The following is a 72,089-nucleotide window of genomic DNA, read 5'->3' on the forward strand; positions in this document are numbered from 1 at the left end:
CAGGTTCCTATGCAATATTGTTCTTTAAAGCATTGGACATTACTTTCACCACCAGAAACATCCACAACTGGGCATTGTTTCCACTTTGGCTCAGCCTTTTCATTCCTTTTGGAGCTATTTCTCTGCTCTTCTCCAGGTTCATATAAATTAAGGGGGGAAAAAAAATCTCATATCTGTGCTACTGACTCCAAAGTTGATCAGAAGAGATCTAGTAATTCTGCCTTTAACAAGATCTTTCACAGATACTTAAAACCCTAAAATTGAAAAAAAAAAAAAAAAGCATATTTATAAAAGCAAGCTGTTACTGTTAGAATGGCAGCCTGAGGAGCTCTACAGACATGTTCTCCAATAAAGCAAATGCAACCAGTGAGAATTATTTTTAAAATAGCAATGATAGTACTCTTTTAAAGTCTCTGGAAAATTTCCTGAGAGTATGCAGCATATGAGAAAACTTTGATTCAAGAAGGTATCTACTAAGACATTGTAAGAAGAGAAAGCATCTGTAACACCTGGATACATACCTTGTTCCTACTTCCACTCTCTCCAGCTCAACAGGAGGGAATCTCCACTCATGATGTACTTGACCAAGAAAACAAACCAATCTCTCCCCTCATATTCTCATCAAGTAGCATGATATCTCACTAATAGGGACAGGCCACAGGCATGTCTCATCCTCTCCAGCCTCAGCTTGCATTGTTGGTGTTCACTCTGTAAGTCATGTCCGATTCTTTGTGACCCCATGGACTGCAGCATGCCGAGTTTCCTGTCCTACACCATCTCCCAGAGTTAGGTCAAACTCATGTCCATTGAGTCAGTGATGCCATCCAGCCATCTCCTCCTCTATTATCCCCTTCTCCTCCTGCCTTCAATCTTTTCCAATGAATCGGCTTCTGACATTAGGTGGACAAAGCCATTGCAGAGGCTAAGCCCCTGGTGATTACTGCCATGGGATTAGTATTAGTTCCATTCTCCATCCAGCCCCCTTTGATAGGGTAGAAGCTCTTTCCCAGGCACAGTAAGACTAAAGATACTGGAGCCCCAGTATCCATTAACCCAACTCATTCAGGACATAGATTCCATGCCAGAACAGTCACTCCCAGAAGGCCAGAAGCTGCTGCCACCACTAAATGCCCTGCTCATCAGCAGGGGTGACACTCTTGCCTCCAGCTCTGGAAAGGTGGCTCAGAGATTTTTTTTTTTCTACTAAAGAGGTAGCCCATAAAAACAGAGATATCTGGAGTACTCTCAAACTCAGTTTGAAAGAGAGGGCAGGAAGTTCAAATCTAAGATCACTCTTGAATACAATGAATATTTTGATGGTAAGCAATTAAGAGGATTCTGATAGCACTATGAAAGTAACAGGCTAACCCATTAGTCACCTTGCTGACCAGAGACAACCAGGGAAAGAAACAAATAAGAAGAGCCTTCCTAAAGTCAAAACAAAGACTGACCTCCAAACTACCCCTGAAAAGGGCCTCTATGTAACATATTAGACTATGGAGCAATTTATACCCTTAGGATTCAGCTGAAAAATTAGTGGATAGTAACATGTGGGTATGATATTAAGAGAGCCAGAAAGCTTAACAGAAAGATCAGAGAAGAGACATAGTCCTGCTGATTTAACTGTGACTTGAAATGTTTTTATGCACATAAGTCTGTGGTTTTATTTACTGCTGAGAAATCTTGAACTTCCTGATAGCCATTAGTGCCTTAAATTCGTGATAGATCTCACAGCATCTGACGATTCCACAAATGTAAGATAATAACTTTGTGTGGGGAATATGATTCACAGAGAAATGATAGAAACTAAAAAGATAGTAATATATATTTATGCAAATATTGTTAATAATAAGCACCAAGGCAAAAAGAACATTGTAAGTAGAGAAATACACTAAAAAAATAAATGTTTCCTTTAAGTCTTTCATGGGACAACAACAGCTGTTTCAACGAAATAAAAAGCTATAAAAGCATTAGAGGAATGTATCCATATACATTTGGCTTGCTCTTAGAAATTGATATTCAGGGAACATATTAATATCACAGATACTTTTGTGCTATATAATGGTAGTGACTACATCTACATAATATTGAAGACAGATGTATACAGGGAATGAAAAGAAGACTATATCAAATAATATTATTAGTGTTTTTCATACTCTTTCCAATAAATCTCCTTATACTGCTACTAAGGCAGTTTTCATAGAGTTCAAGAAAATGACATTGAAAATCTGCTCCATGTAACTCATAAACAGGAAATAATATAAGGGGTAGAATGTGAGAGAGTGACAGGGAATATAGCCCAAGTCTAGAGGCAGTGATAGGAAATGATACAAAGGTAGTGGGATTACAAACAAGATTTCTTGCAGTACTTTGATGTCTTTGATTCTAAAAGAGGAAATTGCATCCAATAGCATTTTTTTTTCTTTGCTTCACCACCCGCTTGTGAGGTCTTAGTTCCACAGTCAGGGATTGAATCCGTACCCTCTGTTGTAAGTAGAGTCTTAACCACTGGGACACCAAGAAAGTCCCATCCAATAGCATTTTACACAGTATATATACATGATGGTAAATGCCTATAGCATTCAGCGTGCCTCCATATGATACTCATTTCATTCTTGTTGGCATTATAGTAATCTTGTTAATTGTCATATTCTCCATGAGATCTTCACCGAAGAGGTACTGTGCACCAGACACTTGTGGAATGTTTCTAGCATTGTTATTTGTGATCCTTAAAATGACTCTATGAGACATACAGCATCCTCCTCTGTAAGGGCTAGTCAAGAAAACTAAGGTACAGAAAGACTGAGTCCAAGGTCTCATAGTAAGTCTCACAAGTGGAATTTAAACTTAAATACATGTAATTCAAAACTCAGATTATTTCCACTTTTGATGGCCTCCTGAGGATAGGGACTTTATTTCTCTCAAAGGAGAGCTCTGTCCACAGTATCTGGAACAGCCTCAGTGAACTTTATTCAAGTGAAATGAATTAGGGCAAATATGGTAGTGTCATGTAAATAAGACTGGACTAGGAATTGAGAACTGTGAACTCTAATCAGGGTTCAGTCACAGATTAACAGTGAACAACTTCACCACCTCATGCCTTCATGCTTTTCTTCCTCAACTATAAAATGATGATTCACAGATCATTTTAGTGAGAGCTCAATTTGAGCACAGATGTGAAGATCACTGGTAAAGCAGCCCACCCTCAGCCAGATACATTTCTACATTTAATTCAATATTTTTGACCCTCACTCAGGTACAAGCATCCCACTTCTGTGCTACACCTGTCCATGGAATGGTAGCCATGGAGAATTTCCTCTAACGGTGTCACTGCTACTCCTACTGCTAAGTCGCTTCAGTCGTGTCCGACTCTGTGGGACCCCACAGACGGCAGCCCACCAGGCTCCCCCGTCCCTGGGATTCTCCAGGCAAGAACACTGGAGTGGGTTGCCATTTCTTTCTCCAATGCATGAAAGTGAAAAGTGAAAGTGAAGTCGCTCAGTTGTGTCTGACTCTTAGCGACCCCATGGACTGCAGCCTACCAGGCTCCTCTGTCCATGGGATTTTCCAGGCAAGAGTACTGGAGTGGGGTGCCATTGCCTTCTCTGCTAATGGTGTTAAGAGGAGGTCAAAGTTTCTCAGTACAAAATTTGGAATTGTTATTTAGACTAATAATTCTTGGTAACAGGAGCTTCCCAATAACTCCCTTGAAAGGTAAAAAGAAACAGAGCATGTTATTGTAGTTAATACATCCTTCTGTTGCTTACTTTTCTTTAGGGAAGTTTACATTAATGAATTCTCAACTATATGTATATATATATATATATATATATATATATATATGTATGTTTTTTTTTTTTTTTCCTTAAGCTTGACAGTAATATTAAATAGGCGGGTGTTTTTATGGGATGTAACAAACACATTTTCTTTGTTGTAGATATCTCACAAGCAGCAACTGGCTTGTTTGAACTGTCATTTTTTCTGACACTGTGCTGCTTTTGGGTTTCTGATATTGTTTCTTCTGGCTCCCGGTTTATCAGTCTGGGTGTTCCTTCCTCTGACAGTACAGCATGGAAGACATGAATGGAAGCTATAGTGGCTCACCAAGGAATACAGTAATTCCCTCTTCCTCCCCCTGCTGGTCTGTAGTTCAACTTTCTAAAGTTTCAGTTACCCATGGCCAACCATTGTCCAAAAATAATAAATGGAAAATTCGGAAATAGTTTTACAAGTTTTAAACTGCATGCCTTTCCAAGTAGTGTGATAAAATCTCATGTCATCCCGCTCCCCAACCATCAACATCAGCTTCTCCTGACACCCAACCATCCTCATTATCATGGCTTGATGACCCAGGATCACTCAAAGCAGATGATTTTTTACTGACATATAGACGGTCAGTAGTAGCCTGGTTCTGCGTCACAATGAATATGTCATTCCCTCCCTTCATCTCACCGTGTAAGCATTTTATCATTTCACATCATCACAAGAAGTGTGAGTATAATAAGATATTTTGGGTGAAAAAAAGAGAGACCACATTTACATAACTTTTATTATAGCATATTGTTGCAATTATTTTTGTTTTATTATTGTTGTTGTTAGTCTCTTACTGTGCCTAATTCATAAATTAAACTTTATCGCAGGTATATATGTATGTATAGAAAGAAACATAGTATGTACAGTGTCTGGTACAACTTCTGTTTCAAGCATCCATGGGCGGGGGGTGGCCTTGGGACATATCCCCCATGAATCAGAGAGGAGAGCAAAGTGCTCCAACAATGGAGGCTGTGCTCCTTATAGAAGCTCCAGAAGAATTTGCCTAAGAGGAGTACCTCTTTGCTGGCATTTCTACTTCCAGCTCTGACTTGGACTCCACTTATAATTACATGTGACTTTAAATTCCATTTTAGAAAATATACATAGAGGATTAGAGAGTTTATTAAAATATACTTTCTTCTATAAGGTTTTCTGCTTTTCCACATCCTAAACCTTCACATATTTGAATGCAACATGAAACTTGGAAATAAATGAACCAAAAAATAAAACTGTTAGCGTCTGAGATTCAGCCAAATCAGGGAGTTATTTTTCCTTACACTAAATAAAAATTTCATATGTTAATTGCTAGGCATATGCCAGCAACTCTGGCCCAACTATGTTGAAGTTAAATGGCTTCAGGTTTTAGAACTTGAAACAACCTCCAAATGATATCTGGAGGTAAGGCAGGATCGTGACTTTCTTGCATCAACTAATTCATGTGGCAAAGTGAAACTTTCCTCTGCTTCTACCTGCTTCTCCTTTGTAATGATCCAAAGTGGTTGTTGATTAGTCACTCAAACTGTAGCCTGCTAGATTCCTCTGTCGGTGGGATTTCCCAGGCAAGAATACTGGAGTGAGTTGCCATCTTTCTCTAGGAAAGTAGTGTTTAGTCACCAAGAATTTCGGCAGGACCCTGTTGCCAGAATCAGGGAATGAGTTTACTTGGCAGCTTATCATCCAGGGAGTATATTTGTGTTGACCGTTGATTTCATGTCCATTGTGGAGCATTCAAGTTTTAATTCTCTATTTCCAAAATTGCATCTTTCAAGCTGCTGTGATCATATAATGTTTATGCTGCTATTGTTTAAATTACTATAGTTTCATTCCAGAGTGATTTCTCTCAAGAAAAGCAAACCTAATTTAAAACCCGTTAACAGCAGGCCATTTAGATTTTCTTAACTCTCACTCCCACTCCTCCACCTCAATGCCATGAGGTTTTAGAGAAGAGAATAAATGAGAAAAGCAGGCCTGAGTGAGATGGTCTATTGTGACCTGGACAGTCTTGTACTTTCTCTATCAAAGTAAGTGAGTTTATTTGTTATTGTACAACCATATACAATATCATGGTGCAATTACGTTCACTGCTGCGTTGTTTTATAGAACAAAAAAATAAAACAATCCAAAGTGTAGTGACAGTAATACCATATTGCAGGGGTCCTAAACTAAGAAGTAAATGAATGCATAAATTCTACAAGTCACACAGTGGTATGTTATACAGCATTGAAAATGAACAGACTGCTAATACATTAAACAAAATGGGTAAATTTCAGAAGTATAATGACTGATTGAAGCAAATTTTAAAAGCTCAGAGTTTGTGGTACCACTTTTATAAAGTTCACAATCAAGCAAAATAAAGAATATATTGTTTATAGATACAGATGTGATGACATTATTGAATAAAAAAAGAATACTGACCATCACATAATTTATTATAATTATTACTTTTTAAAAGACATGAATGGAAAATGGGAGAAACACATGGATATTATCAAGATATTGGTGCTATATATTCTGCTTTTGAATGTATGTAGTGACACAAGGAGGTTACAAATACACATCACATAGAATACAAAAATAAAATGAACACTTTAAAATCCATTACAAAGTAAAAAAGTTTAAACTGAACCATCTCAACCAAACTTAGGTGCAGATAAATTCAGAAATAAGTGTCAGCTCCATGTAAGGACTCCAGAGTGAAAGATCCATTCCAGGAATGCTCCATTTCTCTCAGAGGCAGAAATGCTGACTTGAGAATTAATAACTTTGGCAGTGTAAATAGAGAAGACCCGTAACTACCCAGGGTGGAAGTTCAAAAGGGTAACAGGCAATGAGTCCTTAATCAAGACCAATTTGCCACGTCTCCAAAGTTACTTCAAGACAAATCAGTCTTCTTTCTCCATAATAGAGACTATAATTTTCAATCAACATTCTGTTGGCTGCTTCAATACTATTTCTAGCTAGCTCCAATCCTGGATACTAGATTAAAAGTTTTCTGGCTGCTAGAGTCAAAGAATTATATAAACTCTGCCTTTATACTATTATGACTCCATAGATATGCAGAGTTTATTCAGTGAATATTCTGTTCCACTCTTATTTTATATGTGATGACTCTGAGGTTCAGCTTGTTAAGTGAATTTCTGAAAATCATAGAGTCTGTGAGAAGAAAGGACCACAATGCTCATTTCCTAACATTCATGTTTATATTCCATCTGTCTCCCTGTGGTATTCGTATTATTGAATTTGTGCTTATTCTATTCTACATTGCTTCTTGGCAAGCTTACCCTACCTTCTCCATGCAACGTTCTATGTCCTGAGGTCTACACAATTAGATGTGTACACCTAATTCTACACAATCAAATAAATATTCTGACTTGTTTAGTTAAAGTAGCAACCTACTCCAATAGACCAATACATTTTTCTTCTGTGGTATCATCATCATGAGCCATTGATAGGCATTCTTTCCAGTGTAGGGCCTGCCGAGTAAAGCAGAGGGTGATGGTTCCTTTGACACATAAGACCAGGACAGAACCCCAGCCCCATTCTCTGCTAGAGAGTCAAACCCAACCTCGGCACTCAGGTGAAGACAGTACATGATAGTTTCCAAACACAGCATATAACTGAATCTCAAATATTCTATACATAGCAGAATAGGATTGCCAATATGGCTACACAAAGCAATGAGGCAAAGGATATTGGTCTCATTTTCTGAGATGCTTCTGCAATAATCCCACCGAGACCACAAATAATGCTCTCTTTCTGCTCTCTGCTTGAGAGGTTTTCCTGCACATGCTGTTTTTGATCAATTTATATCCATTCACTTATTAGCTTATTTACTCAAATATATATCAAGTTTCTTTATGTTCTGAATACATTTCTCCATTTACAACATTCTGAGTAGCTAATTTTATTGAATGCTAATTTTTAATGAAAATTCAAGTGATGGTAGGGCACAAAAAGCATAATGAGTTATAAGACAAAGTAGAACTAGCCATGCTAGAAGAGTATAGATGGCCATCAGCATGGAAACTAGAGGAAAACTGACTGCCTCTTTTTGGAGGGATCAGTTCACACAGTTCAGTTCAGTTCAGTCGCTCAGTCATGTCCAACTCTTTGCGACCCCACGGACTGCAGGTTGTCTGGCTTCGCTGTCCATCACCAACTCCCAGAGTTTACTCAAACTCATATCCATTGAGTCGGTGATGACATCTAATCATCTCACCCTCTGTCATCTCCTGTTCCTCCCACCTTCAGCCTTTCCCAGAATCAGGGTCTTTTCTAATGAGTCAGTTCTTCACATCAGGTGGCCAAAGTATTGGAGTTTCAGCTTCAGCATCAGTCCTTCCAATGAATATTCAGGACTGATTTCCTTTAGGATGGACTGGTTGGATCTCCTTGTAGTCCAAGAGACTCTCAAAAGTCTTCTCCAACACCACAGTTCAAAATCATCAATTTTTCGGCACTCAGCTTTCTTTATAATCCAACTCTCACATCCATATATGACTACTGGAAAAACCATAGCTTTGACTAGACAGAACTTTGTTGGCAGAGTAATGTCTCTGCTTTTTAATATACTGTCTAAGTTGGTTGTAACTTTTCTTCCAAGGAGCAAGCATCTTTTAATTTCTTGGCTGCAGTCACCATCTGCAGTGATTTTGGAGCCCAAAAAGTAAAGTCTGTCACTGTTTCCACTGTTTCCCCATCTATCTGCCATGTGATGGGACTGGATGCCATGATCTTAGTTTTCTGACTGTCGAGTTTTATGCCAACTTTTTCACTCTTCTCTTTCAATTTCATCAAGAGGCTTTTTAGTTCTTCACTTTCTGCCATAAGGGTGGTATCATCTGCATATCTGAAGTTACTGATATTTCTCCCAGTTTTCTTGATTACAGCTTGCACTTCATCAAGTCCAGCATTTCTCATGATGTACTCTGCATAGAAGTTAAATAAGCAGAGTGACAATGTATAACATTGACATATTCCTTTCCCGATTTGGAACCAATCTATTGTTCCATGTCCAGTTCTAACTGTTGCTTCTTGACCTGCATACAAATTTCTCAGGAGGCATGTCAGGTGGTCTGGTATTCCCATCTCTTTCAGAATTTTCCAGTATGTTGTTATCCACAGAGTCAAACACTTTGGCGTAGTCAATAAAGCAGAAATAGATGTCTTTCTGGAACTCTCTTGCTTTTTTGATGATCCAGCGGATGTTGGCAATTTGATCTCTGGTTCCTCTGCCTTTTCTAAAACCAGCTTGAACATCTGGAAGTTCACAGTTCACTTACTGTTGAAACCTGGCTTGGAGAATTTGGCATTACCTTTCTTTGGGATTGGAATGAAAAATGACCTTTTCCAGTCCTGTGACCACTGCTGAGTTTTCCAAATTTGCTGGCATATTGAGTGCAGCACTTTCACAACATCATCTTTTAGGATTTGAAATAGCTCAGCTGGAATTCCATCACCTCCACTAGCTTTGTTCATAGGGATGCTTCCTAAGGCCCACTTGACTTCACATTCCAGGATGTGTGGCTCTAGGTGAGTGATCACACCATCATGGTTATCTGGATTGTGAAGATCTTTTTTGTATAGTTCTTCTATGTATTCTTGCCACCTCTGCTTAATATCTTCTGCTTCTGTTAGGTCCATACTGTTTTTGTCCTTTATTGTGCCCATCTTTGCATCTAATGTTCCCTTGGTATCTCTAATTTTCTTGAAGAGATCTCCAGTCTTTCCCATTCTGTTGTTTTTCTCTATTTCTTGCACTGATCACTGAGGAAGACTTTCTTATCTCCTTGCTATTCTTTGGAACTCTGCATTCAAATGGGTATATCTTTCTTTTTCTCCTTTGCCTTTCACTTCTCTTTTTTTCACAGCTATTTGTAAGGCTTCAGTTCACACAGGAAGCTGTATTTGAGGATTAGCAAATTTCCAACGCAAGGGGAAAAAGCTGTAAAAAACGTGTTTTATGTGTTTTATCTATCTCAGGTCCATATAAATATATGTATGTGGACATGTTTTGTCTCTAAACAGTCTTTAAAAAATGTAATTAATGACTAGATTTGGGGCTTCCCTGGTGGCTCAAATGGTAAAGAATCTGCCTGCAATGCAGGAGACCTGGGTTCTATCCATGGGTCAGGAAGATCCCCTAGAAAACAGAATGACTACCTACTCCAGTATTCTTGCCTGCGGAACTCCATGGACAGAGGAGCCTGGCGGGCTACAGTCCATGGGGTCACAAAGAGTCGGACACAACTGAGTGACTAACACTTTGGGGGGTAAACAGATACAACTGAACAACTTGCAAGATGACAGATTTGGAAGTTAAAAGGAGTAAAAGCTGATTTTTTTCCATAGAATACCATGTTTCAGAACTATGAACAATGTTATACATTCAAAATATTGGCTAGGTAACTGGCATGAAAGATGGCAAATTTAATCACAATGAAAAATTGGATTATTTTTGTTTTTGATGTTTTTTGTTTAAAACTGTGTCACTATGTTAGGGCAGATGAGTGCTGCTTTTTTGGTTTTGTTTTTTGCTTTTCTAAATTTTGTTTCATAGTTTTAAAAATAATGAGAAAAGGTTTACTACCTGCTCAACAGTGCAGTCATTAGATTATTTTCACTCTCCAGCTGCTACTGTCTTTGGGTTCAGCTGCATTTCATAAAAGAACACTGGAAACCCTTGGTTCCTATTACATAATTACTCTTGTGGAAGGGGAGGGATTATATTCCATTAAATTGTGCTGAGACTGATAGTAATGAACAAGCACATCACCAATGGAAGTTTGTATACCTTTGTCTTCTGGTTTCCTAGACATTTTCTGTCTCAAGAGAATTAGTGTTACTTTGGGGATAAATATCACATTTTTCTCTTGATATCTTTTTTGTCATGCCAGATACTAAGTGCTGAGAAAAGAGAAAGAAAAAAAATGAAAATATTTTACCAAAGACAATTTCTTGTTTAGTAATTCTTCATGAACCTCCCTGGTTTGGAGGTAACTCCTAGAAGATCTAAAATAATAGCTAAAAGGGATTGCTACCAAGGACTGAAAACAGAAGTGGGAAGGATGAAGCCAGAGACAGTTGCTTTTCATCATAAGCTCTTCTGTTTTCATCATAAGCTCTTCTGTATCATTTTATTTTTGTTTTTAATATACCACTTTATGTATTATTTTGATATAAAATTAAAACTAAGTGACTAACTCCTTGAAGAAAGGAGCTTTAGGTGTTCTTACATACCCAGAATGAGGATGTAAAAGGTATTTGTGAGAGAGATTTTATAAAAACTGGACAAAGGAGTTAAGATATTACCTAAAATTTATCAATTTAATAAAGAAAATCACAAAGCATAACAATTAATGTAATCCTATAAAACTAAAAAAGGTTTAGTTTTGAATTGGTAAAGCTAATTTAACTAATAAAATTATCTCTGCTAATCATTCTTATGATATTGACATCATGGTATCTCTCTGTTGAAATTAACTGAATGGATATTTATTGAAGCCTTACTATGTCCTTGGCACTGCATTGAATGCTGAAATTGTACTGTTGAACAAAGCAGATGTAATTCTTCTCTTTATGGCATGTATAGTTTATTAGCAAAACTATGATTCAGAGAGATTAATTTCATCCTGTCAACACCAAAATATTGGATTTATTACATAGCAAAAAGCAGACAATGATTGTTTTATGTCTTGAATGATCCAAAAGTACCAACATTTTTCCAAGTTCAAGTGTCTGTTCAGGTTTCTTTAACTTGTACTATTAAAATATGCCTATGTTTTGCAACAGAAATCTATAATTTCCCAGTCACCACAAATATGTAATATGATTTAAAATGCAAAATATATATGCCACTTTGTCAAACAGCAAACAGAAAGAATGCTTATAACCTGTAGTCTACAAATCTGGTAATCCTTATTATTCCAGGATAAAATATTTGGTCATACAATTGCTTGCTATGACTACAGTAACAGAAAAATACCTCAGGCTTATTGGAAGAAATAGTAAATAGCTACTTGTGGCCTTTAAGTCAGCCAGTCTGTCATCAGAGATGGAAGAGTATATTGTTTGAATAAGGGAGGTAATCTTTGCCTGAAGCCTGTAATCTGAGTTGACTAAGCATTTGTGAACTGTGAACCTCATGAGAAGTAGAGTCAATTGTTTCTGCAAAGCAGTAGCCTGAGAATGGCTAAGATGAGGGGGGCTCAGCCTTTTTATGGTACATGTCACAAAACCCCACTGCTGGACTGGGACAAGGAAGGCCACATTAGGGACACTGCGTTCTAATATACTGCCCACTATTACCGAAGGGCACAGACAAAGCATAGTGGCCAATAGGTGAAAGAAAGATATTTCACATTTGTAAATCATGTCTTCAAAAGAGAAATCATTTCTCAAGATGAGATTTGGAAAGCAGCCTATTTCTAAACCCCTTGTGACTCAAACTGTAAAGGGCTGTCAAAACACTTTGGTTTATCAGGCTGTAATATGCAAAATGGTCATGGCACTCTCCTAGAGCATGTTAAACCAACAGAATTGAGCAATTAATCTTTAAGGGACCTTCAAATGGCATATTTTTCTAAAAGGAAAGAAGTAATATCATCTGCTACATTTATGCTAAAAAGTTGGGGTAAATTAAGAGGTGAAATGATTTCAGAACCAACACTAGCATCCTTTTAGCTGATTTTCATTTAGTGGTTTAGCAATTCCATGGGTTGGATGCTACTTCCCAATTAAGTGTATTTATCAACCATATTCATTCCTCTAAAGATTAAAAATTAATGCCTTTGTTCAGTGGGCAATGATTATACATTACTTTCTACATTTATATTAACTTCATTGCTTATAACTTCCCAGTTATAACAAAATATTTTCCCATAAAGTTTTTTTCTCTAACATCTAATCAATAAAGAACCCTAATAAGTAAAGAAATCATGATCATGAAACACTTTATGGCCAATAAAGGCAAAACTTCTATAGTCTGTAGTTTTGTTTTGTTTTTATTTTCAGTTCAATCCACATACAGTGACTTCCTTCCTTCTCTAACAAATTATATTACCAATATCAATCTTTTTTCAATTTTATTCAACCCTACAGATCTCTCTGTAATACCTGCCACTATAGGTAGGATAGAGGACAAAAATCTACTGACTTTAAATTTTAAAAATGTAAAGTCAGCTAGTCAAATAAAGCCAAGTGACTGATCTGAATAGATCAGTATTTCTGCAACTCTTTTAGTGCCCCCTGCCAAGGAGATGTTTTAAATATTTTGTACTAATTCCTCCAATGAATTAATAACACAGATTGTGTATCTATTCATATATTTGAAACTTTTTGGAGGGACACAAGCCATTACAATAGCTAAGACTTTCCGGTGCCTCAGGAACTAATTTTTGCCCCTATGCAATGAATGAACAGAGACTTCTGATATTTCCACCAAAACATTGTACAATAATTATAATAATGTATTAGATATCTGGTAGTATAAGCCAATATATTTACCCGTAAAACAAAATTTCTTTGAAGTTTTATTTAAAACTTCTTACATAGTTTTCATTCTAACTCTCAATAGAGCTGTATTTTCTGTGGTATACAGTACATTTTCCAAAATACTTTATTAAAGTAAACCCACTCTGAGAATGTTCCATGCATACCCTGCCATGTTGTGTACCTCTGCCATATTGCAACACATCTTCCTTTATTATTGATATTCTAGTTGATAAATAGTATCATAAGGCTTGTGAATTCTTGAATACTACGTATGGATGACTAAAATGCTTCATGCTGACAGAGTTCAACTCTACAGATTACAATTTAAAAAAAAAAAAGAAAGGTGACTCTTGTGTCTTCATCTTTTTTTAGCTCCTAGCCCCTTCTTCCTATCCCTTTTCCACCTAATTTCTGACTTTCCTCTTCAAAAACAACAACAAAAAAGCGTTTTGCTTCACAAAATATTGGGACTACCAGTGGGGATAGCATGAAACTAAAATGTGTTTGCTGGGACAGAGAGCCAGTGGTGTCTCTGAATGTACATCTACCCACCAGATCTGTGTGTCTCTGTCCGAACTGTCTTCATTTCACATGCTCGCTCAGTTGCTTCAGTCATGTCCAATTCTTTGTGACCTCTGGACTTTAGCCCACCAGGCTCCTCTGTCCATGGGATTCTCCAGGCAAGAATACTGGAGTGGGTTGCCATACCCTCCTCCAGCAGATCCTCTTGACTCAGGGATCAAATCCATGTCTCTTGTGTCTCCTGCAATGCAGGAGACTTGTGTTTCATCCCTGGATTGGGAAGACCCCCTGGAGAAGGACATGCTACTCCAGTATGCTAGCCTGGAGAATCCCAGGGACAGAGATGCCTGGCAGGCTACAGTCCATGGGGTCTCAAAGAGTTGGACACGACTGAACGACGAACAATTCATTTCAAGATGTTACAACAGGATGTATGATGGCCTCATAATATGTTGAAAAAGAAAAAGTCTTAACACTTACTCCTGGAAATCTGATCTTGGGTATGCCATATTACAACACTGATCTCTTAAATGAGGTTAATAACAAGTGAAATGCTGTGCATTATACTATACTACACTGATTGCCTTTTGAAGTCATACCAGGAATACATGCCTATGAAATTAAGGGGAAAAAACCCAGAGAGATCAAATAATAACAATACTATAAAAATCATATCATCTTTTTTCATACTACCTAGAGATAAATGATGTGAAGCAACCTCCTTCCAAGTGGATAATGTCCTTTTCAGATATTTTAAATTTTTAGATTTTTATTTGAGTCATAGTATTCTTTACATCCACTTGCTATGGACTGAATGTGTCTCCCTCAAAATTCACCCATTGGAGCCTTGATTCCCCAATGTACCTGATTTGTAGATAGAACTTTGAAAGAGGTGACTAAGGTTAAATAAGAGTGGAGTCCTAATCCAATAGAATTGTCCTTAAGAGAAAAGAAAGAGACACAAGGAACATACAAGCACAATGAAAAGGACATTTGAGTTCATAACAAGAAAGAAACATCTGTAAGCCAGGAAGGTCCCATTGGAAACCAACACTGCTGGCATCTTGATTTTGGACTTCCAGCCTCCAGAACTATGAGGAAGTAAATTTCTGTTGTTTAAGCCAACCAGTCTGTGACATTCTGTTGTAGCAACCTGAGCAAACTAATACATCCTTATGCAATGTTTTTTGGATCAATTTTTCTTATACAACAAATCTATTTTCTTTTAATAGATATCCCTCTACCATTATTTAAACAGTATGAACTCCCATTAATTTCAAATGAGAAACCTTGTAACATTCTAGGATTATAAGAAAGCTAAATTAAATGTAAGATTAGATTTCATTTGTTTATTATGGATGGTTTTCAATTTTATCATCATTAAGGATTCAGTTCAGTCCCTTAGTTGTGTCCAACTATTTGCGACCCCATGGACTGCAGCATGCCAGGCCTTCCTGTCCATCACCAACTCCCAGAGTTTACTCAAACTCATGTCCATTGAGTTAGTGATGCCATCCAACCATCTCACCCTCTGTCATCCCCTTCTCCTCCTGCCTTCAATCTTTCCCAGCATCAGGGTCTTTTCAAATGAGTCAGCTCTTCACATCAGGTTGCCAAAGTATTGGAGTTTCAGCTTCAGCATCAGTCCTTCCAATGAATAGTCAGGACTGATTTCCTATAGGATGGACTGGTTGGATCTCCTTGCTGTCCAAAGGACTCTCAAGAGTCTTCTCCAGCACCACAGTTCAAACGCATCAATTCTTCGGCACTCAACTTTCTTTATAATCCAACTCTCACATCCATATATGACTACTGGAAAAACCATAGCTTTGACTAGATGGACCTTTGTTGGCAAATTAATGTCAGCTTTTTAATATGCCGTCTATGTTGGTCATAACTTTTATTCCAACGAGCAAACGTCTTTTAATTTCATGGCTGCAGTCACCATCTGCAGTGATTTTGGAGCCCAGAAAAATAAAGTCAGCCACTGTTTCTACTGTTTCCCCATCTATTTCCCATGAAGTGATGGGCCCAGATGCCATGATCTTAGTTTTCCGAATGTCGAGTTTTACACCAACTTTTTCACTCTCCTCTTTCAATTCCATCAAGAGGCTCTTTAATTCTTCTTCACTTTCTGCCATAAGGGTGGTATCATCTGCATATCTAAGGTTATTGATATTTCTTCCAGCAATCTTGATTCAAGCTTGTGCTTTATCCAGTCTGGCATTTTTCATGATGTACTCTGCATATAAGTTAAATAAGCAGGGTGACAATATATAGCCTTGATGTCCTCCTTTCCCGATTTGGAACCAGTCATTTTTCCATGTCCACTTCTAACTGTTGCTTCTTGACCTGTGTACAGATTTCTCAGGAGTGTTAGTTTCTAGTTAACACACCCTACACACCTGTGTATACTCTATTGCTTAATTAACCTGCTTTCTCATCACCTCTGCCTGGGTTATAACTAAAAGAACACATCTGATCTTCCACAAAGTTGTCTTATTCATAACTGTTCTTCATAATGCCTAAGCAGATATTTTGTATGCTTTAGGGCCAAATCTGATATGGACTAGGGAAGATGGTAGTAGAACTTCCAGTGGAATTGGGTCTAGAAAGATAAACTTAATTCCATGTTGGTACTGCTCCCATGTGTAAGATTTCTTACTTGAGAACTTACTTATATCTATGGCTAATTATTTGGACCCAGAAAATAAAACTTTGTGTTGAAATTTTCAATTTTCATAGAAAATTTATCTTTAAGTGTCCGTGTTAAGGAGCATACAAGCATGTAACAAATACTTAGGAAGGAGCTGAGTTTCCAGCAGTTGTTACAGGATTATTTTAAGGTAAGATCCTCTCTGGTCTCTTAGAATTATTGTCATCCAGTTTCATATTGCTAAAACATACATCAGCTGCTGGAAAAGATACAGAATAAAGTGGGTCATGATAACTTTACTGGCCTTTGAGTTGACAAGAGTCCTTGCACAGTGAATTCGCCATGAGGTCAGACAGAGGTCAAGTAAAGATGCAGAGAGACTCATTCATTATCTCACCTTTTATTCTAAGCATCATAATCTGCAACTTTGTTACTGGTATTCATAAACTAGAATGCAAAATCTTGTTTCATTATTATGCAAACAATCCCTCGAGTAAGTCTGCATATTGCATACATTTTCTTTTAAAAAATTAAATTAAAGACAACATGCATACATTATTGTCTTTCTCACCCTCATAGGCTTGCACGTGTATATACCATCATTATCATGTAGACACAAATTTTAGGGATCAAATTCACTTAGCATAGATACATTTCCATAGGACTTTTGCAGTCTTTACATCAACTATACCCTGTGGAGATGATGCTAGTCTTATCAGTGCTGTGAATGACAAGTCTATGCTTTAAATGGCTGATTTTCTTTAAAAATGTATTTATTTATTGTATTTGACTGTACTGGGTCTTAGTTGCAGCATGTGGGTTCTAGTTCCCTGACCAGGGATCAAACCCGGGCCCCCTTCATTGTGATCATGAAGTCTTAGCCACTGGACCACCAGGGAAGGCAGTATATGGCTTATCTTGATGTTTAAAATAGCTTTGAATGGAGTAGGATCCAATTTTTGATAGCACCTGCTTCTCAAGGGCTGTTGTCTATAAAATTTTCACTAAGATTCATTATTTGAAATTCCTGACCCTTACTCATTTCAAAGATGACAGACACTCTCTCCCCAAAACTAAAATTTTTGTTCTTTCCATTATTTCCATAAGATTGTCAAAGATGTGAATTAATACACTAAGGACCATGAACTCATATCTTGGGTGGGTAGACTAAACCTACACTGTGGGGATGGTGAAAAAATTCCATTCCTCAGATCCTATCATCCTTAGTTTTTCTCTTAACACATCTTAGTTTGCTACATCCCTGCTCATAATCAGCTTCCATTTGTGCACCTCAGCCAAATTTGCATTATTCTTCTCACACTGATAGCACACACTCATACGCTGATACATTAAATTTTGGAGGGATTGTCAATTCTCCAAACAGTCACCAGTGACCTAGGGAGGGCATGATATAGAGACATTAAAGTAAAACGTCTGGGGTATATGTAAGAATTTTTGGCAAATATTCATGTGCAGTGGTTTTCTTTCCTCTCATGTGGATTTTAGCACTTTCATCATGATGTGTGTATGTGTGATTTTCTTATAAACTCTCCAACTTTTGGTTTGATAAATGTAAATTGATGTTTTTTCCCAAATTCAGGAAATTTTTAGTTGCATCCAGATGGATATGTGCCCCTAAAAAAAAATAAAAGGCAGAGGGCTGGGGGGTTGCAGCTGATCAGTCTCAGCTCATCATTCCCTCTAAGAATTTTCAGTTCTTGCCTTTCCTTTTCTTAGGATCCCTGCCTCTGGGAGGTTTTGCCTGTTAAGCACCTTGAGACTGCAGGAAGTTCCCCTCTCTTTTTAAAGGATTATCACTCCCACCAGACACAGTTGGGAATGCTGTTAAAGTATCCATAGTATGAATAAGGGGAAATGAGCTAAGTGTTGAGCCTCCTTGAATTTCAGGTTTCCTTTTTTTTCACTTCAACCTGATGTGACTGTCACTGGACTGTCTCTTTTCTCTGTCCCCCAACAACCATCCTTTGCTCCCACAACACCAGATTCTCAGTCTTTTTAGCCCACAACTAATACTGGCAAATGCCTTCAAGGAAAAGTGGCTGCAGATTCTGAGTTGAATTAAGAATGACCTCTTCTTTGACAACTCAGTACTTTTAGTCCTCCTTGCTTTTGCAACACCTGATGATGTTTGTAATTTATTTGATTTCATACACATATTATTATGAAAATAAGAAATCCCTTCAAGCAAAGGCAAAAAGTGAAAGAAAACTGACCACCAGGTGTCTAAGTAATCATGTTTGTAAACTGTATCATTTCTCATGTTAGTTTTTCATCCACCGATTTACATTAACACGAATTTCAGAATACGTTTTTGCCCACTTGCTCTCTCCACAACTCTGCTTTTTTCCAGAGGCTATGGAGAATTTTAATATTCACTCTGTGAAAGAGAGTTCACTGTCTGTGTGTGTTTGCTAAATGGACACACACAAAAATTAAACTATCTTAACTACTGCTGAAATTGCTGAAATGAAGACATAAAAAGCCAGAGAAATAATAGACAGCTACTTGATCTATTCCACAACATGGAAAGCGAGTTCATTTCTTTTAATTTTCCCCTCTGACCCTGAATTTTCTCCTCTGTTAGTTTGTTATGATAATATCACAGGGAGGTTACATACAGAATGAAAAGCCCCTTCAGGAACAGGAATCATTTTACTTAACCTGCTGAAAGCCTTTCAAGAAGGGAGGACAGTTGCATCACCAATTGTCTTAATAATCCTTAAGTGAGGTTAAGAGACAGAAGGAGGATCAAGGTGAAGTCCAGATAGTGAAATAGAGCACTCAGATGAGACATAGTTTTTATTTTTTAAAATTATCTTAATTTCCTTGCCTGAAAGCCTTATGATGTAAGTTTGTATCAATGACATGCCCTTGAATTACACAATATCTTTGCTACAACTCCTGTGAGCACCATTTTAGAAAAATAAACACCACATTGTAGTGTTTTATTTAAGGATAATAGGAAAGAAAAATGTAAATAATCATGCCTAGTATTCTGTATAGGAGATTTTCCATCAGAGAAAATCCATTTTTTAATTTTTCACTGAAATTTTCTTAAGAATAATAGTGGGCTAAGTGGCAGCTGATAAAAATTATTGATTCTAAGATTTTTCTACCTGTCAGAAAGATAACCACAAAGTCCAGTTCACACTAGAGCCTCTATTTGAATTTAAAAGAAAAATTATCTATTAAACTCCAAACAGGGAGAAATTAACAATGAAAATTGATTAATAAGTATGTGTCTTTCATACTGAATTTGATATTTAATCTTTTCTCCTTAATAATGAAATCAGAGAAGAAATAATTATCAATTATAATGCTTTCTCATGAACTGATCTTATAGATCCATTCCAATTAAGAGATCACTAAATGGTCATTGAATAAAAAGTTACAACCCCAATGAGTTTTTCATGTTAACAGAGGATGATAAAGTCTTCAGCCAAAAAACAAACCAGTGATTAAATATTTCATTCACTAGTAAACTTCAGAGCAGAGATATTGCTGCAATCCCTGAAATAATATAGATGACTACCTAACCACCTTACTGTATAGAGAACATGAAAGAATTGGACCTCTGAAGGACGGAAGGAAGCTGGAACCATCAAGAGAAGAGAATTTGGCTGTCATTGATTCAGCCAACAAAATCAACCAAAAAAGGAAAAACAGCAAACAAATTCTCAAGACTAAAAACCATAAGAATCAGTTCAGAGCCCCTCACTTCTTTCTCACCTGTGTTGTATACCTAGCTATCTGAAGGCCTCTTCCCAAACCCCATACTCTTTAACTAAGTGTTCTTTTCATTAACTCCTCACACAAAGATCCTTGGATGATCTTGACTCCCGAATCTTTATTGTCAGTCAGGACTTTTCATCTGAGTGCATCTGAGATCGTCTATCCACTCACCTGCTCTCCACATGCAGATGAGATGCCCTAATGGAAAATTCAAATGGAACAAGTCCAAAAGTAAATTCATCCTAGTTTCTCCAAAACTTCTTCTTATCTGGGGTTGCCTTCTCCTAGCAAATGAGAGAACTATGCATTTAGTTTAGAAGGTGGAACTATAGGCATCAACCTTAAAATGGATTGTTTCACTCCCACAAAAATATCTGTCTTTAATTACTTTTGATTTTCTATCTTAAATATGTCTACTCTGTCTTCATCTTTCCATCTCCAAAGCTTCCACTATCCTGGTCCAAATTCATATCCTCTCCTGCTAGCCTGCTAACCATTCTCTCCTCTCTCATTTATGCTCTCTCCACAATCCATTCATTCTTCTAGAAAGTATAGGAATCACTATAGTGCCATGATTTTTCATACATCAAGACTTTTAGATATGGCCTGTCATCTGTTAGCTCTCAATGTTTTCCTTACAACCACTTTACTCAGACAATTCCAGTTTATCTTTCAGACACAAATTAAATCACTTTTTTGGGGGGAAGTCTGTTCTAACTCCTCAGATTAGATGAACTCCCTAATCTGTTACCTTGGCATTATTTTTTTCAATCATAGTGCTTATCATACTCCTCATTTATACATTTTTGAGATTATTTGCTTCATATCTTTTTTTCCTATGCACTTTTCATGCTACTAATCCATGAGAACAGAGATCATATATGCTTTGATAACCTCATTCCTGGCACACAGCTGGTTAAAATGATTAGGCAAAAAAATTGAAAATGACTCAAAATGGTAGCTTATGGAGAAACCAAATATTTTGTACTTCACAACATGAAGACATAATCCTGCTAGTGGTCGTTTGATTTTCCTGAGCTGTAATGCAGGTAAAGTCTAAAGGTTGCAAAGAGTCAGACATGACTGAACAACTGAACAACAGAAGGCTAACGTAGTTGGGGAAAATATTAATATAAACTCAAGGGGAAGGAATTGAAAGGTAGGTAATGTTAGCAAGATTGTTTTGAACATTCTTAAGAATTGCATCAGTTTCCCAACAATTTGAAGTGACTATGGTTGTTGCTCAATCATGTCTCTTTGCAACCCCATGGACTGCAGCATGCTAGACTTTCCAGTCCTTCACTGTCTCCTGGAGTTTGTTCAAACTCATGTCCATTGAATCAGTGATGCCATGCAACCATCTCATCCTCTGTTATCCCTTCTCTTCCTGATCTCAATCTTTCCCAGCATCAGGGTCTTTTCCAATGAATCGAATCTTCATTTCGGGTAGCTAAAGTGTTGGAGCTTCAGCTTCAGGATCAGTCCCTCCAATCAATATTCAGGATTGGTTTTCTTTAGCATTGACTGGTTTGATCTGCTTGGTGTCCAAGGGACTCTCAAGAGTCTTTTCTAACACCACAATTTGAAAGCATCAATTCTTTGGCTCTCAGCCTTCTATTTGGTCTAACTCTCACATCTGTACATGACTACTGGGGAAACAATTGCTTTGACTATATGGATCTTTGTCAGCAAAGTGATGTCTCTGTTTTTTAATACACTGTCTAGTTTGGTCATAGCTTTTCTTCCAAGGAGCACCCATCTTTTAATTTCCAGATTCAATTTTGAAAATTAAGTATTATTAACTGCCGAACTCATCCTGAATTTAAGGGCAATTTTATTACTTTGAATTGGACATCCACCTATGTGGAGATATATATACACACATAAAACTTTCTGCATTACTCCCTTTGGTCATCATTTTTAATTCAGGAAAAACATTTGCTTTCTCTTCCTCATTTAAAATTTACTACCATGTACATAATGTAATTTTCCTTTAATTTAGAACTCCATTGCAACAAACACAAGTATAGCATTAATTCAGGTTGTGACTCATTGCCACTCTAAGACCTGATCTAATCCTTAATGTTTTCAGTGAATTTTAAGTAACATTTTTAGTATTTTTGTTATTTTTCTTAAAGAGCATAAATAAGATAACTGAATTGGACACCAGAACTACAGGCAGCAAAAGTATATACATATCATATATAATATATATATATATATAAATATAAGTACACTTATATAAGTATATATATATCATATATATAAGGTACATGTTTGACAAGAGGTTAATATCCAGAATATATAAAGAACTCCTAAAACTCAATAACAACAGCAACAACAAAGTTATCAAATTAAAAAATGAACAAAGGACTTGAAAAAAATTATTTAAAGAAGGTATACAATGACCAACAAGCATGAAAAATGCTCAGTGTCACTAATTATAAAAGAAATGTCAACCAAAACCACAATGAGCTATCACTTTACACCTATGAGGACGTCCACCGTCGTAAACTAGAATACAGCAAGTGTTGGCCAGGATGTGGAGAAATAGAATCCCTTGTGCACCCCTGGAGGGAATGTGAGATGATGTAGCTAGTATGGAAAACAGAATGGAGGTTTCTCAAAAACCTTAAAGATACAATTTTCATATGATCCAGCAACCCCACTAGCTGGAATATATTCAAAAGAATTGAAAACAGAATTATAAAGGGATTTTTGCACATCCGAGTTCATAGTTGGACTATTTAAAATAACCAAGAGGTAGAAGCAACTTAAATGTTCATCAACAGATGAATGAATAAAGCAAATGTGGTGTATATACATCACAATGAAAGAGTTTTCACTTTAAAAACAGAAGAGAAATTGTGTCACATGCTACAGCGTGGATGGAACTCAAGGACTTTGTGTTAAGTAAAATAAGTCAGGAACAAAAAGATCACTACTCCACGATTCTACTTATATGAGACATCTGAAATAATCATCCCTTAGAAACACAAAGTAGAATATTGGATGCCAGGTGCTGGGGGAGGGTGGAAAAGACACATTCTTGTTCCACGGATATAGTTTTGCAAGAGGAAAAGTTAACAGAGATCTGGTAAATATCAAGTGCTTACAGTTACTACTGTGCTGTCCACAGCATGAGGAGTTCAGCTCCGTGCTCCGTGATGGCAGAGGCAGATGAGAGGGGTAGATGCGAGGGAGATTCAAAAGGGAGAGGATGTATGTCTACAGATAACTGGTTCACTCCACTGTAGAGCAGAAACTAACACAGTATTACAAAGCAGTTGAATTCCAATCCAAATGGTCACAATGGTAAATATTATGTTATATATTTTAACTCTCGTTAAAAAAATAAGCAAAATCAAAGGCTTGGGGGCACGATGATATATGTATTATATTTATTTCTTTAGAAGTGAATTTATATGAGTCAGCTTAAAATTTGCATGTGAACTGAGCTGGCTTCCTCCAAAGGAGTCAGCAAAACAAGAACAGTGATTGGTTTGAGTAGGCATCAGAGATTCGTCTCATTCTTCACTAATGAATGCAATCACAAAAAATAAAAAACCACACCTCAAGCTTGGGGCTTTTTAGTTCAAGATGTCCAATAAAAATATATCCTAGAAACTTGTAAACATATAAAGCTAGAATTTAGGACAGGGTTAGAGATTACCCATATATAGAGGTGAGAAGAAACCTATAAGAGTGAAAACATAAATAGAGAAGGTCTGAGGGCTAAGGAATCACATTTGGGAGACACTCAAAATTTGTGGCTCTAATAAAACAAAAGCTAGAGCAAGAGAAGGAAAACTTAAAAGTTCGTAGAGGATACTCAATCAATTAACCTTAGCTAAATGATCCTGAGTATATTCCAAATAGCACCAAAGAAGAAATATTTTTTTCCACTAAGACAAGTGGTTTTGGTCTCTTGACGCGCTTTTTAAAATCTAAAATAGTAGTCAAATCTCTTAGGACACGTTTCTTCTGTATTTTATAAAGCATCATTGATGTTCCACAAACACCTTAGGAGAAAAAAACCCTAAATCCAATTCCAAAGCACAGCTTGATGCAAGTGTAGGAGGAAGGGAAAAAGAAGCAATTAGAAAAAAAAGTTAACAAAAATCACACAAAATCTGAGAGAGAAAAAGAGGAAATGTATTTGGAAAGTTGAAGAGACATTCACACTTTGAAAAACTGAATAAAAGAGATGATTTCCATCTAATTGCTGTATAGTCAATTTGCCAATGATGACAATTTGCATGTTTAACTGAAAAGAAAATAGCAAGCAACATCTGAATGCAAATGAACATTTTTTATTTTTTTCTTTTAATGGGCAGGTAAAACAGCTACAGAAAACCAAACATTAACCACAGAGAGAGAAGAACAGCATTTAATGTAATGTTTAGCCAGTAATTTTGATAGTTGCTACAAATATGTATATACAAACACAAATACTTTGTAAAAAAAAAAAAAAAAAGGCAAAATGTCACATGTGTGGAAGAGAATGAAAGCATATAGTTTTCATTGTAGTTATAAACTATCTGGCCATTTTGATTCAAGTGTAAATTTTAGCCAAAAGTGTACTAACCTCAGCTGCTTAGTGAAGATAATAACCAATTTGATAAGCCCATTGTTAAAGCACTAGTGTTGTTACAATGCCAAGAAACCAAAACAAAATGGAACCAAAGCAGGGATAAGAAACATAACGCAAAAATTTTGAGACTGCCTTTGGAGTGAATAATCACTTTAAAAAATCTAGCTTAGAGCCCTTTCCAGAGGGAACACGAGAAAATGACACGAACTCCCAGACTGCTACCCATCTCCCCCTGACAATAGTAAAAGCAGATGGCTTTAAAGGTCTGGTTTGAACCACTTTCTCTACATCACATCAGCTGCTTGACTTTGGACAAGTTGTTTAAAGTCCCTGTGCCTCAGTTTCTTCATTTATAATATGTTAGTGGTAGCAATATATACATAGAGTAAAGAATCGGTGCCATAATTAGAAATACTGTCCGTAAAGTGTGACAATATACAAGGATTTTAGTAAATAGTAGTTATCTCTATACCAAAAGAGAAGCTGAGGTTTAGTTCCGGTTCTGTTATGAGATAGGTACATGATCTGGGGAGAGGCACATCACCTCTCTAGGAATCATTTTGTTTATACAATAGATGAAGACTATGATCCACCACAGAGTCTTCCTACTTATAAAGACTCAGGGAATGAAGGAACAACTGTGGTGAAACAGCCTCTATGTCACTCAAAGTTTAAGAGGCATTTCTATATTTTTCAAGAACTCAGAGATATACATCCTAGTCCTGAACTATCTGTTCCAAATTTTATCCCATTATATGGTAACATGTGTCCATTAATATGTTATTTTCACAAGCTAGTGTACACTTGTCAATGTACTGTAATTTATTGGACAGACCGATAAGAAAGAATAACTGGGACATTCGATACTTAAGAGTTTCATGAAAATTTTACTCAGAATGACAATAATTTGTTGTTCCTGTTCAGTCACCAAGTCATGTCTGACTCTTTGTGATCCCATGAACTGCAGCACACCAGGCTCCTCTGTCCTCCACTATCTCCCAGAGTTTGCACAAATTCATGTCCATTGAGTTGGTGATGCTATCTAACCATCTCATCCTCTGCCACCTCCTTCTCCTTTTGCCTTCAATCTCATTATTTTTGACTGTTGATATATGAAACTTTGAGTAAATCTCCATCTGTATTCAGGAAAGAAAGATGTGAAATTGATACATACATATGAAGGTCAGATGTGTTAGTGGATCTTCTATTTGAAATTTAATAACAGGAGATAAATAAAAGAATAATTAGATTTGTGAATGACAAACAGGACCCAAATTTAGTTCACTTTGTTTGCTTCAAATACCAGCTCAAGTTTGCTGTTTAGTATTTATTTGCACATAAATATCTGGCAAATTTCCACCACATATTGTCATTTGTGTAGGGTCCTATGATTTAAGCTAATGGATGAAAGTTTAGATAATGTGCGATGTTCTAACACACTTCTGCAAAAACTGGTCTCCTTTTTGGGAAATTTTATATTCAATAGTTGACAAAAAGTTTAATAATGAAGTTTGCATTTTAATGGTTAATTCAGAAATAATTTCAAAATTGGGCTGTTGATAATTAGCCAACCCAAATAAGTGCCATGATTCAGTCAGCAATAATGTCAAAAACAACTACATTTTGAAATGCTGGATTCTAGTTTGTACGTAGATTTGTCATTATATGCAATTGAACATCTATTTAGTTTGTATTCATTTTATAGCCCTGTTGTTTATATGTGTAACTCTGTCTAGTATCACAAGGTGATTATGCATCTCCAACTGAGGATGGGTTCTTGTTTTATTATTTTGTGTTATTCCCACAACATCCATTGCTAACTTAAGTAATCAACCTATCACTACATTTGAAGTAGCTTAAACAATTCCTAGCAACAGTGTTAAGTGTTTTGGGGGGAAAGTACTCGAATTTTACCAGACAAATCCAATACAATGGTATGGATTTGTCTTCTAAATCATAAATTCTTAAAGGAATCATTGAGCTATTCCATCTGTCAATAAGAAACACAGCAAAACCATCTCCCAAAGATTAAAAGTCATTGCACTTTTTAAAACCCTTAAGAATTTTTACATCCCACTGAAAAAAAAACATTCAGGGATATCCGCAATGGTGAACTATTCTTTAATTCAACTTTAAAAAGCAATTATATTTAGGGAGACAGACCTTGACATAAAACTGAGAGAGTCAATTCCTAGGCAGGTTGATAAGAAGCCCGAGGTTCCTGAGGAGGAGAAAGGGGTCTGGGGCTCTCACGGAGGAGATACAGGTCTGGAATTCTCAAGGAGAAGGAAAGGACCAAAGTTTTTTCTACATTCCTTAGTAAGGATTATATAACAATAATATATCCAGCTTGAGGACTTGTTTCTCCTCCCTGAAAATCTTCTGACTAATCCTGTTATCTTAAAATGTATATTGTGGGAGTGGGTCTAGTAAGATCTTTACAACATTGAGACATTCTTTTGATTTATTGTAATAACCAATTAAAAAGCTATATAATTTCCTTGCTAACACTAGCAAAGGGGACACTCTCCATCTCCCTTCTGATGTCTATGTCAGAACTTTTCTCTGTCCCTTTTTCACTTTAATAAAACTGCTACACAAAAGCTCTTGAACGACCAAGACTGGTCTCTGGTCCTGAAGCTAACTCTTCTTCGGAGACCAAGAATCTGACACTGTTCACCAGTAAGCAATCATCTTGGGGGCTCATCTGGGATCTTCAGGACAAGGTAAGGACACTCAGAGCTCTAGACTCTGCTTTCTCAGTATGCATGTTTTCTGCTTTACTTTACTAACTCTCCGATGTGCTTATGTAAATGAATGACATGCCGTGAGCAAAGCAAGTGATGACCCTTGCTCTGCAGTTTTGCGGTGCCTTGTAATGACTGAAAGGAGCCCCAGAAAGGGGAGCCTTGTTGGGGGTTTATACCTATCTGCCAATGCCAAGAGACACCCAAGGTCCCTGCTAGGGGAATAACCAGAGATGGGTAAAGCATGTGGACTTAACTTTCCTTTCTCGGCCAACTTTTCCTGAACCCTTTGACCATTTCGTAATCGCGTGGGGAATTAGAACTGCTAATCTAATCTATCGGATCATAGTTCTTCAAGGGAATTGTGATCCATGCTGTTACTATGTACTTTTACTCAGATCCCATATATGGAAGCAATTAGCCTTGCTAGACCAGGCAAACCTTGCTAGAAAGTTGCTAAGAGCATACATGGAGCAAGGTGGAACTCTAGCTCCAGCAGCAAGTTCGGGAACAAGGCGGAACTCTAGCTACAGGAACATCTCTCAGGCTAGAACTCTCTTGGCTGCCTGTCTCAGGGGCCAGGAATCTGAAAGTGAGTCTTTGTCATGGCTGTGCCTCTGATTTGTGTGGATAGAAGCACTGCTGGTGACAATAAGGTTTTTTAGGACACAGATTGGGAATTGCAGGTTATGGCCAGATTGGAAGTGCAATGGGCTTCTTCCTTTAGTAGCTCTAGCTCTTAGTGGACCAGAGGAAGCTCTCCAGTGCCTTCTGTTTCAACTTCTTAGATAGCCCTTCTATGGAATCTGTGGGAATGAACTGGAAGGATTGACCTAGTACCCTGAGGACAAAAATCACCTTTTCCTTACTGGCCAACCCTCCACCACCTCTTTTGTTATATTGGCATGGTGACACTCAGAAGGGACATCTTGGTTGTTGTTCATCCCTTTATGACTCACCATGTCCACTGCAGTCAGGATTGCACTCAGGAATGTGCATGGGCACATGAAAGACAGATGCTTCCCCTAGGAGCCCTAGCGTTTTTTTCCTAGTCCCCTAGGAAACATTCTGGGAAAACTGCTCTGCTCCACCCCACGTGGCATCAGAGAAAGGGCAAATCAAACAAAGGTCTTGGTGGTATGGAAATAAATCAATCTGGGATGCCATCAGCTCTACCCCTGGTGCATCTCCACCCTGCCTCGGTGGAAGAACCGGGAGGGACGAGTAAGATGCCTGCGTTGGTAAGAGACAGACTAAGTCTGACCAGTGAAAGCTTCAGTGGAAAGTCTGTCTACACCCCCATCTAGAGCAGGGAAAGATGCCTCCAGTGGAAAGAAGCCACGGCTGTGGATGCAGCTTTTTTCTCTCTTACAGAAGGGAGCTAGCAGTTCCAGAACCACTTCTTTAAAATGTATTTTTAAAAAACTGGGACAAGTTTGATCTTCAGAATTTAAAAAGACACACCTGGTCTTCTTCTGTGATACTGAATGGCCACAGTATCCTTTAGAAGACAGGGAACACTGACCTATGGAAGGATCTCAATTATTACTGTTTTACAACTAGACCGGTTCTGTAGAAAGAAAGAGAAATGGGTAGAAGTGACATGTGTGTTGCTCTTTATCTCTCTGCAAAACATGCCAGACTTATGTCTTAAGGGTACAGATTTGGGAACACTGACCTATGGAAGGATCTCAATTATTACTGTTTTACAACTAGACCGATTCTGTAGAAAGAAAGAGAAATGGGTAGAAGTGACATGTGTGTTGCTCTTTATCTCTCTGCGAAACATGCCAGACTTATGTCTTAAGGGTACAGATTTGGGTGTGAAACCTTCAGCTCCCTCCTGGCCTTTTACTTTGTCCCTGGATCTGGGGCTCCTAAATGAACAGGCTGAGAGTCAGGGCACCCTTCCAGGAGGGGTTGCCTCAGTCTCGGTAGAAATTCAAACAGTATCAATTGTGGTCGAGACTATTAAGAGGATCCAAAAAGTACATAGAAGGCTTTATGGGACTAGCTTTACTTTATGAGCTTACTTGTGGAGGTGTAATGTATGTCCTGGGGCAGACGCTGACTCCTGACTCAAAAACTTGAGTTTTGGGGAAGCTCCTACTTTTGAAGATGAATGGCTTGAACATGAGACAAGGAGAAAGAGGGAACACAAAATAGCCCTCCTCCCTACTGGGAGAAACAGTTCCCATGACAGAGCCAGACTGGGACTGTAACATGGCTAAAGGAAGGTGGGATCAGAACACTTTTCCCAGATGTATTCTCGAAAGACTCAAGCAAGCACATGCTGAAACTTTAAACTATGCTAAGGGTGGCTGACATAGAACAGGGAGAGAAAGAAACTCCTGGTAAATTCCTAGATAAGACTTCTGGAGACTCTATGCAAGTTTACTTGGAGAAGAGGATCCCAAAAGTGCAGAGGTGGAATAATCTTAAAAGATAGATTTCTCACTCAGTCAACTCCAGATATCTGTCATGAGTTATAAAAACAGGCGTTTGGATCAAATCAGTCTTTAAAAAACTGTTGCAACTGGCTCAGATGGTATATTACAGTAGAGAATATGAGGAGGAAAATAAAAGCCTGGGAAAAATGCTCAGAGGGACCCAGGTGAAAAGGGATGGGCTTGTTATTACTGTGGAAAGGAGGGGGCATCTCAAGTGGGATTGCTCTCAGGCATCTAAGCCAACCCCGGTTCCATGTCCAATCTGCAAAGGACCATACTGGAGAATAGACTGCCCTCCAACATGTAGGTCCCAGGGGTCAGACTCTCAAAGCAATTGAGACTGATGGTTCCCTGGGGGTCCCCACACAAGTTCCCATCCTAATTACACCTGAGGAACCCTGGGTATTAATAACTGTGGGGGGCCAATCAGATGATTTCCTTTTGGACACTGGGGCAACTTTCTCTGTGCTCACTGAAGCCTCTGGTCTCCTTTCCTCCCAATCCACTACCACAATGGGGCTGTCTGGATGAGCCAAACGCTATTATTTCAGTCATCCTTTAAGCTGCAACTGGGACTCTGTACTATTTTCTCACGAGTTTTTAATTGTGCCAGAGTCTCCCTCACTCCTTCTGGGGAGGGATATACTGAACATGGTCCATGCCTCTATTTTCACAAATATGGAGACTGCTCTTTCTCTCCCATTAATTGAACAAAGTGTAAATCCTAAAGTGTGGGCTGATGGAAAATCTGTGGGTTGAGCACAAAATGCTTCTCCTGTAGCTGTCAAGCTCAAACACCCACATTTATTTCCACATCAAAAGGAGTATCCACTGAAATTCGAGGTTAAGGAAGGGTTAAAACCCATCATTGAAAATTTAAAGAAACAAGGGCTATTAATTCCCTGTAAAAGTCCATGCAACACTCTTATTTTGGGTATAAAAATGCAAATGATAAATGGATACTTGTTCAAAATACATGAATAATAAGTGCCTAATCCTTAATTGTCTGAAATTCCTAAACAAGCCAAATATGACTTTAAGACAATTGAGAAGATTCTTGGGCATTACATGCTATTGCTGCATTTAGATTCTGGATTATGGGGAACTTGCCTGGCCTTTATATAAACTTATAACTGAGACTCAGCAGGTGCAAACTGACAAGCTGGTTTAGTCCCCAGAGACTCAAAAAGCTTTTAAGGCTATTCGAACTGCTCTCCTGAAGGCTCCAACTTTGAGCTTTCCCACAGGATCCAAGTTTGGTTCCTTACTGAAAATAAAGGCTATGACCACATTGTTCAAGGGTAACTGTTACTATCATTTTATTAATGCCTAAAGATCATAAGTTTACTATCGGGCAAAATCTTACTGTTGATTTTGATGTAGGTGGGATCTTAAACTCTAAAGTTCAGAGTGACAATGCTCTGTCTTTAGAGCTGCAATAACTCACGGGATGTCAAAAGGTCGAGGAACAGAATATCACTTATACTGTTTCTGGAGACCTCAATCTTCAGAAAAAGTTGAAAAGGCTAATGACATTATTAGGAGGCATCTCCATAAGCTAACTCAGGAAACACAAGACAGTTGGTTTAAAGTTCTCCCCGTAGCTTTAATGAGGACTCAAACTGCCCCTAAGAAGAAGAAACTGTATCTATGGCAAACTGCTTTTGTGCACAGATATTGTCATAGATCCTGAAGCCTTAAACTTAACTATGACTCAGCTTTCAGCCTTTTCAACAGACATTACCGGGAGGTTAACTCCTGACCCAGCCTTTGAGTCAAACAAGCCAGTGTTTGAGCCAGAAACCGAGGTGGGCCTGAGAATATACGTGAGCTTGCTTCTGCTGACTCCAAAAGTACTGAGTCTGCCATTTGACCCTCAAGACAACACCTTCCTGTCCTGGGCTCACTCCTATGCTGCATTCCACAATCAACATAATTGCTGGGTCTACAGAGCACTCTCCCCACTCATCAACTGAAGACTTCCCGTGGTGGGTTTCTCCACTTCAAGGAAGAGTCTTTCTTCAACTCTGTGATGACATTTAGCAATCCTAAGATGGACTGGTATAATATATTGTACCTTAACTATGGACATAATGTGACTTTTAATTTTGATTTTAACTTGGTTTAATGACTATTTTACTGCACATGAGAAGGTAAATGGGTCTAGATCTGGTGGTTTTCTACCTGATGCTTGTCAAATATGGGATCAGGTCATATGGCTAACTCCTAAAAAGGTATGCTTGCTATCTAATGCTACCATATGTGGGGAACAGATAGAGCCATCCCCAGAAGTTAGCCGACAACTTAATTATAATGATTGGAAACAACTGGGGTTTTTGCCTCAAGAAGTATACAATACAATCATTCTTGTGTTTTGCAATCCCAGTTTAGGTCCTCCTTTTGGCTGGCCAGGAACTGATCGGGACTGGATCCCTCAGTCACACTGGCTTGCTCCAAACTGGCCCAACTGGATATGTGGCTCTTACCTATGGGTGTGGCTTCCCCTTGGCTGGATAGGAAGATGCACCCTAGGTCTAACCTTTACTCATGACTTCATATTTTCAGAGCTTCCTGAAAAGCCTACTAAACTGCCACACCTTAAAACTCACTGAGCAAGGTTTGTATTTCACTGGTATGATTATCTGGCTGCAATATTCATTCCCTCTCTGGGAACTACAGATGTTATGCTGCAAGTTGATGTTCTGACTAACTTTACTCAACAGGCCTTACAAGATTCTCCAGAAGCTATTTCAGTCCTTAATCCTGAACAAATACAAATTGGAAAGGTGGTTTTACAAAACAGATTGGCCTTAGATATTCTAATGGCTGCACAAGGAGGAACTTGCGCCATTATCCATACCCAATTTTGTACGCATATACCAGGAAAGAGTACCAATGTTACTCACTTTACTAAACACATGAATACAGTGATTCAGGCTATGGATACTCCTAAAGCTTCAGTCTCCTCACTCTGAAAAACGTTAACTAGCTCCCCGTGGTGGAGAACCATCTTAATTGTAATAATTCTAATTGTTCCGTTTTTACCCTTTGCTCCCTACATCTGTAACTGGATTGCTTCTAACGGTCTGCTAAGCTTTTAAGTTACAAATGGTTGTCCAGGCTCCTGCAAGTGCCGCAGCCTCCTCCAACTGTTACCTGAGGCCCCTGGATTAGAGACCCTCCATATGAGGGTTAGGAGACTGTTGCCTCAAAAATTTAGGGACGAAACCCCTCAACAGCAGGAAGTAGTTATGGAATGAAAATGACACCCCTTTCCCTTGGCAACATAGTTCTCCTAAAAGAAAAGGGGGGAATGGGAGAGTCAATTCCTAGGAAAGTTGATAAGAAGTCCAGGGTCCCTGAAGAGGAGAAAGGGGCCTAGGGCTGTCACGGAGGAGATAGGGGTCTGGAATTCTCAAGGAGGAGGAAAAGACCAAAGTTTCCTTCTACATTCCTTATTAAGGATTATATAACAACAATGTATCCTGCTGAGGACACATTTCTCCTTCCTGAAAAAACCTTCTGACTAATCTTGTTATCTTAAAATGTATATTGTGGGGGTGGGTCTAGTAAGATCCTTACAACCTTGAGACATTCTTTTGATTTATTGTAATAAGCAATTAAAAAACTGTATAACTCCCTTGCTAACACTAGCAAGGGGGGCACTCTCCACCTCCCTTCTGATGTCTATGTCAGAAGCTTTCTCTGTCCCTTTTTCACTGTAATAAAACTCTGCTACACAAAAGCTCTTGAGTGATCAAGCCTGGTCCCTAGTCCCAAACCTAAATCTTCCTCTTTGAAGATCAAGAATCCGACACTGTTCACCGTAAGCTATCAAAACCATGGAGTTTTTAGTTTACATAAAGGATCCCAATACAGAAATTTTAAAGATCTTCAAAGATTTGTATTGGTGGCTGGAGTTCTTTCTTAGAAAGTGATGGTAATGCTGGCAGGACAGAGTGAAGGGAAAGGTTGAGGAGAAAAAAAGGTTTGTCCAAAAGCTGAGAAACACAGAAGACTTTGACAAGTATTTAGAGAGAGTAGTGCTTCATAGTATGGACTTCACATCAGAAACCAGTCTTGTAATCAGGGTCTGATACGAGATCTATGATATCAAAGGATTTGTTTATGTTCTATGAAGTTTAGTTAACTTAGCAGTAATATAAAATTAATATTACCTTTCTCATAAGAGTCTTGTTAGATATGATAGTATATATGATGCATGTGATAATATATAATATTAGGTTAGTTTACTTGGTATACTTTTTGGTTGGTGGGGGTTTGTTTTTTTGTTTTTTGTGTTTTTTTGCTTTTGAGATAGGGTAGAAGGGAACATTGATGTTTGTCCTTCTAGAGAGATTTCCCCCAGTGAGCATGCTTTCATGGAAGCCTTTCATCTTTTCAATTTTGATCTTTATTATGTATATGCCAGGGTAGAGAAAGCTATAAAACCTCTCTGCCCTACATTATATCCATTTCAAGATTTAGATCAGAGGCTGGAGGAAGACCCAGAATGATCAGATATATGAATGATGTAATGCTGACATAAATAATAAATTCACTGGCTAGAAGAATGAACTGGACAGACAAGCATTTTAAAAGAGGGGAAAAAAAAAATGCTGACGCCTAATAGGAATTGAAGTAAATGTTGGTATTTGGTTCTCATCTCCTCAAAAAAAACTACACACGCACAAGATAGAGGACATAAACTTATGTGAAAATACTTGTGTATAGAAATTGACCACAAGATCTTTCTATGAGCCATTGCCACCCATTACCACAATATATGTGCTGTGCTAAGTCGCTTCAGTCATGTATGACTCTTTGTGACCCTATGGACTGCAGCCCACCAGGCTCCTCTGTCCATGGGACTCTCTGGGCCAGAATACTGGCGTGGGGTTCCGTTTCCTTCTCCAGGGGATCTTCCCAACCCAGGGATTGAACCTATGTCTCTTACATCTCCTGCATTGGCAGGCAAGTTCTTTACCACTAGAGCTACCCAAAACTCCCTAATCATCTTAGAATTGTTGCTCTTCTGTACCATGCCTTGAGGACAATTTGTCCTGCCATATCTACTGACTCTTACTTCTATCTTTTAAATTAGGATAGGTGAGATTTTAAGTATATAAGGAGCTGTCTTAGCTGTTTTCTCCTCTCCTAAAATATCCTTGAGGTTGGAGGAGCAAGAACTGGGAAAAGTAAGTACCAGATAGAGTTAGACAAACCTGTGTTTGAATTCACATATGAATATATACATGCACATCAATTCAGGGTCTCTCATATGCCAGCTGTGTGCTTTGGTCAAGTTATGCAACTTCTCAGAACCTGTTTTTCTCCTCTGTAAATGGAGGTGATAATACCTACCTCACAGGATTTTCACAAATAACATATTGATGTATTTCAAGTTTTCAGTAAGCACTTTACACGTCCCTCCATTCACTCTCTTTCACAGAAGGCAGCTGCTGAGATTATAAATCAATTTACTATTAATTTCACTTCTTTCACTGATTTAGTATTCTATTTATTTATGGTCATTATTTTTGAAAGAAGCAATGTGCATGTTCTTATCAAGGGAGAAAATACCTTAAGGTTGGCTTACTTTGAAATCTTGAGTCTCAATGTAAATGTTATACTGAGACTAAGCTGAGTGCCAAAGAATTGATGCTTTTGAACTGTGGTGTTGCAGAAGACTCTTGAGAGTCCCTTGGACTGCAAGAAGATCCAACCAGTCCATCCTAAAAGAGATCAGTCCTGGGTGTTCATTGGAAGGACCAATGTTGAAGCTGAAACTCCAATACTTTGGCCACCTGATGCAAAGAACTGACTCATTGGAAAAGACCCTGATGCTGGGAAAGATTGAAGGTGGGAGGAGAAGGGGACGACAGAGGATGAGATGGTTGAATGGCATCACCTGCACAATAGACATGGGTTTGGGTGGACTCTGGGAGTTGGTGATGGACAGGGAAGCCTGGCATGCTGCAGTTCATGGGATCACAAAGAGTCGGACACGACTGAGCGACTGAACTGAACTGAACTGAAGGAAAAACTTGACTAAGATAGTGAAAGATAAGGACACCAGATATAGTGTGGTTGAAGAACAAGACAGAGTAGAAAAATGAAAATGCAGGATGGAGCTGGACACAAGGGCTCTCTTCAAATACTTCTGTGGATATCATGCAGAAGAGCAAGTCTATTGCTGCTAAGAGCAGAAGTAAGATCCAAGAGTGGGAGTTACCAACAAAATGATTTGGGTTTACAATAAGTAGGACTTATTTACTGTAGTGAGAATTTGGAGCTGATAAAACAGCGATTTTGGGCGGGGGGGAATGTTAAATACATACTATAACAGTGTCCCTGCATTGAGTGAAACTAAATGAGCCGGAGTTGATGGTATTGAGTGTAGTGGCTCAGTCATGTCCGACCCTTTGTGACCCTTTGGTCTATAGCCCGATAGGCTCATTTGTCCATGGGATTCTCCAAGCAAGAATACTGGAGTGGGTTGCCATGAAGTGATGGTATTAATTGCGTGTATACAATATGTTAGGGGCGTTCCTAGTGGCTCAGGGGTAAAGAATCCACCAACTAATGCAGGAAATGTGAGTTCAATCCCCTACTGAAGAAAATCCCCCAGAGAAGTAGATGAAAATGCACTCCATCCACTCCATTTTCCATCCTGGGAAATCCCACGGACAGATGAGCCTGGTGGGCTACAGTCCATGGGGTCCCAAAAAGAGTTGGACATCACTTAGCTACTAACATCAACAATACAATGTGTGAACATACAGATATGAAAACAATTCATTGCCAATTACGGCTAGTGTGAATCTTATTCTATGACGGATGACATAGAGCCTATTGAGACTTGTAAGAAGAGTACCTGAAGGCAATGATGGAATCTCTTTAGGTAACTTGACATATATACTTTGATTGGCTACTGCCTCAAGTTCTCTCATCTGTGAAATAGCAGGATGCTAGCCCTCTCTCAAAGTATCTTCAAGTCGTATTCAAGAATAACGACAGCATGCCTCCTTTGCATTCAAACTTATCAAACTACTACCACGTGTCTCCTAGTTTGGCTCCCCTGTCAGCTACTGACCAAATCTGAGGGGTCTCACAGCAACCACTGCACATAATGGAATGCCTTGTCAAGCCATGAAGGTTATTTCTGGAGGTTCTTGGTCCTGGGTTCCTGGCTCTGGGTTCAGCACAGAAACACCACCAACTTCCACATCTCTGGGTCACTCGTTGTCTTTTGGGTCCTGAAGCAGCTCTGCTTATGCCCAGAATCTTCAAAGTCCCAACCTTATGATACTGGTATATGCCCCTATCACTCTATCCCTTACTCTGCCTGGCCAAAACCAAGCTATGGAACCAATTAGGAATAGGTTCCACGTTCCATCTATCCTTCTACTCCATCTTTTACATCTTCCTTTTTAGTCCAAACAAGACCATTTCTATTTCAAGTTCTCAGTCACTAAACATAAGCATCAATTCATATAATCAAATAGATTTAATTGGATATAGGTTTGTGTTGGCAATGGAAGAAGACAGCATGACAGTCATGTCTAGAAGGAGGGAAATTATTGTTTATCTGAGCACCAGCTAGCCTGGATGCTGTCTTCCACATTCTTCTCAAAGGGAAAGCAGATTGTAAATCCTTTTAAGATAACTTCAAATACACTAACATTATAATTTCACAAAGAGTTTTCTTTCATGCACTATAGAAATAGGTCATTAAATTTGCATGTCTAAGGGAACTTTTCAGTAATTGCTTTCCTTAAAATTAGTATGGTCAGCCCATGAAGCTGTAAGAAAAAGGAGGACAAAGTAAGTGATCCAACTTTGTTCCAGTGTATGTAACACAGAGGAATAAAGATGTCTTTTTAAACAACTATACCTATATTTTAATCTGACTTTAAGTGTGGAAGAGCAAATTGCATTAGCTTTTTTTTTTTATGCTGTTATCTGCTTGGTCTCCAGGTGTGGGAGTATTCAGGTCTAAAATAGAGACTGATTTAAGAGTCTCCTTTGTGGGAAGAACTGGAGATAATATAGCTAATATTCCTGTAACAAAGAAATATTATACCCTAGAAGTAAGAATTACTTATTTTTAAATAGCAGCTCTGTGTCTAATTAGCATTGTAATTTTGGAAAACTTATTTTACCTTTCTGAGCTTCAACTTGTATTCTATAAATCTGGTGTATTACATGTCTAATGTTCCCTCCAGTTCTAAAAAAGAAAGTCTATTATTCTAAGCCACAGAGGATTTTGGGGAGCCTATACACAATACACAGAAACATTTTTATTTCTGTGTTTCTTTTGTAGAGAAGGATGCTTCTTTTTCTCTCTCAGCCTTCTATTCCCATGAAGTTAATTAAACTGAATAAACCATTTATTATGTAGGCCAAATGTTTTCAGTGTCTAGAGTATTGCTTTGACAACTGCATGATAAAATAAATTCTGTTGCCATAATTTTAAAAAGTAGAGCCTTTTCTTCCTACCTGGCTCGTCAAAGTAGGCTTGCAGTCGCTATGTCAAAAACAAGATTTCAACGAAACTGAGAGAGATTCAGTTTTGATGAACAGAACCTTTATTTAAATATTCCACTGATAAACTGTATGAACTTGTGTAAGGACTTCAACCACTACTATGCTCCACACTTTCCATCCACGAATTATGACTGTTTCTGTCTTACAGTCTTTTTTTTTGAGGATCTGTTGAAACATGTATTAAGCTAACTTTTAAATAGTGTTCACTTTTAAACATTATGAAACAGAATTTGAAATAGTGTTACTTATAAAGCATTTAGTATCCCACCCAAATCTTTAAAGAGTGTTCTTTGTGGAGGCATTATCTGAAAAGTTTTATAGATATCAACTCATTCTTCTTCCAAAGCAACCAGGTGATTTGGGTTGCTTAGAATCCACATTTTAAAGCTGAGAAAAATGAGACCCAGAGAAGTTAAGCAACTTACTCAGATTTCCACAGCTTGTAAATGTCTGAGCTGAGATTTTAACACAATCTGTTTAGACTTGGAATCTATTTCTATAATCCCTATGCTACACTCTTTTTCACTTTGAAAATTCCAGCACATTGTACAAACGTTGGGCACTATTATCATTACAACTGCTACTACAATTTTTGCTGTTATTGTTAATTTTGCCTTATTCATTCTTCTCAAACTCTGAGAGTTATACAGTGAAGGTTTATAATGGTGTGTCAGGGGTCTACTCCAAGTCTCAGCATAAGGCAACTATAACCAAATTCAAGTATATTCAAGTATTGAATATATATATTCAATATATATACTTAAATATGCTTGGCAAGCCATAAGCAAATTTATTAGATTTGAAGAAGAAAAATTAAGTAATTAAACTGGTAAATTATTTAAAGCACTGCTTTTATACTAAAATAATCACAAATATTTTAGATAATCATGCAAAACTCACAAAAGTTTCACAACAAAACATGAAATTTCAAATAACTTTCAAGTGTGAAGCAGAGCTATATCTCCATTGGGAGCCATGTTCGTGAATGAGAATAAGAAGTTCATGGATTATACATGGTCAGCATCCCATGAAGGACTCAGACAATACCAACTGATAATAATAATGATTCATTCCTGAAATATATCTGGGACTCCTTATGTGTCATAATTCTCATACATTTTTCTATTTTATGTTAGCTAATTTCCTTCTAGATTTTGTATTGCTATAGAGGATCTCTGAAAATTGCACCAGGATCACCAGAATTGAGACACTCATGTCGCAGCTAATGGATCACAGTTTTGTCCTCACAGGAAATGCTCCAACTGGTTGCCTGGAACCACCTCACCCTGGGTTTTGCCCACTCCAGCCATGCTCAATGACTGGCTGATGTGGGAATACAAAAGTTAAGCCTCTGAACTTCAGTTTGGAAAAATGCTAAAGGGTCATCCAGGTCCACAGCTCCCAATAGGGGCTGAGGACTCGGCAGCAGCTCCACAGTAGATAGGTTCTCCCTCTGGCCTGTTCTGTCTTCCACAGTTCCGTAAAAACTTATCTCCTGGGCATACTCCCTCCAAAACTTCAGCACATCACCCATGTCTCATTCAGGGAACTCAATCTAAGACAACACTTTTTGGATTGTTTACCTCTTGTGGTATGGATTTAACAGATTGGATGGTCATGGGTGAAAAAATGTCCAAAGTATTTAAAAAATGTTATATATATATATATGGTGTTCAGTTGTATTAGACTCTTTGCAGCCCCATGGACTGTAGCCTGCCAAGCTACTCTGTCCATGGAATTTTCCAGGCAAACATACTGGAATGGGGTGCCATTTCCTACTCTAGGGGATATTACTGACCAATGGATCAAACCTGTGTCTCTTGTGTCTCCTGCACACTAGTAGGCAGCTTCTTCACCACTAGCACTGCCTGGGAAGCCTAAAATATTTAAGGGAAAAATTTAATGATAATGAAACCATCAAGCTTTCATGTAGTGTCAAGATAGGTGATATGAAGCATTAGAGGAAGCAAATATCAAAGTCATGGTCAAATGTCAAGATTAGGAACTCAGAATAAATGAAGTAATCACATCTGGCTACCCAAGAGGAAGGCAAGTCTCGTACCACTTAACTCAAAAGGACTGTCTTACTGGGACAGAGGTTTCTTTCAAGAAGTAGGGACAGACTTGTGTTAAGGTTATGACTTGGACATTGACAGTCCTGAAGCTAACAGTCAATAATCAATATCACAAATGGATTCAACAGCTGAATAATAATACTACAGTTCAAGGAAGCAAAAGAAATATCTAGTTCATTATTGAACTACTCTTGACATTGTTCTTATTTTTCATCTTCTTACTGATTAATTGTTGCTGCATAGGTCCAGTTCTCACTCTCTGCTCCTACAAATTTCTTCACCCTTACCTAATTAAAAAACTAGAAATTTTCTGAAAATTTTTCTTATATAATGACAGAATCAGGTCATGAAGTGTGAAATCTGGTTCCTAGATTTACTAACTTTGGAACAATGAGCAGGTTATTTAATGGCTCTGAAGTCAATTAATCTTCATAAGCCCTATTTTTATTTGTAAATGAGGATAAAAATAATAATACATCACAGACATATTGTCAATCATAAATGAGTTATTTCAAATAAAAATCTATCTGTTATGTGACAAAATGTTTGTATCACAAAAAGATGTTTTTGTAAATGTCCAAGATAAAAATTTTAATTCATACCTCAAGAAAATCAGGGCCAAATCTCCCTCTGAGAAAGAGAAAAAATTGTTAAATAAAGTATAAAAATTATCTTCACCAAAGATATCATATATGTTGTTGCTGTTAGTCACTCAGTTGTGTCTAACTCTTCACAGACTGTAGCCCACCAGGTGCCTCTGTCCATGGAATTTTCCAGGCGAGAATACTGCAGTGGGTGACCATTTCCTTCTCCAGGGGATCTTCCCAACCCAGGCATCAGACCTGGGTCTCCCACATTGCAGGCAGACTGTTTACCATCTGAGCCACCAGAGGAAGGTATTATATACAGTAATAAGGAATTACCACGTCAAAGTGTCAGGAATCATGGAAAGAGAAATGAGTAGGAAAGTTGCATTTGCCCTGAGGACATTTGCAAATACTTTCAAGCCTGAATTTTCATGTTGCTGGTCAACTGAGGCAAATGGACAGAAATCAAAGGATCTGCAGTGGGACTTCCCTGGTGGTCCAGTGGCTGAGACTCCATGCTCCTAATTCAGAGGGTGCAATTTGATCCCTGGTCAGGGAACTAGATCCCACATGCCATAACTAAGAATTAGCATGCCACAACTAAAGATCCACATTCTGTAGTGAAGATCAAAGATCTAGTGTGCCAGAAGTAAGACCCAGCACAGCCTAATATATGTGTGTGTGTGTGTGTGTGTGTGTGTGTGTGTGTGTATAAGGATCTGCACTGGTGGAGGGATTCTAGTCCTCAAATAATCTGAAACACAAAAGTGCTACATCCTCAGATTAAAAGTGAACCTGAAGTTGATCAGCCTTCATACGACTCTGTAGTCTATAGGTCACACTGCAGGAGTAGTCTAACATACCTCAGGCTTTGGCTTGGTTTAAGGTGGCTTTGGAAAGGTGAAGCCCTCAGACATTTGGGAGTAGCTAAGAGACACAGGAGACGCAGGTTCGATCCCTGGATCAGGAAGATCCCCTGGAGAAGGGAATGGCAACCCACTGCAGTGTTCTCGGCTGGAGAATCCCATGCACAGTGGAGCCTGGTGGGTACAGTCTATACAGTTGCAAAGAGTCAGAATCGACTGAAGCAGCTTAGCATGCACGCATGCAACACAACCTCTAGAGAAAGATACATTCATACAGGTCTTCAATTACTTGGAACACACCCTTTTTAAAGAAGCACAGTTGGAAACCAGAGAGATAGAGGAAGCAACTGACCAATGAACAGAACAGCATCTTCTGATATTGAAATCATTTGACAAAGACTGAAAACAGTAGTGTTTATTGAGAAAACTCTCTCCTTGACCGAATTATAGGCAGGATCCTCTAGGTCTCAACCTTATCCCCAGTTTTAGCAATAATTCCCCCACTTTCCCTATCTGACCGAGTTCCTCATTCTCCATTTAATGCGTAAGAGCTACCTTTAGCAAGAATCCTGTTGGGTCACTTTAGCAAGAACCGCCCCTACCGTTCAGGTCTCCTCTTGGTAGTTTTCCACCCACAGGCCCCCTCACTCTGCCCCTTGGCTATAAATTCCCATTTATCTTTGTGAGTTCAGTGCTGACACTATTCTCTCTCCCCTGTCACAGTACACCTGTCACCAAAGTCTTGAACAAAGTCTTCCACTCATTTTAACAAGTATCAGAATATTAATATTTTATTTCCCTTTAACATAAAGAACTAACCAAAAGCTTTAAAAAATCTACAGACTCTAAGAAACTATGAAAAGTGTCCCAGTGAAAAAAATCAGTCATCATAGTCATCTGATATATACTCTCTGTTTACCTATGTATGTATGGTTCAAGAAAGCAAATAAAAATTAATACAAAACTGAATTTCAGCATGATTGCATTATTTTAGCCAAGTCAGCTGCAAGAGCTGCTATTACTTCATTTAAAATCCCTATTAACCATTAACAACAGCAGTCAGAGAGGGGAAAAGGGAACAACAGCCGTGGCACATAGCATTTTTCTACTTAGAAATGGCTTGCTTCAGGGGTCTTTAGTAAAAGGACTTCTCAAAGGATATTTTTACTCACAATATACGTATGTAGACTTTCTCTTTGTGACCATTGCCTTTATTTTCATTTAATCAAGTAAAGGTTACTTTACTAAAATAAACTTACTCATCAACATATTTGAAGGAAAACAGAGGGCACAAGGAAAGCAGTGTCTATTGAGAAAAGATGAATGAGAAAAGCACTCTATATGCACGTTAATTGTTTGCCTTTTTGTGTAGGTAACAATACAATGTACTCAGAAAACATTTAGTCTTTTCCATATCCGTTACAATATTTATAGGAATTTAGTTGGGATTGCATAATAATAATAAGTACCATTTATAAGGTGCTTTTACGTGACTGGCACAATAAAGGGCTTTTTAAAAAATATGATCCCATTCAACCACTATGAGGTAAATGTCATTAAATCAATTAGAAGATGAGGAAGCTTAGACTCAAGGTCACACTTCTAGTCAGTAAAACAACTGAGATTAAAATTCTGGCCTGTCTGCTTGAATAGATATTCTTCCAGAGAAGATACACAGATGGCCAATAGGTACATGAAAAAAACGCTCAACATAGCTAATCATCAGAGAAATGCAAATCAAAATCAAAGTGAGATAACACCTTATACCTGCAAACATGGTTATCATTAAAATGTCAACAAATAATAAATATTGGTAAGGATTTGGAGAAAAGGAAACCCTCTTACACTGTTGGGAATATAAATTGGTGCAGCCACTGTGGAAAACAGAATGGAGTTTCCTCAAAAAATTACAAATAGAGCAATGACTGCACTTAAGTTTTAAAATTAAAAAGAAAAAAATTCTGTTTTGTCTTCAAAATACTGCTTCAGTATCATTATTCTTTGATTTCATTTTTTAATTTGCTCTTTTCATCTATGGAGAAACTACAGATACCACATGTGGAGAGAAATTAAAAAATACGCTGCTAAGACTTTCCTGGCTGTCCAATGGTTAAGACTCCATGTGCCAATACAAAGGACATGAGTTTGATCCCTGGTCAGGGAACTAAGATTCTACATGATGCATGGTTCAAAAAAAATGCTACAGTGATACTTAACAGTATTTTTTAAGCAGTGAGCTCTTTCTGTACATTACCCTAATTATTAAGACCAATAATAGTTTATAACTGAATAGAATATTTGATGTTGATCAATTTATTTCAATTAGTCAGCCAGTTTGCATTCATTGGTTTAGATAAATTTACAGATTTAATTCTATTTTTAATAGAGAGAACTTCAGGTACATTTCATATTAGAAAGATCAAGATATTGCTAACATTTATCTATTATTTTAAAGTTTGAAAAGCAATTATTTAAAAGTTTGAAAAGTACTGTTTTAAAGTTTGAAAGGTTAAGTTTGCACTTGTTAATTAGAAGTCTGGGGAGAGACTGTTACTGCCATTTTTGCCCTTGTGCTCCCATTATTACTGACAATGTAAAGGAGTTACCCATTTTCAGATCAAGACTCAGAACAGAGACATATCTTTAAAGGCATTTGGAAAAGGTCATGAGAAATTGGAATGATGATGATCACTTCGCTCCTTTGCCTATTTATGGAAGGAAATGCAATGAGAATATTTCATAAATGTTAATTAATTGTGACAACTTGGAAAAATACTTCTTCAAACAGGCCTCATCTGAAAAAAAGAAAAGTTCACAAAATTAATTTAGAAGTTATAGGTTTGCATTTCTGAGCAAATGAAAATATGAAATAAATTGTTAAATTATGTTCAGCTCCCTAGAACAGTCCTTAACTTACGCATAACCTAGGGCTGTGAAATTTAAAGGTGTGAGGCTTCCAGTACCATGTTAGGGTCAAGATGGAGTTGCATATTATGGTGTCAAACCAGCTCCCAGGGATGATTGGGACCATAAAGACTTCTATTTACTGATGACCAAGGGATCAGCCCTGGATAGGACCAAGCAGGCAAGTAGAAGGATGTTTCTGAAAAGCTCTGGTTACCCAGTCTGAAGGGCTGTCAAAAAGTGCTAGAGTGGGACAAGTCCATTACGAAGTCCAAAACTGTCATGGAGCTGCCATGTTTATGGAATACACATGTCTGATACATGTCTGATATACAGTCAGAACTCAAGAAGATGCTCAATCCCACAAAGGGACGGGCAAATTTTCTAAAATTATTCTGAAAGGCAGTTGCTTCAAAGGTGATAACAGACTCCTTTCCAAGATAAAGAGCTAAGACCTTGCTGAGCTGGTCGTCTCTGCCTACTTGATATGAGTTCCTGAGGGGAGACTGGGCTGATGAGACAAGAGTCGCCATCCTCCTATTGGGAGAAGAAAGCACCCTGTGAGCTGGATGAAAGGTCTCTCTGCAGCTGTCCCTGCAGCTGTCATCATCCGCTCCTCACGCTTTGTAGTCTCAGGAGGAACTTCGGCTTTCTGTTCTCGAAACTCTCTCTCTTCCGCAGCACTGTGCACACACGACCTCACAGTTAGAATCAGAGCCCTTCTGGAGATGAGGAAGCATTGCGTCATACTCTGTTGGTTTTTTTTGTTTAGTTACTCTCATGTCTGACTCTTTTGTGACCCCACGGACAGTAGCCCACCAGGCTATGGGCTTTCCCAGACAAGAATATTGGACTGGGTTGCTGTTTCCTTCTTCCAGGGGATCTTCCTGACCCAGGAATCAAACCTGCGTCTTCTGCATTAGCAGGCAAGTTCTTTACCACTAAGCCACCAGGGAAGCCCTTTATACTCCGTACCTTTAGTTAATTTATTCACTCTCCCTCAACAAACACTGAATGATCACCTAGATGGTTAAAAGATGCTATGAGATACAAAGACAAATTAGCATTTCATTGTTTAAAAAGTTTACATAATCACATCTGTAAGAAGACATATACCAAAGCAGTTAAATTGTCAGTTAAAGGTCATAAATGTCTGTTATAGACTGATTTATGTTCTTCCCAAATTCGTATTTTGTAGCTCTGATGCCCACTACTTCATAACGTGACTCTGTTTGGAGACAGGGTTTTTTAAGCGGTAAAACGAGATCAGTAGAGTAGACCCTAATCCAATATGACTGGTGTCCTTTAAGAAGAAATTAAGACACAAGACACATGCAGAGGTCAGGCCATGTGAAGACATCAGAAGGAAGCCATCTATGAGTCAAGGAGAAAGTTCCACAGAAGGAAATAACCTTGCTGACACCTCGCTCTTGGACTTCTAGTCTTTGGAACTGTCAGAAAATAAATTTCTGCTGTTTAAGCCAGTCTGTGGTATTTTGTTATGGAAACTCTAGCAAACTAACACAGATTCTTTGCACAAAACAAAAACAGACAAGCAAAAAACCCAAAACAAAACAACAAATCACTGACAGAGTTAGAAATTGAAAGGAAAGATTGATTCACACACACACACATCCACACACCCTCCTTAAGATTAGATAAGTTCTTAGCATCCATTTCTCTGATTTTAAAATATTGAGATAATTGGTTTACTTCTAAACCTTTGTCAGAAAGGTTATCAATTATATTCTTGATCACATTTGTAAATTCTTCTATTACAGTTGAATATAGTCTTTTGGTATCTGAAAACTGAATACCATTTAAATGGTCTAGGTGTTCCCCTCTTATCTTCTCTTGTGAGTTTCAATTCTGCTTGACACCCTTTCTTGACACTATTAACCCATCTCCTTGTTAATAGTTGAGTATGTGTGCTGTTTCTGTCACGTTAACAAAAGGACCTATTCCCTAAACAGTTCCCCTTCTTGTTTAATTTATTTATGTTCTTGTCTGCTCTTAACAAATATCCTCTCTCTCTCTCTCCATATATATATATATATATATATATATATAATTTTCTTAAGCTTTTTTCATGCGTCTCTATATAGTCAGGGTTTTAGTCTACCCTGGCCATTTTGCTGCAGATTTGCCCACTCCATCTGAGGCATTTCATTCACATTATCCATTTAGTAATCTTAACAATCTATGTAAATTCTCCTTTTTTTTTTAACCTATTCTTTTAATTGCTGATCTCAGAGAGCTCTGTATGTAGTTAAATTGTTCTCTTTTTCTCTCCCACAGAATTACCAAAAGTTTTTCAGAATTCCATTCTAGAAGACCCTATCACTTTTTGTATCATATTTTATTTAAAATTGCTTACATGATAGAAAATGAACATGGGTTCTCTGTAAAATTGTCTTTCAATCATACAGAGGTTTAGAGAACAAAAAGATAAATTTCCCTTGTGATCATACCAATTTTAATTCCATTCCCAGAGGTGGTTATTCATACTTTGATGCTTCAATATTCTTTTCCCGACATTTGTTGGAGGAGATCATGCAGAGGACGTGACGGCTGGTTGACCCTGTGAGCTGGAGCCAGGCAATGGGAGGCTCCTCACTCCCTCTGCTGTCCTTGGAATGCACATTTACCCACTGTTTCCATAGAGGGAATCATTTTCAAGGGACTGGAGAGAGCCGTGGGCCCTTGAGAACTTTTGGATGGTGTATGTGACAGAACCCAGGTAAGGCCTCTACATAAATTTTCAAGATCCTGGTGGGAATTGTGGAGATCTACGCAACTTGTGCTACCAAAGCTCCTAATTAAGGAGGCTTGTCTTGCTTATTAAACCTGGGGACTACCACTCTGGAGAGGCTACTTCTTCCTTCAGTCTCTCCAGGCCCCTCATGTATGGATGGGCCTCAGTTTCAGATTTCACCTGGTTTTGAACAAACAGGATTTAAATTTGACAGAAGTGTATATTATCTGAATGTTTAAACCCAAGAACTTTCTAAGGCTTTAGAGTCTCTTCTTCGATCATCAATTTATAAACCAAAGCATCATCATAATCAAAGATATTAGAGTGCATGCATGATGTCATAGTGCTGTAGTGCATTGTGATTGGTTGTGGTTCTATAAATAGCCAGTTGGTGTTGCCATGGAATCCTTATTATTTGTGATACAGCCCAAAGGTGTAGGCCTTAAGGCCGGGTTGCATTAATGTCCCAGCATTGCTGCTAGAATGGCTTAAGCTGTCTAAGATGATCTTTAATCTATATATTTTGACATTTAAAGCTCTTTATAAACCATTGGACTGTCCACGTATTTATGAACAGTTCAAATATTTTTTGAATACATTTTCAAATCTTTTTACTATCAAACTGCACTGTGGATTTGAAATATCTAAGTGTTAGAAACAGCCTTACACCAAATCATGGCAAATCTTGATTATGGATAAATGATACATCTGTGGGTATCTTTTTTTGGCCTTTCTCAAATCTAACATATCCATTATGGAATTGTTTTTATGTCAGTACATCTAGTTCCCTCTCCACTAATTAAAATAGCTATTTAATAGCTATTGGTATTACATAGCTTGTGTATCAGTTGTGGTCCTAATAAGAAACATGCATGGACAGGACTAAAAGAATCAGCGAGGGATGGGAGTGAATGAACTTTGGTCCTAGAACCCAGTGAGAGCTGTGGGCCTGGGGCACTTGCCCACATCTACCCAGTGGAAGGTCTGGCCGTAGGTAGAGGGTTATAGTCACTAAAAAGCACAATACGGCAGGAAAGTATTGATGGGGAAATATCAGAAATAACCTCTTGCTCTCCTATTTTGTTCGTGCCTCTTTGGGTTGATCCAAACCAATGGAAAACCAGAGCATAAGAGAAGCCAGAGTCAGCTCCCCAGGGATCAGAGGACAGAGCATGGATATAGAGGGGCAATCACAAAATAAAGACCATTTCATGTATATGAGTAATTCTAAAATTATTCATTTAGGACCTGCTATGTATGTGTAGGGATTTCCTGGTGGCTCAGACAGTAAAGAATCCGTCTGCAATGTAGGAGGCCTGGGATCAGTCCCTGGGTTGGAAAGATCTCATGGAGGAGCGAATGGCAACCCACTCCAGTATTTTTGCCTGGAAAATCCCCATGGTCAGAGGAGCCTGGTGGGCTACAGTCATGGTGTTGCAAAGAGTCAGACATGACTAAGCGAATAAACACAAATAAGTACATGCAAAACGTATGTACCACACACAAAAAAAAAGTATGTACCAGGTACTGTTCCAGACATTGTTCTAAGTGCTTTTCATATACTGCTTCGGTAAATAATAGCGTACACTTAATGACAAAAAATTATAGGTGACTCATTTTTTCCTTTCTATTTTCTCTTACAACAATGCTAAACAAAATACATTTTCTTGAACACACACATAAGTGATCTTGTGGAGAAGATACCTAGATATGAAACTGTGTCAAAGGGAAGGAATTTTTTAACTGAAAGTGAAAGTGAAAGTTGCTTAGTCGTGTCCAGCTCTTTCTGACACCATGGACTATACAGTCCATGGAATTCTCCAGGACAGAATACTGGAGTGGGTAAAATTCAGTCCAATAATTCTCCAGAAAACTGTTTCAATTCACACACTCACCAATGAGAATGCAAGTCGCTCTAGACCCCTTGCAAAAATCTCACTAGTCTAGCATTTTCACCCAATCATACATGCAGGAAATGGGATATTGTTGTGGTTTTAATATGTTTTCCCCTGAATAGCTATGTGATTCAGCATACCCTTTCATACTTATTACCAATTACTAGTAATTTCTCTTGATACTTTGTATTATATTATTGTACCATTTTCTATGAGATTGCTCACCTATTAAAAAAACTAACAATTTAAAAATATACTAAATTTAGCAAACTTTTATAGTTTTATTTGTTTGTTTATTTTACAAATATTTTCTTCTAATCTGGTGCTTGTCTTTCACTTTATTTTAGAACCTGGCATTTTACAGGACATGTCGCTATCCATTGAGTTGTATTTATCAGTCTTCCTTTTGGAACTTTGGGTTTGTAGCATGTTAGATCTTTTGCTATCCCAGAGGGGAAAAATATATATATTTTTTCCTCAACAACCCCTTGAACTTCTCAATATAAATATTTAAGTAATATGGTGTTTCTTTTTGTATATGATGAGTAGTAGAATTATAACATTAGATTTCCAGTTGTTTAGTCGCTAAGTTGTGTCTGACTCTTTGTGACCCCATAGACTGTAGCCCACCAGGCTCCTCTGTCCATGAGATTTCTCAGGCAAGAATATTGGAGTGGGTTGCCATTTCCTTCTCCAGAAGTTTTTCCCACATGGGTATCCAATTGTAACACAATATTTATTGAATAGCAAGCTTTTCCTCCCAAGTATTTGAAATACCATTTCTATTATAAACTAAAAATAATCTCTTAATTGCAAATTACATTTGCAGTCCTGAGATAAATAGATTTGGTTATATTAGTCTTCCAGCAAGTAAGAACTTAATTTGCTGATTTTAAAATTTATTTATGTCCTTATATGACATTTACTGTTTTTATGACAATCCTGTATTTTAGATTGGTGTTATAGTAGCCTTTTGAAGAATAATAAAGCTTTCATCTTTTTCTTTACTATGAAACAACTTAAATAACAGGACTTATTAGACAACCTTTAAGTGCTTTATAGGATAATTTGATTGAACTCAGAAGCTAAATAGATGTCATTTAAAGTATTTATGCTTTAAATATTTTCATTAAAAATTTTTTTGGTTTTGGTTTATTAAAGTATTTTACTTGTTTTCAGTCATCTTTGGTTTATTCATATTTTCCTAGAAAATTATCACTTCCTCAAGATTTTCATGTATATTGGTATATATCTGCACATAATATTTTCTTATTTTATTTACTTCTTCAGTATCTATAATTACATCCTGTTTCTTTTTCATAATGTGGATTATTATAGAATTCCTTTTTCCCTGTTAATTAGACTGGCTAGAGTTTTTAATACTTTATTTATTAATATATATCTTTTTAAATCACATGTACTTTTAAATCACATGCACTTTTAAATCACATGTACTTTAAAGTGTTTCTGTTTTATAAATCCCAAATTTATCTTTGTTTATTCTTTCTCTCGCTATAACTACTTTCAATTGTTTTCTAACATCTCAAACTAAAGGCTTAGTCTATTTATTATTTCATTTTCTATTAAATGCATTTAAGGCTGTAACTACTTCTCTGAGAACCGGTTGGGCAGGAGAAAGTACAACTGAATAAATTGTTATCCAAAACTTTCCATCATCACTTCTATCAAAAGATGTGAAAATGGGCATTTGGATTGAAACTCATGAGAATTAGAGTTTCTCATGAAACTCACCTCACATCTCAAGGTGAGGTGGCAAATCCATCTCAAGATGAGGTGGCAAATGCCTCTGACAATGCAGAATTGTCAAAGGGAATACATTTAGGGTATAGAGTCAAGAGCTGAATTTGGGGGAAATTATTGAAGAAGGTGTCTCTAGCTTAAACCCTGCTCTGAATCACATTCACTCTCTCCCCCACAAGAAAAAAGGAGAAATGTACTATCCCTTATTCCCTTTCACATCACTAGAAAGGGCACTGCAGGTGAACCCTCTTAGTCTATGTATTCTGTAGTTAGATGCACATAGTAGTATACAGGAATTTGAGTCAAGACCAAGAGGATTAAATAAAGCACAACATTCTGGCTGTGGATACCTCCATGGGAGCACAATAGTGGCCTGAAAATTTGAAAGGAAACTGCTCTTCCAAAATCTTGGGAAAGGACTTCCAATGTCCATGGTTCCGACAGTCCTAGAAAGCGGCATGGCCTCCCTCCCAATTTCCTGTCCACCATGCCATAATTAGAGTAGTCAACTCTCCAAAATGGGAGAAGGAGTAGAAGAAACAGGGGAAGAAAGTGAGAAGAAGCCGACTAAACTCCTTTCCTTAGATTTTTGCCTGCAGTGGGACCTCTAGGTGCTGTCTTAAGTAAAGATCAGAGTTTTTGTATATATGATACTATGTATAAAATAGATGACAAATGAGAACCTACTCTATAACTCAGGGAACTTGACTCAATGCTCTGTGGTGATCTAAATGGGAAGGAAATCCCAAAAGAGGGGACAGATATATATGTACAGCTGATTCTCTTTGCTGTTCACCTGAAACTGATGTAGCTGGAAGAATAAAATCTTCTGATTTTTAAAAGTTCTTAGAATAATGGATCTTGTGTCATAACAAAATAGCCTCTCCAGTAGTTTTGCCTGGAGAATTTCATGGACAGAGGAGCCCGGCAAACTATAGTTCATGGGATCACAAAGAGTCAGACATGACTGAGTGACTAATACTTTCACTTTCAGTTGACCCAAATAAATCATCTTCACATTATATTCTTTTTGTTGTATTAATATCATCACACTAGGTGTTAAAGTAAGATTTTACTTGGTACTTCTTTCTTCCATCCTTCATTTTTACACTTTGTGTCATTTTGTTTGGGATGTGTTTCTTGAAAATAGCATTTAGTTACTGTTGCTTGATTTATCTATTTGTTTTTATTCTGGGTTTTACTGTTTAATTTTTTTACCTAATCCAGCGATATCTGTCCTATAGAAAAATTTAATACTTCATGCTTCTTTCAATTACTTTTGATTTACTTTTTATTTATTTTATTATTTTTATTTATCTCAATATCATGAGGCTTAAACATAGTAAATTATTTTAGGTTAATAATTTATCCTGAGAGCTTGCTACCTAGATTGTTTTCTTAAACTTCTGATCAGGATTCTCTATTCCAAGTGATAAGCAGTTCAAAAATATATACACCTGTGTTTATGTTTAGGTATAAAATAAAGCAAGGAAAACAGAATAATAATGAAAGGGAAGTTGACCTCAGTATTGATAGGACAATAGGGTTTAGACAGTGTCAGGTAAACTCCTCACATTTCTGTTAGCAGGGGAAGCTTCCTTTTGTTGGCCCCATTTCCTCCAGTTTCCTCTCCTACTAGAATAGTGACACCTACAAGCCCCTAGTCTGATAGCTCAGAATCTTAGGTGAACAGAAATAACATTGTTTCTTCTTCTCACTGGTATGCCACTCTAAATTATCACTCATTATTAACACATCATCTTATTAACCCATCCCTACCCACTTCTCTACCTCCAAATCTGCCTTTATTTTTTTTCCCAAATCTGCCTTTAAAAAGATAGAATAAACTTCTTCACAAGACTAGTAAATGAAATTTAAAGTTTGATTCCTATAGTAATTAAAAATGTATTCTATGGCTTGAAGCTATCTACCTGACTGTCTTACATTCACATTTTTAAAAAAAGAATTGCCTGGGCAAATCACTTCAACTTTAGGTGTATCGATTTTTTTGTGTGTGAAAAATGAAGTGACTTGAAGTGGATGATCCTTGAAGTTTTTGCATCTTCAGGCCTCCATGATTCTGTGACTTTATAATATCTGCCTTGCAGGATTCTGCAAGAATTGATGTTTGCAAAATAATTTAATACTCAAGGATGAAAGATTTTATGCTAGTGCCCCAAACTGTTATTAAATGAAGCATGCCAGGGAAATCCTTTCCACCTTTTCCTCAATAAGACAAAATGCAGGAATGAGTCTGACAGATTTGTGTTTTGATCTTGTGACTATTGTTAGGCCAATTGTTGTTGCTTAGGATTTGGGTGTCATGACTAGAAAGAGTGATTCCCTCAATAAAAGGACAAGAGAAAGAATTACTGTGCAAAGATAGGTATCTCATCTCCATTAAGCGTCACTCAGTTGGGGTCAGTCTAATTTTTCTAGTAGTTTAGACACTTTATAAACTATATTTATTATCTCAGTGACATAGTACTATCTTATTTTTTATTTAATAATTCATCTAAGATACTTTTCAACTTCCATATCCAAATTAAAACACAACAGAAATTTTAGCATTGTTTTCAATTTTATAAGCTATGTTCCAATAATTACTTGTTTTAACTATGCTCTTTCTGGCCCACTATCCTCATTAATAATAATTTTGTCTACATTGACCTTGCCATTGAAAATCATCAACCCAGCATGTGGTGCTGAACTTCATTAAAATGGCCACTAACAGAAATTACATAAGACATGTTTCCAATGAGCTTGTTAACAGAAAATCTACTTATGTAAACCCTTATTTGAATATGCATGCAAACATTCTTTGGTATATTCAATCAATGAAAAACTATATCCTGAGATCTGAATCAGATTGCCTATTTCAAAATCTCTGCTCATAACAGTCTAGAAGTAAACATCCAGGCTATTGCTTTTTCTGGATAACATTTCTTTTTATGGCTCAATAATATTGCATTATATATATAGATATTTTGATACATGTCACATGTATTTATCTGTTGATGGACACTGGATTTTTACCCCATCTTTTTTCTGCTATGAGTAATGTTCCGATGAACATTCTTTTGCACAAATATCTTTTGAGTTCCTATTTTCAATTCTTTTGGACATTGACCTAGAAGTAGAACCAGTGAGTCATATGATAAAGTCAATATTTAGCTTCTTGAATAATAGACTTTTTATAGGACCAAATATTCTGAATATGGAATATATGACCACTTAGAAAAATCAGGGAGGAAGCATTCAAGGATTAGATGAGGATTTAACCAGATGGTTCCTGAAAAGTTTTAACAAGCTGAAGATTTATTATGTTTAACCATTTATTCATTTCATCTATCAATAAAATTAAAAAAAACACTATTCTATAAAAAAATACACTTGGTTTAAAAAACACCATAATAGTGCCTTAATCTGAAGAGGGCAAGCAGTAGCAATTTGATGAGATGCTTCAGATACCACCAAGATGTAAAAAAGGTGCTCTGTGTTTAGAGAAATAAATCCATAGAGCAAAGGAACTAAAAAGATGCTCTTGAAAACCCTGGATAATGCAGTGATATTGACCAATAAAATAAAATGATCACAATAATGTTTGGTAGAAGAAAAGTTCTAAAGGAGACAGATATTCCCTTCTATTAGAATTGGGTTAGAAACATACCTAGAAGAAGATGCAGTGACGTACTGAATTTAAATGGTGAGCCAACATGCATTAGCCATAATAAGACTTAGGGTAGACCATGCAAGTATAGGACAAGACTTACAAGGGGAGAGTGTGGAAAACATTCCAGATGCAACTCCAGAGGAGATGATGTCACTGAAGCTTCCACTCTGTCAGGATCTTAGAGCACCTTGGAAACCATTCTGAATGTGGAATGGATGCATAAGGGCATGTTGGTAGAGATTCAAGTACAGAGTAAAGATTCGATGAGACGATCCTCGAGACACTTTATAAACTGAAAGTTTATGATGCTATGCCATTTTACTTACCTATAACTTTGTTTCATCTATCAGTACAATGTATCAAGATGAAGGACAAAAATCATAGTGCAACATACCAACTATTGACAGATGCTAAAGTTGAAGCTCCAACACTTTGGCCACCTAATGTGAAAAACTGACTTATTGAAAAAGACCCTGACGCTGAGAAAGATGGAAGGCAGGGGGAGAAAGGGATGACAGAGGATAAGATGGTTGGATGGCATGACAGACTTGATGGACACGAGTTTGAGCCAGCTCTGGGAGTTGGTGATGGGCGAGGAAGCTTGGTGTGCTGCAGTCCATGGGGTTGCAAAGAGTCAGACATGATTGAACTGAACTGAACCAACCATCAGTCAACTTTACCTCAGGAAAATAGGATTTGGGCCTTTTCTGCAATTTCAATTTCCCAAATTAACCCCTAACTATAAGTCATTATTTGATTCAGGGCTGAAAACACCTGGTTTTTATTTTAGCACTTAACCACCACTGGATTTAACACAAATCACAGATTGAAAATGTCATTAAACATAACATCAGTGAACAGTAGAACCCCAATTAGAGAAATTAGCTTGTGTTATATAGGTATTATTCTTGTCTATATATTGGTATTCACTACATATAAAATGTATCTTTCTGAAGAGTGAACTCTTGTATTCATTTTCTTCTATGATTGTTAAAGCATCTTTTAAAATCAATATCTGTAAAACTGTGCTATCCTAGGTCTTTGGAAGAACAAAGAATCTTGAAGATTGCTGATCTGAATTTTACTGTAAAGGATAATGAAGCTCAGACAAGCCAAGAGATTTCCATGAGACGCTCAAGGAGATAGTGACAGAAGTGGCTCAGAAACTCTATGCCCTAGACCTCATGTCATAATTGTGTTTCCTTTGTTGCAAATACATCAGTGCATTGCTTGAATTATAATGTAGAAAACATGGCTGAGAGTTAATGGTTTGCTGTTATCCTATGGATTTGGAGGGCATGGAGCAGAAAAGAAGCACCCAGACTTGGGTCACCTCAATGAAGCAGAGAGTGCAAATAGTCATGATGCTCAATTCTGAGATAGTAGAAAGTCCAGGGGTGTCCGGAGGCCTGCTCATATTGAAGGCCCTTACCATGCGCTCGTCACATTAATTACTGGAAACAGGTTCTCCTTTAAGGATCAGAACTGTGCAGAATGACGACCACTTTCCAGAGATGCTGCCACTTGGAAAGCCTTCTCCAAGCCTGCATTAGAAATCTGGATCAGGTCTGCATCAGCCATGCCAACCTCATTACTGCCAGGAAGGAAGCAGCTTCTCAAATAAAAAGAAGATAAACAAGCTTCTTTGTCATACCAATTCCAGACAAAAATAGCTGAAATGCTATTTAATATGAAGCAAATTGCTATAGAGGTACAGAGCTTGTTTTCATTTTAAGGAATCTGTATCTAGGTATTTAAACCTTTGAAAAGAACATAAGATACAATATGCTCTTTATTGAGCATCTTAAAAGATTTCATTTTTACAGTATAATACTTAATTTTACTTCCAATTTTCAGTTATACCTTAGAGTTGAGGGCAATTCTTATTCCATTATTTGAATCTTCTTTTTTCTATAGCCACTAAAATTGAATGAAGACAGTTCTAGAGTTTCCCCAAACCCCAAAAAATTTGTGTTGAAAAGATCACTCTTTTTGTGGAGTAGATAGTATCAAACCCATGTGTAATTTGGCCAAGGGAAACATCAGTTTCATAATCATAGAATTCCCCCCATCCTTTTAGGTTAACACTCATTTGACTTGTTTCCTTTGAAGCCAAAGTAACTCCTATGTTTGCTATTTTGTACCTTGCATTCAGAATTTCCGTTCTTCTTGCAGAATTGCTGCAGAGTAATTGCAAGTGCTCAGTCGCTCAGGAATTCGAGTCAGTCAGTCTCTCTCGGCTACCCCCTGGACTATAGCCCACCAGGCTCCTCTATCTGTGCGATTTCCCAGGCAAGAACACTGAAGCCAGTTGCCATTTCCTACTCCAGGGGATCTTCCCAACCCAGAGATCAAACCATGGTCTCCTGCATCTCCTACATTGGCAGGAATTGCAATGGTCTCAATGATACTTGAAAATGTCCTGTATTGCTTGTTCCTGGACTTTTCCTAACTTCTGAGAATGTCAGTTTGGGTGATTGTGGCTGGCAGCTTTAAAAGAATACAGTCCATGCTTACGAGGGTGTAAGACCTGGCTGCTCTAGTGTGACAGATTTTGTCTAGGAGCTCAGTTACTGATGAAGGACTTAAATGACTAACGTAACTTCTCTGCTTCAGAGAAGGATAACTGCCTTATCCTTCTGAAATTGATGTTAAAAGACACCTGCGCCTTCTCCCTACTGAAGCACTTGGCCAGACTCGCTGTTTTTCATATATATTTAGAAAGATGAACTGTTACTACTTGCAAATGTACTGAGTTTCTATATTGATGATCTCTTTGATTTTTCCTTCCCCCAGCAAACCTAGCCTATACTAAGTACATGTACAACAGCTTGCTGCTAAAGACTGTTCTTATCATTCCTGGTTAGATTATGCACCTTTAGAATATATGGGCTCTACCCTACCTATCCTTATACACTCAAAGTTGCTTGACCCAGAGTGTTCAGTGAAAGCTTGAATTCAACAATTCAGAGACCCAGTATGGACCTTATAGAAGCAGGTTGGTTGCCACACTGGGATATTTTTTCCTCTGTTATTGTCCTTTTAACTAGTGATTCGTTAATTAGCAGTTCAGTTCAGTTCAGCAGTCGCTCAGTTGTGTCCAACTCTTTGTGACCCCCATGAATCGCAGCACGCCAGGCCTCCCTGTCCATCACCAACTCCCAGAGTTTACTCAAACTCATGTCCATCGAGTCGGTGATGGCATCCAGCCAGCTCATCCTCTGTCATCCCCTTCTCCTCCTGCCCCCAATCCCTCCCAGCATCAGGGTCTTTTCCAATGAGTCAACTCTTCGCATGAGGTGGCCAAAGTATTGGAGTTTCAGCTTCAGTGTCAGTCCTTCCAATGAACACCCAGGACTGATCTCCTTTAGGATGGACTGGTTGGATCTCCTTGCAGTCCAAGGCACTTTCAAGAGTCTTCTCCAATTATAAAAGCATGCAAATTGTATTTGGAGTTGGCTAGATGTGAGTTACATTCCAAATCTACCATTAATTCATGGTATGATTTAAACTTCCTGAGTCTCATTGTCCTTGTCTTTTGAATGGGATAATGATGCCTCTTTTAAAAGGTTTTTATAAAGACATAAAACTGTTAATCATTATATATGTCACATATTTATGAATTTCTCTTCCCTAATAGAAAATATAGCTATTTCATCCTTTAGCATAATTGTATTAAAGAAAGGCTTTGGAGTCAAATTTCATAACAGTCAAACACAGTGGCAAAACTATAGAGCTAACGATACCTTGAAAGCGAAAGTCATTCAGTCATGTCCAACTTTTTGCAACCCCATGAACTATACAGTCCATGGAATTCTCCAGGCCAGAATACTGGATTGGGTAGCCTTTCCCTTCTCCAGGGGATCTTCCCAACCCAGGGATCAAACCCAGGTCTCTGCATTGCAGGTGGACTCTTTACCAGCTGAACCACAAGGGAAGCCCAAGAATACTGGAGTGGATGCATGTGTGCTAAGTCGCTTCAGTTGTATCCGACTCTTTGTGACCCCATGGACTGTAGCCCACCAGGCTCTTCTGTCCATGGTATTCTCCAGGCAAGAATATTGGAATGGTAGCCTATCCCTTCTCCAGAGGATCTTCCTGGCCCAGGAATCAAACTGGGGTATCCTGCATTGCAGGCAGATTCTTTACCAACTGAGCTATCAGGGAAATGATACTTTAGAAATTATGAAATTTAGTGCTTTTCAAACTTATAAAGCTATGGGATTTCTATTTACGCAAAATCCTTGTAAGTGATTCAAAATGAAACATTAATTCTCTAGGATGTCCTGTTTAAAGCAAAGATATAGTTGAGCTCCATCTCTTTTATCTCCCCTTTTTCCCCATTCAGTGTGCTTCAATTGAGGAATTCTCCAAATTTCTAGGATGCCCCACACGCATTTTTGAAATCCGGTGGATAATCCAGCTCTCTAATATTAAAGGTTAAAAAAGCTAAGAGTCAGGGGAACAACAAGTTCTTATTGTATAGCACAGGGAACAATATTCAATATCCTGGGATAAACTATAATGGAAAAGAATATGAAAATAATATATATACAAATATATGTATATTTTGCCATATAAAAATAGACATATTGTAAATTAACTGCACTTCAATAAAATGTAATAAAATAGAAACACTAGTGAATATCATTTTCTACATTTAAAAAAACGCTGAGTCAGAGGTGTCATATCACACATTAATATCAGACCTGAGGTGGTAACCACACTTCTTAGTTTTCAAAGTGGTGCTTTTTCCATTCATTGGAGGGAGGCACATGCACTTAGTGTGAAAAGGATAATTGGTTTCATGTTGGTCTTTCAGCCCAAGCAAGTCCAGACAACGACAGAAACAAAAGCAGTTAGCTAATTTGTTTTGAATTTTGTTGTGTATCAAACTATATATTTTGGAATCACTTTCCTCTAACTACTGCAAAAACCCTATGATTTGAGTATTGGTATTATCCCCATTTGACAGTGAAAATATTAAGCATTAGAGCGGCCAAATAACTTGCTTAAAGTTACTTAGCAAGAAACTCTTGTGGTTTATGCTAAACTCAGATTCCCAGCATGAAAATCTGTATTGAAATAGCACTATACTCTTGATACCAAGGGCTTACTCTTGTGGTAAAGAACCTACTTACCAATGCAGGAGACTAATAAGAGACGTGGATTCAATCCCTATGTTGGGAAGATCAAACTGGAGGGCATGACAACCCATTCCATTATTCTTGCCTGGAGAATTCCATGGACAAAGGAGCCCAGCAGGCTATAGTCCATAGGGTTGCAAAGAGTCAAACACGACTGAAGCAATTTGGCATGCAGCATGCAGTGGATACCAAGTTCTCTACTGCATACATTTGAAAATAATCTATTAATTATTTTGCTCTGCATTAATAAGCCATTCTTGATTAAAAGCCATTAATAACCATCACTTTTTAAACTGTGCTTGCATTTCACAGGCATATTTAAATTTTGCAAGTTTTTATTTCCCGAGAGGAAGCTAAATTTAGTAAATATTTTTCTAAGAAAACAGTCTTTGATCTATGGTAGCACACTAATATTAAACCTTTAAATTAAATAGCAAAGAAGTTTTATTACAACTTAACTAGTTGCTAAAAATTAATCTATATTTGCATTGTAAGAATTGTTTTAACAGGAAATACAATTATGGGCATTCGTGGTTGCAATCTTATATTAATTTTTATATAACTCTTAAATTACCCATTGTAAAAATCAAATATTTAATCATGAATTATTTTTGAACTGATTTAGTGTATTCACCTATTTTTACTTATGTAATGCAATATATATTTATGCTAGTTTTACATTGATTATATATCTTCATATTTTGAAACTCTAGTGATTCCCTCATGTTTAAATTAATATAGTTGACATACAAAAAATACACATAAGTAAACTGTACAATTTGATTTTTTGACACATGTATATTTCTATTAGTACAAAACTATGAATCAAGATAGTAAATATATCTGTAATACCCAAAGGTTTCTTTATGCCCCTTTATAATCTACCCTTCTCTTGCCCAATCCCCAAGCTACCATTGGCTTGTTTTCTGTTCCTATAGTTTGTTTTTTCTGGTATTTTATATAAATAAAATCATACACTATGGGTTCTTTTTTTGAGGGGGGATAGGGAAGTGGAGATTTGGTTTCTTTCACTCAATATAAATATTTTGAGACTCATCTATACTGTTATGAATATTAATAATACCTCCTAAAGCTACTAGTTGCTGTAACCTGCTATGATTTCAAGGAGGAGATACCACATGTATCTTAAAATATTACCATTTAAAATATCATCATCTACTAACATTTACCATATTACCCTAAATCTTTCTCATTTTCTTAGGCCATCAATCACAGATCTTCCCTTGTATTGTCTTTAGAGATAAATATTTCTAGATTTAGTTGTGTCTCTTGGAAAAGAAGTCTTTGAAAAGCTAGCCCTAAGAATTTAGAAAGGTAAAGTTATTACTTTGGTCAAATCCATATGTCTTCCAAAGTTCTGTCAATGCTGTTCTTAGCTGATTGTATTACACAGAGTTAAGTGAGGACTTTGTGGTCTTCCTTGCCTTATAATCAATCTCATATTTCTTCATTTTCTCTGTAATGTAACCCTATTTCCCCTTTTTTTCTTTTTACTCATCAATCCAACAGTAAGTTCCAAAATGCTCCAAGTACGTTTCTCAAGTGGAATCTTCTCATTGTCACTAGTCATGATTCATATGTTCATTTTCTTGTGTTATTTTTTTCACAAATTAGTCCTTTGGCTGCAACATAATGTGTGTCCCCTAGGACTTTCTTCCATTGCTCTCTGTCTTTTAGGGAAGCAAAGAACATGATGTTTCTGATAAAATATATTCGTTTTTATCTAGAGTGCCCTCTCCCTGTCGACCTCATCTTTTCCAATTAGTTTTTCTAGACTCACTTTGAATTCTTCCCCCCAATCTTCGCACATCCACCCATTTTGAAATCATATGTTTTCCATGTGCTACCATATCACTTCATTTGCACCATTTAAATTTAGTACCAATAACTGTGTGGTAGGTATAAGTATGTATAAGACATCTTTCTGCTGCATGTGAAGTCTCAAATGGCAGGTTTGAATCCCTGAAAATGGCTGCACCTAAGGATAGATATTACTATTTCAGTGGCTTTGCGCCTATCTACCTTGTCTGAACAGAAGCAGAAAGTTCCTATAATGATCTCATTAACAACCTTAGGGACCAGTTGGTCTCTTTGGGGCCAATTTCTTTCTTCTGTTTCCAAACTCCTTCTTCCTTTAAAGTGATGGATGATTAATGCATGGAGGTGGGAAAAGGGAGTGACAAAATGGTAAGAAGTGATTAGATCTATCTAGGATTAAAGATGGGAGGAGAGGTTGTCAGGTATAATAAAGAGCAATTCATTTCTAGCAATTTCTGTCATCCCACATCTTAAAATTAAGTGAATAGAAATAACATTGTTTCTTCTGCTCACTGGTATGCTACTTTAATCTATCACTCATTACTGACACACAATTCAATTAACCCATCTCTGCTCATTTCTTTACCCCCTAAGTTTGCCTTTAAAAAAGATAGAATAAACTTTCTCCCAAGACTAGTAAATGAAATTTAAAGCTAAATGTTTTGATAATTAAAAATTCATTCTATGGCTTGGAGTTATTCACCTGTCTTGCATTTACTTTCTTAAAAAGAGAACTACTTGGGCAAGTCACTTCCCCTTTGAGGATTTCAATCTTTTTCATGTGATAAATGAAGTAACTTGAAGTGGATGATCTCTGAAGTTCTTTTTATCTTCAAGTCTCCATGAATCTATGACTCTATAATATCCACCTTGAAGGAATTGTGCAAGAATTAATGTTTGTGAAATAATTTAAGACTCAAGGATGAAAGGTTTTATGCTAGTGCCCCAAACTATTTTTATTAAATGAAGCATGCCAGGGAAGTCTGTTGTATCTGGGGATAGCTGCCATCAGAGTCCCCAGCACTGCCTATGCCCAACACAGATTCAGAAAGGGACAAAAAGAATAAGAATTCCTCTAATAGATCCAGAAATTATGATGAGTAGACAGCACACATATTCCTGAAATTCAAACATGGAAGTGATAACATGTACATTCAAACATTAAGCTTACAGAAAAGGGTCCATGAAAAGATCATGCCTTGATGGCCTGCTAACACTCATTCACATGCCGGGGAAGAAGAATTGATGTCTGTGTGCCTGCTTGCATGGTGTATCTCCAAAAACTTCCACTTTGTGCTGAACTTTTCTTTCCCTGATCCCTTTTGCGAAACCTGTTTGATGACCTGTTTTGATTATCTAAAGCAACCCAAGTGATTACTGAATCACTGAGTTGGAATTCAAGACAGCATAAAATCATTAATTCAATTTTCCCCATATTTCTCTTGTTGATAAACTGAGCTTCAGAGTAGTCAATGAACTATCAAAAATCACAATTAATACATATTTATACCAGGACTGAATAGCATGCTGTAACTCATAACCAAATGCTTATTTCACCACAGCTTAATATCCTAAAAATTAATTCTAGTCTCACTACTGACTAGTTGAGAGTATAACAGATCACCTAACTGCATGTTGACAAAAGCTTTCAATGGTTTTTAATACAAAAGGTTGAATGAAGAATATAATCTACCCCTTGGCAACAACAGTGGAGAAAAAATTGTACACCAATACTAAAAGTGCTGGTACAAACTCCACCTCACCATTTAGAAATAATAAAGGAACCATGGTCAATAGACTTATTCCATTGGTGGATTACTATTTTAGTTACTCTCTAGGTTTCATTTTCCATAAATATGAAATGGCAAGGTTAGAATTAAAACCATCAGAAACAGATATTCATTTTTGTTCATAATAGTGGAACATCAGCAGTTTTAGTACAGGGGATAGATATAAGAAATATATTGGAGGTAGTTGTCCAGTGAGATCTTATTTATATCTTCATTTAGTATGTTTACTAATAACATGGGAGTCTAATAAAATATAATTACAATGGGCTGAATCTAGACAAAGATTCTGCACTCAGGTGATGCTGATGCTTCCAACCTGAGGACCTCATGTTGAATAGCAGAAATCTACAACAGTGCTCCTCAAACTTGATCATGCATCAGAATCCCCTGGAGGGCTTGATTGAAAACAGATTTCAGGGAACCATGGTCAAAAGACTTAGCCCATTGGTGGATTACTATTTTAATTCCTCTCTAAGTTTCATTTTCCATAAATATCAAATGGCAGGGTTAGAATTAAAGCCATCAAAAACAGAAACTCAGTGTTGTCCATAGTAGATGAACATCAGCAGTTCATACATTCTGATTCAGTAGGTGGAGACTGAGGTGTAGACTGGCGGAGACTGAGAACATACACATGTAGCAAGCTCCAGATAATGCTTGGTTGACTGCATGAGGTCCATATTTTGAGCAACACTTCTCAATAACCTGTGTGTGTGCTAAGTCACTTCAGTTGTGTCCAACTCTTTGAGATCCTCTGGACTGTAGCCCGCAGGCTCCTCTGTCCATGGGGATTCTCCAGGCAGGAATTTGGAGTAGGTTGTCATGCCCTCCTCCAGGGCATCTTCCCGACCTAGGAATCGAACTATGTCTCTTACCATCTCCTGCCTGGCACTCCCTTTTGAAACTCCCTCCCATTTTTCTCCCCATCCCACTGATCTAGGTTAATAGAGAGTCCCTGTTTGCGTTTCCTGAGCCATACAGAAAATTCCCATTGCCTATCTATTTTACATATGGTAATATAAGTTTCTATGTCATTCTTTCCATACATCTCATGCTCTCCTCCCCTCTCCCTATGTCCATAAGTCTATTCTCTATGTCTGTTTCTCCACTGTAAATAAATTCTTCATATCACTTTTTAAGATTCTGTATATATGTGTTAGAATACGACAGTTATCGTTCTCTTTCCGACACACTTCACTCTGTATAATAGGTTCAGGTTCATCCACCTCATTAAACTGACTCAAATGTGTTCCTTTTTATGGCTGAGTAATATGGCACAAAGTGAAGAGGAACTAAAAAGCCTCTTGATGAAAGTGAAAAAGGAGAGTGAAAAAATTGGCTTAAAGCTCAACATTCAGAAAACTAAGATCATGGCATCTGGTCCCATCACTTCATGGCAAATAGATGGGGAAACAGTGGAAACAGTGTCCGACTTTATTTTTGGGGGGCTCCAAAATCACTGCAGATGGTGATTGCAGCCATGAAATTAAAAGACGCTTACTCCTTGGAAGGAAAATTATGACCAACCTAGATAGCATATTAAAAAGCAGAGACATTACTTTGCCAACAAAGGTCCGTCTAGTCAAGGCTCTGGTTTTTCCTGTGGTCATGTATGGATGTGAGAGTTGGACTGTGAAGAAAGCTGAGCACGAAAGAATTGATGCTTTTGAACTGTGGTGTTGGAGAAGACTCTTGAGAGTCCCTTGGACTGCAAGGAGATCCAACCAGTCCATCCTAAAGGAGATCAGTCCTGGGTGTTCATTGGAAGGACTGATGCTGAAGCTGAAACTCCAGTACTTTGGCCACCTCATGCAAAGAGTTGAATCACTGGAAAAGACCCTGATGCTGGGATGGATTGGGGGCAGGAGGACAAGGGGACAGAGGATGAGATGGTTGGATGGCATCACCGAGTCGATGGACATTGGTTTCGGTGGACTCTGGGAGTTGGTGAGGGACAGGGAGGTCTGGCGTGCTGCAATTCATGGGGTTGCAAAGAGTCGGACACGACTGAGCGACTGAACTGAACTGAATTGAATATTCCATTGCATATATGTACCACAACTTCTTTTTTCCAGTCATCTGTCGGTGGTCATCTGGGTTGCTTCCATGTTCTAGCTATTGTAAACAGTGTGCTCCAACATTGGGACACATGCATCTTCTTCAGTTTTGGTTTCCTCAGGGCTTATGCCTAGGAGTGGGGTTGCTGGGCCATATGGTGGTTTTATTCCTAGTTTGTTAAGCCACCGTCTTCTATGGTGGCTGTATCAGTTTACATTCCCACAAACAGTGCAAGAGCATTCCCTTTTCTCCATACCCTCTCCAGCATTTATTGCTTGTAGACTCTTTGATGATGGTTATTCTGACTGGTGTGAGGTGATATCTCACTGCAGTTTTGATTTGCATTTCTCTAATTATGAGCGATGTAGAGTATATTTTCATGTGTTTGTTAGCCATCTGTATGTCTTCTTTGGAGAAATGCTTGTTTAGGTCTTTTCCCCACTTTTTGATTGGGTTGTTTGTTCTTCTGGTATTGAGTTGTACAAGCTGCTTGTATGTTTTGGAAATTAATACTTTGTCAGTTGTTTCATTTCTTTTATTCTCTCCCATTCTGAGAATTGTCTTTTCATCTTGCTTGTAGTTTCCTTTGCTGTGCAAAAGCTTCTAATTTTAATCAGGTCCCACTTGTTTCCTTTTTTTTTTATTGTCATTACTCTAGGAGGTGGATCATAGAGGATCTTGCTTTGATTTATGTCATCGAGTGTTCTGCCTATGTTTTCCTCTAACAGTTTTATAGTTCCTGGTCTTACATTTAGGTCGTTAATTCATTTTAAGTTTATCTTTGTGTATGGTGTTAGGAAGCATTCTAATTTCATTCTTTTACATGTAGCTGTCCAGTTTTCCTATTTATTGTTGTCCATTTATTGAAGAGGCTGTCTTTGCCCCATTGTATATTCTTGCCTCCTTTGTCAAAAAGAATACCCATAGGTAGACAGGTTTATCTCTGGGCTTTCTATCTTGTTCTATTGGTATATATTTTGTTTTTTGCCAATACCATATTGTCTTGATGACTGTAGCTTTGTAGTACAATCTGAAATCAGAAAGGCTTATTTCTTCAGCTCCATTCTACTTTCTCAAGACTGCTTTGACTATTCAGGGTCTTTTGTGTTTTCACATGAATTGTGAAATTTTTTTGTTCTAGTTCTGTGAAAAATGCCTTTGGTAATTTGATAGGGATCATATTAAATATGTAGATTGCATTAGGTAGTATAGTCATTTTCACAATATTGATTCTTCCTACTGAGGAACATGGAATATCTCTCCATCTGTTCATGTTGTCTTTGATTTCTTTCATTAGTGTCTTATAAATTTCTGTGTATAGTTCTTTTGTCTCCTTAGGTAAGTTTATTCCTAGATATTTAATTCTTTTTATTGCAGTGGTGAATGGTATTGATTCTCTAATTTCTCTTTCTGATTTTTAATTGTTAGTATATAGAAATGCAAGTGATTTCTGTGTATTGATTTTGTATCCTGCAACTTTGCTAATTTCACTGATTAGCTCTAGTAATTTTCTGATATTGTCTTTAGTGTTTTCTATGTACAGTATCATGTCATCTGCAGTGAGAGCTTTACTTCTTCTTTTATGATCTCAATTCCTTTTATTTCTTTTTCTTCTCTGATTGCTGTAGCTAGGACTTCCAGAACTATGTTGAATAATAGTGGTGAAAGTAGACACCCTTGTATTATTCCTGATCTTAGGGGGAATGCTTTCAGTTTTTCACCACTGAGAATAATGTTTGCTGTAGGCTTCTCAAATATGGCCTTTACTATGTTGAGGTAAGTTCCTTCTATGCCCATTTTTTTAAAGAGTTTTAATCATAGATGGGTGCTGCATTTTGTCAAAGGCTTTTTCTGCATCTATTGAGATGGTCATATGGTTTTTATTTTTATTTCAATTTGTTAATATGGCGTATCACACATTGATTTGCATATATTGAAGAATCCTTGTATCCCTAGAATAAACCCATCTAGATCATGGTGTATGATGTTTTTGATGTGTTGCTGAATTCTGTTCGCTAAAATTTTGTTGAGGATTTTTGCATCTATGTTCATCAGTGATATTGGCCTGTAGTTTTCTATATTTGTGTTTTCTTTGTCTGATTTTTGTATTAGGATGATGTGATCTCATAGAATGAATTTGGAAGTATTACTTCCTCTGCAATTTTTTGAAAGAGTTTTAGAAGGATAGATATTAACTCTTCCCTAAATGTTTGATAGAATTCTCCTGTGAAGCCATCTGGTCCTGGGCTTTTGTTTTTTGGGAGATTCTTGATCACAGCTTCAATTTCAGTGCTTGTAATTGGGTTGTTCATAATTTCTATTTCTTCCTGGTTCAGTCTTGGAAGATTGAACTTTCCTAAGAATCTGTCCATCTCTTCCAGGTTATCTATTTCGTTGCCATATAGTTTTTCACAATAATCTCTTGTAATCCTTTGTATTTCTGCCTTGTCTGTTGTAACCTCTCCTTTTTCATTTCTAATTTTTTTTATTTGATTCTTCACTCTTTTTTTCTTGATGAGTCTGGCTAAAGGTTTGTCAATTTTGTTTATCTTCTCAAAGAACCAGCTTTTAGTTTTTTTAATCTTGACTATTGTTCTTTCATTTCCTTTTCATTATTTCTGCTCAGATCTTTATGGTTTCTTTCCTTCTACTAATTTTGGGGGGTTTTTTTTGTCCTTCTTTTTCCAGTTTTTTTCAGTGTAACATTCGGTTGTTTATTCGATGTTTTCCCTGTTTCTTGAGGTAGGATTGTACTGCCATAAACTTCCCTCTAAGAACTGCTTTTGCTGAATCCCATAGGTGTTGAGTTGTTGTGTTCTTATTGTCATTTGTTTCTAGAATTTTTTTATTTCCATTTTGATTTCTTCAGTAACCTGTTGGTTATTTAGAAATGTGTTGTTTTGTCTCCAGGTATTTGTGTTTCTTACACTTTTTTTCTTGTAATTGATATCTAGTCTCATAGTATTGTGGTCAGAGAAGATGTTTGACATGATTTCAATTTTCTTAAATTTACTGAGGTTTGATTTGTGACCCAAGATGTGGTCTATCCTGGAGAATGTTCCATGTGCACTTGAGAAGAAGGTGTTTTCTTCTGCATCTGGATGGAATATCCTGAGATCCATCTCATCTAATGTATCATTTAAGACTTGTATTTCCTTATTAATTTTCTGTTTTGACGATCTGTCCATTGGTGTGAGTGGAGTGTTAAAGTCTCACCATTTTTGTGTTACTGTCAATTTCTCCATTTATGTCTGTTAGTGTTTGTCTTATGTATTGAGGTGCTCCTATGTTGGGTGCATAGACATTTACAATTGTTATGTCTTCATCTTGGATTGATCCCTTGATCTTTATGTAGTGTCCTTCCTTATCTCTTGTGATCTTCTTTATTTTAAGGTCTGTATTTTCTGATACGAGGATTGCTACTCCAGCTTTCTTTTGCTTCCCATTTTCAAGGAATATATTTTTCCATCCTCTCACTTTCAGTCTATATGTGTCTTGAGGTCTGAAGTGGGTTTCTTGTAGACAGCATATATATGGGTCTTGTTTTTTGTATCCATTCAGCCAGTCTGTGTCTTTTGGTTGGAGCATTCAATTCATTTACATTTAAAGTAATTATTGATATATATGTTCCTATTGCCATTTTCTTAATTGTTTGGGGTTGATTTTGTAGATCTTTTTTCTTCTCTTGTATTTCTTGACTATATAAGTCCGTTTAATATTTGTTGTAAAGCCAGTTTGGTGGTACTGAATTCTCTTAACTTTTGCTTGTCTGAAAAGCTTTGTATTTCTCCATCAATTCTAAATGAGATCCTTGCTGGGTACAGTAATCTTGGTTGTAAGTTTTTCCCTTTCTTTAGTTTAAATGTATCCTGCCATTCCCTTCTGGCCTTCAGAGCTTCTGCTGAAAGATCAACTGTTAAACAGATGGGATTTCCCTTGTATGTTACTTGCTCTTTCTCCCTTGCTGCTTTTAATATTCTTTCTATGTGTTTAGTTTTGGTTAGTATGTGTCTTGGCATGTTTCTCCTTAGGTTTATCCTGTGTGGGACTCTTTGGGGCTCTTGGATTTGATTGACTATTTCCTTTTCCATGGTGGGTAAATTTTCCATTATAATCTCTTCAAAAATTATCTCATACCCTTTTTTTTTCTCTTCTTCTTCTGAAACTCCTATAATTCGAATGTTGGTGCATTTGATATGGTCCCAGAGGTCTCTGAGACTGTCCTTAACTCTTTTCATTTGTTTTGCTTTATTCTGCTCTTCAGAAGTTATTTCCACCATTTTATCTTCCAGATCACTGATTCGTTCTTCTGCTTCAGATATTCTGCTATTGATTCCTTCTAGAGTATTTTTAATTTCAATAATTGTGTTGTTTGTCCCTGCATGTTTATTCTTTAATTCTTCTAGGTTTTTGTTAATTGATTTTTGCATTTTCTCCATTTTGTTTTCAAGGTTTTTGATCATCTTTACTATCATTATTCTGAATTATTTTTCAGGTAGTTTGCTTATTTCCTCTTCATTTATTTGGACTTCTGTGTTTCTAGTTTTTTCCTTCATTTGTGCAGTATTCTCTGCCTTTTTATTATTTTTTTGAAAAAGTTATTGTGTTTAAGATCTCCTCTTCCCAGGCTTCAAGGAAAGTTGAATTCTTTCCTTGAAGAAGGTTGAATTCTTTCTTCTTTTTGGTTTCTGCCCTTGTAAGGTTCCTCCAGTGCTTTCTGTGAGTTTCATATAGGGTGAGATTTGTGCTGAGTTCTTGCTTGTTTATTTGTTTTTCCTCTGTTGGGCAAGGCTGAGTGAGGTGGTAATCCTGTCTGCTGATGATTGGGTTTGTAATTTTGCTTTGTTTGTTGTTTGGATGAGGCGTCCTGCACAGGGTGCTATGTGTGGTTGGGTGATGCTGGGTCTTCTATTCAAGTGGTTTCCTTTGTGTGAGTTCTTACTATTTGATACTCCCTAGGGTTAGTTCTTGGAAAAGGCAATGGCATCCCGTTCCAGTACTCTTGCCTGGAAAATCCCATGGACAGAGGAGCCTGGTAGGCTGCAGTCCATGGAGTCGCTAGGAGGCAGACACGACTGAGCAACTTCACTTTCACTTTTCACTTTCATGCACTGGAGAAGGAAATGGCAACCCATTCCAGTGTTCTTGCCTGGAGAATCCCAGGACGGGGGAGCCTGATGGGCTGCCGTCTATGGGGTCGCACAGAGTGGAACACGACTGCAGTGACTTAGCAGCAGCAGCAGCAGCAGGGTTAGTTCTCCGGCAATCTAGGGTCTTGGAGTCAGTGCTCCATCTCCAAAGGCTCAGGGCTTGATCTCTGGTCAGGAATGAAGATTCCACAAGTGGTTTGTTATGGCGTTAAGTGAGATTAAAATGAATATCCAAAAACGAGAAACCAAAGATGACCCCCAGACAAATGGTAGTTACACAATCAGGCAAATAATAATTAAAATAATGGAATATACACATATAAACCCATAAGCAAAGTGAAAACAGTCCAACAAAAATAAAGTATAGTAGATTGACCCAGGAAACAAAGGAAATCAAAAATTATATTTACCAGTTAAAAATAAAACTAACTTAAGCACAAACTGGAAAACAAAGCTAAAGCAAGATTCCAAGTGGAGGAATAAAACAATGAAAACAAAACCAACAAATATGTTGAGAGGAGAGGAAAGAAAGAATAGCTATGTAAAATTAAATAGAGGTAGATGAAAAAGATATATATACATTAAAAATTAACTGCAAGGGGAAAAGAACAGTAGGAAAGGCAAACAAAGAAATAAATGTAGAAAAAATACAATAGGTTTAAAAAATTAAAAATTAAAATTATAAAAAAGAGAAAAAATGAAATGGAAGAAGAAAAAATAAAGGTGGGTGGGGGGAGGAAAACTCCACAGAACTGCAAAAGCTCAATGTAGAGGCAGAGGTTTCTAACAACAATAGAAAGTGTGACTGAATATACACACACATATATATACACCCATAAGCAAAATCAAAACAGTCTAACAAAAATAAAGTATAATATATTGACCCAGCAAACAAAGGAAACCAAAAATTATATCTACCAGAACAAAACTAATTAAAGCACAAACTGGAAAATAAAACTAAAGCAAGGTGCCAATTGTGGAATAAAGTAATGTAAAGAAAACTAACAAATAT

General features: G+C 37.4%; 1 long non-coding RNA gene and 1 pseudogene across 1 annotated transcript; one reads left to right on the forward strand and one right to left on the reverse strand.

The window, feature by feature from the left end:
* The first annotated feature begins 31,736 nt into the window (after positions 1–31,736).
* On the forward strand, positions 31,737–33,201 carry LOC110149714 (endogenous retrovirus group PABLB member 1 Env polyprotein-like; annotated as a pseudogene).
* An 8,726-nt stretch (positions 33,202–41,927) lies between these two features.
* On the reverse strand, positions 41,928–55,216 carry LOC110149727 (uncharacterized). The gene is made up of 3 exons (XR_011484035.1): positions 55,091–55,216; positions 45,492–45,731; positions 41,928–44,900 (listed from the first exon to the last, which is right to left on the reverse strand). It is a non-coding gene; the product is annotated as an uncharacterized lncRNA (long non-coding RNA).
* Positions 55,217–72,089: the final 16,873 nt, after the last annotated feature.

The sequence above is a fragment of the Odocoileus virginianus genome, chromosome 27, assembly GCF_023699985.2.
Source record: "Odocoileus virginianus isolate 20LAN1187 ecotype Illinois chromosome 27, Ovbor_1.2, whole genome shotgun sequence".
Taxonomy (NCBI): domain Eukaryota; kingdom Metazoa; phylum Chordata; class Mammalia; order Artiodactyla; family Cervidae; genus Odocoileus; species Odocoileus virginianus.